Below are 72,089 nucleotides of genomic sequence, written 5' to 3'. Positions count from 1 at the left end.
GGTGCCAGCCTGGGGAGAGTGGGAGGGGGGGATGCAGCATGGGGGCCAGCCTGGGAAAATGGGGGGGGGGATAAGATGATGGTGCATGAGGGCCAGCAGTCTGGGGAGATGATAATGGTGAAGGGGGGGGAGATAAGATGATGATGGGGCATGGGGGCCAGCCTGGGGAGAGGATAATGATGGTTGGGGGGGGGATAAGATGATGATGGAGCACGGGGGCCAGCCTGGGGAGATGAGATGATAATGATGGGGTGTTGGGGATAAGATGATGATGATGGGGGGTGAAATAAGATGATAATGATATGGGGGGCAGCCTGGGGAGATGAGATGATGATGGGGGGCCAGGATGAGATGATGATGGGGTATTTTTTAAATGTATTGGAGAGGTGGGGGTATATTTTATATGTATTGGGGAGGTAGTGGTATAATTTATATGTATTGGGGAGGTGGGGGGTTATTTTTTAAATGTATTAGGGTGGTGGGGGGTTATTTTTTTAATGTATTTTTGAGATGGGTATTTTTTAAATGTATTCGGGGGCATGGGGGTATTTTTTATATGTATTCAGGGGCATGGGGGTATTTTTTATATGTATTCGGGGGCGTGGGGGTATTTTTTATATGTATTCGGGGGGCATGGGGGTATTTTTTATATGTATTCGGGGGTGTGGGGGTTTTTTTTATATGTATTCGGGGGTGGGGATATTTTTGTTATATGTATTCGGAGGCGTGGGGGTATTTTGTATGTGTTCGGGGGGGTGGGGGTATTTTTTATATGTGTTCGGTGGGCGTGGGTGTCCAGTATTTTTGGACAAGCCACCTGGCAACCCTACCCCAGAAGCCTGTCTTGTAATTCCCCCATAACACCATGCGGGAGACTCAGGGCCCCCTGTTACCAGCAGGTATGCACCACACTCAAAGACGTAACCAGAGCAAGTTTCCCCAAGATAGACCCTATGTGAGATTGAGGGTTACATTTGGAGGCGCTGCTGAGATCTTTCAGGACAGGCTTTCAGCGAAGCAGAACTGGAAGTTTAGGATGTATGCTTCCAGAGCAAGTGTTGAGGAAGGAGGGAGTCTAGGTGTAGTCAGGAGGCACATAAACCTTGCAAAGTACGACCTAAGGAGGGGCATAGAGCTGGCAACAGGGCTATAGCTGTTCTAGTCCCCTGAGGCGGGTAGTCGTATGATGCCTAAAGGGGGTAGTTCAGAGTGTGTGAAATGGTGCTCAAAATCAGTATTGGACTCTATGTCAAACTTGATTGTAGTGATGATAGTTTAATGTCCAGCTATTGGTAGGATGATGATGAAAAATCTGTCATGAGTAGAACTGCATACTAACCACAAATATTGACACTATCACCAATATCCCCACCTAGGGTAATCATATTATGTAACCAATAAGATACTGACAGGACTTATAGCAGGGCATTATAGCCCATTACCTGTCAGCTTTCCCGCGGGGAAAAGCCCCAAAAGCACTACTAGCCAGTGGCCAGACTATCACCGTTGAGCACTTGTACTGGACTGTCATCGTGTGCAGTATACATGAGAATGAGTTTTGCCTAGCCTGGGGTATGCTGAATTATCACTGAGCATAGGCTGACATGGATCGCAGTGTTCACAGGAGAGCGGATCCCCTTCTAAACAGTGAGGGTTTCGTTTTGGTGAAAACTGTGGGTTCACCTAAAATGGCGGCTGCCCAGCAAGGGAGCGCAATGGGTGAAGAATTATGTGAAGTTAAGATGGCGGCTGCTATGCTTGACGGTGAACCACGCGGTGCGAAGAACCTAAAATGGCGGCTTCCGCCGAGTGGGGATGGCGCACGTGCTGCGTGCAAACTGGCAGCAAGAAAGCTGAGTGCAATGATTTGGCTAAGTATGGCGCGAAAGCCAACGCCCTGCCTGAAGGAGGGAAGTGGCGCGAATGCAGGAGCCGTGCCACCCTGGTTTGTGACTGGCTCAGAGAAGAGTCCACGTCATGAGGTGATGCCAAGTGACCCTCCTCTATTCTCCACCAGAGGGAGGGGTCACAGTGAGAGCCAATCATGAAGCTCTACCCAGACTAAAGGAGGAGCCGGATGTGAGCTGCCGCACCTTCAGTCTTGCAGAGCTGGCGATCAAGACAGAGCACATTGTCGAGCTCCAATGCTTTCTACTATTCCTACAGCTAGCAGCATGGCAACGTGCCATGTTACCACCTACCAACTTCCAGGAAGCTTCCTGGTGGTGGAGGTGGGAGGCCGAGAGTACCTCAGGTGTCTGTGCCTGCAATGCAGACTGCCTGGGGCTGAACCAAGTACCACTGCCTGGTGTCCGCAGTGTGGGATCTACTACTTATGGCCGGTAGATCCATTCCCTACCGTCGTTGCCCAACCGGACGGCTCACAAGCAACGTTGACGGAGGTGGACAACCTTGAGGTGGATACCAGTCCGGGCGCGAGTTCCCTACCGGTTGTCACAGAGTCGGTTTCATCGGCGGAGACTGTGCTGCCAGAACTCGCTAAAGAGAAGGTGACTGCCCAAGGGAAAGGGGGATCACTGTTGATGGTGGTGCCGGAACGGGACAGTTTCGTGCCCAGTGTCACCAGTAGAAGTGCGGAGCCCCACTGTCGTTCCCCTGTGGAAATGTCCCTGCCTGCCTCGTCGGACGACGAGTGTGCCAGTATATCATCGGTGGTGATGCGCCAACCGGCGGACCACTACAGCGGTGCTGTTATGAGTGAATCACTTACCGGTAAAGCGGAACAGATGAGTCCGGAAATTCCCCGACAGCAGGCGCTGGTGCGGCCTGAACCGCATAGAAGTACCACGGCCATGGCGACTCCCAGTGTGGCAGAGACGGGACCTGAGACTGCTCCGGAAGAACCAAGGATCATTGCAAGTCAGCGGAGCAGTGAGACACCACCACCTTGCTCCCGGCAGCCTACAATGAAGGAGTCCGCAGATGAGGCCCAGCCCGGTGCCTATTTCCGGACGGAGAAGCACGACGAACTTCCGGTGCAGCGGCCAGTGGACAACGAACTTCCGGTGCGGGACCAGGACCTGTAACGGGACTGCGCGACATCGGTGGATGATGACATCACATCCGGTTCCACCAGCGGAGTGAACCGGAAGTATGCGGCTCCTGTTCTTATTAGAACCAGCCTATCCGAAGAAGATAGGGACCGGTACATGAAGGCTGTAACGGGCCGAGGAAAGAGAAGGTCGGTAGATGCTGAGTCCCCAAAGACCCCCACAGGTCACAGCATAGCCCGTCTCCGAGACTTTGCACAGGACTATGCCATTTCCCCGCCACCTGTCCCAGGTGCCACTGCCCATGCCCCTTTCCCTTCTCACTGGGGGTCCCGATCGAGTCACCAGGGATCCGAGGGTCAGTGGCTTCATCTGGTCCAGAAGACCACAGTAAGAAGTGGTGGGCTCCTTTATTTGAGGGGTATTCTGAGTTCATGGACCGGACTCGGTTCATCTTAATGAAAGAGGATGTAGTTGGTCATTGGTGGGGCAGAAACCCTGAAGAAGTCCATACCTTGGATGAAACGCGTAGGGTTTTCTATATGCGCTTGGACCTTGTGTTAGCAGTCAGTGCCTCTGACGGACTCTTTGCTGTGATACCAGCTACTTTACCTCAGCGCTCTCCTGCTTGGATATCTTCCGCTGTGCTGATCTTCACGGAGCCAGAAGGTCCTCCCCTTGCTGTTGGAGACTGAGGGAGCCGGTTTGTGACGTCAGACGCCGATCGAATGTGGAAGTGGAGAGCGAGGAACAGCTGATTGGAGTCTTATACACAGCGTCTGAACCCAGAGTGGTTGAATTGCTTTTATTTACCTTGGAGTATGTGAGTGTGTTGGAGCTTCCCTGCTCGCTTATATGTTATAATTAAATTGTGTTGCACTATTTTTCTTTCTTTTTTCTTTACATATGCTGCCCATTTGCGATTCCCTGTGTTATTTCTACCTTGGAGAGGAAGTTTTTTGCGCTTTGTGTCCTCCCCCCAGAAGTTACTTTGAGAGATTGCGAAATCTCTCACAACAGCTGCATCTCCTCTTGGTGATATTTATTTGTTTCTATTTATATATTATGTATATTTAAGGTTTGCGCTTACTTTCCTTGCACCGTGAATGGGTGATAACCTGTAGATATCATGGCAATGAAAATGTATAACCTATGTCATGTTTATGCATTTTGTACAGGTGGTTCTCCTGCAGGATCGCCCAACAAATTAGGTCCAAGTGGGGACCATTGGATTCCACCTGAGGGAGAGTGTAGCCCTGATTGGTTTTGGGCTATACTGCTGCGGCCGAGTTTATTCGAGCATTTGCCCGTTCACGGCCGCAGCAGTAACCTGGCGCGCGCCAGAGGGTGCCGGGCGCGCGCCGAAGACACGGAGGAGCGCCCTCCGATCGGGGCTTTATCCCTCCCGCTGCCGGGTCCCCCGGAACCCCCTGCTGCCGTCCCCCACATCGCGGGACACCAGGACTCCCTCGGGGAGCCCTGGACGCGCGTGCAGGGGGCGCAGGCACCCGATGACGCGTGACCGCGCGCACGCCGAGGGAGTGCGGCTAGCATCCCCAGGCCTGCGGAGCTAGCCGCACTCAAATAAAATGTGCTGCCTCTGTAGGTCTGCCCTCCTCCTGGCAGTAATGCCTAGTAAGGGTAGGTTGCCAGGAGTAATTATGGATTTTCCCCACTCATTGCACTGCATTGAGTCAGGTAAGGTAGTGTAATCAGGCCTTGTGCCCAATCAGAGGCACAGGGGTGGTGACTACTGGATCTGTATTTAAGGCACTGCACTTCCTATATTTAGCAGTTGCCTCTACCGTGAGAGAGGCTGGTCTACCCGAGTGCAGTGTGCAGGGCTCTGTATACTGTGTGCCCTCCCTTAGGGGAGCAGTGGGAGACTGTTCCCCTTACTCTACCAGAGAGTAAGGGAAGAGCTGGGACTGCTCCTGGAGCTCTTTGACTGGGAGTGAATACCAGGGACATCCTGAGGGTGGAAGCCCTACAAGCTGATACCTTGCTGCTGAATACAGAGAGACTGAATAAAGAGCACTGTGTTTTACCATACTTCTATCCTGAGAGTGAAGCCTATTGGGAAGAAGGGAGAGAGATTCTCCTGCAGAGACTTCTCCCCATACACCTGGGGGCTGCAAGAGATGGAGGCGCTGCACCTGTGAGTACTATTCGGGCAAGACCCCAGAATAGGGTTGCCAGATGTCCGCTTTTCAGCCGGACAGGCCGGTAATTCTAATGCCGGTAGAAAATCGGAGGTAATACCAATGTTGCGGGCGGATGCGCAGCATCTGCAAGTGCGTGGGCGGTGTGTGGCGACTGGCGAGCGTGTGGGCGGTGAAGAGCGCGGCGATGCAGCAAGCGCGGGCGCTGCAGGAAGAGGTGGTCTGCTGAGGCTGGACGGTGGCCAGGCGCAGCCATCCTGCACTCGTGCGTGTCGAGTGAAGGAGAGGACAGCGGGGGCGGAGCCAGGTTCAGAGACGTCTGCTGCTCTCTGCCTGGAAGGCTGCCTGGAAATAAGGTAAGGGGAACATTTTTTGGGGGGGGGAGGGGATGGATGCAGCATGGGGGCCAGTCTGGGGGGAGTGGGGGGTGCAGCATGGGGGCCAGCTTGGGGAGAGGGGGGAATGCAGCATGGGGGCAAGCCTGGGGAGAGGGGGGGGATGCAGCATGGGTGCCAGCCTGGGGAGAGGGGGGAATGCTGCATGGGGGCAAGCCTGGGGAGAGGGGGGGGATGCAGCATGGGGGGCCAGCCAGGGGAGAGGGGGGGGGGTTGCAGTATGGGGGCCAGCCTGTGGAGAGCGGGGATGCAGCATGGGGGCCAGCCTGAGGAGAGTGGGAGGGGGGGCATGCAGCATGGGGGCCAGCCTGGGGAGATGGGGGGGGGGGGATGCAGCATGGGGGCCAGCCTGGGGAGAGGGGGGAGGAGGAGGGGGGATGCAGCATGGGGGGCAGCCTGGGGAGAGGGGGGAGGAGGAGGGGGGATGCAGCATGGGGGCCATCCTGGGGAGGGGGGGATACAGCATGGGGGGCAGCCTGGGGAGAGGGGGGAGATGCAGCATGGGGAGCAGCCTGGGGGAGGGGGGAGGAGGAGGGGGGATGCAGCATGGGGGGCAGCCTGGGGAGAGGGGGGAGGAGGAGGGGGGGATGCAACATGGGGGGCAGCCTGGGGAGAGGGGCGGGATGCAGCATGGGGACCAGCCAGGGGAGAGGGGGGGGGGGTTCAGCATGGGTGCCAGCCTGGGGAGATGGGGGGATGCAGCATGGGGGCCAGCCTGGGGAGAGGGGGGATGCAGCCTGGGGAGAGTGGGGGGGGGGATGCAGCATGGGGGCCAGCCTGGGGAGATACGGGGGGATAAGATGATGGTGCATGGGGGCCAGCAGTCTGGGGAGATGATAATGGTGGGGGGGAGGGGTGTAGAGGGAGAAAGGGGGTGGCCCGGTATTAAAGGGATTGTACCCCATTTGGCCATCCCCTGACCTCACCAGGGAGACAAGGGGTTAACTGGGCTGCGGTCCAGAAATGTGATTTAACCATTGTTATAGCCTGAAAATGTTTTTGCCCCTAGTCCCTAGACCTCCCCCCACTCGACCACCACCGGGTCCCCGTATCCTGGACCCCCGAGAAGGGTCGTGCCGAGAGAGCGGGTCGCGCCATAGGATCCAATGGCGGCGGCAGAAACAGCTCAGGAATTCGACTAAGTGTGAAAAGCTAAAAACCATGAATCCATATCTCCGGTTCCGGAGGGTCCAGAGGGCCAGGGTTTGGGATACCTGTAGGCACTGCTCCGGCATAGCTGCAGAACCATCCTTGACCCTCTTGGACCAACCCGACGGAGTATGGACCCCCTTGAAAGTTCGGGACTTTTCCCATAGACTCCAATGGCGGCCAGTTTCCATTGACCGTCTATGGCGGAGAAGCCCCATAGACTTCAACGGCGGCGCTGCCCCATTGAAAGTCTATGGCGGCGGATTCCCATAGCCGCCAACGGCGGCAGTTTGCCATTGAAAGTCTATGGTGGCGGAGACCGTTGTTTTCAATGGGGATTTAGTGAAAAACCGTGATTTAATTAACAGTGGAGATTTTTGTATTAAAATAGGAAACGGTTTAAGTTGTATTTGTGAAACTCCGGTTCCGAAGGTCGTAGCGGGGCTGAAACTCGGACCATGTGGTGTCCCAGTTCCGGCATTAAGATCTGGGTAGTTTGGACCCGCTAGACCCAACGGAACCAGATATTTTAATATGTTTGTATTTTACCTATAACACTGTATCCCAAGGCAGGGATAAAACCCAGAGGAAATTCCTTTGCATACAAGGAAGCATATGGTCAGAGAGGCGACCCAATGTCTAGGACTTAAGTGTTGTTCAAAGGATTTTGTCACCCTCACTGTTTACCTGAGGGCGGAGACGACTCAAACCAGAGCAGTCTGTAAGTGTCACATTTTACACCTTACAACAAAGAGTATCCTGCCAGAAATTCCATTTGGTAGACTGGCTGGCATTCCTGATGTAAATGTGGGGCTACAGAAATGAGACCCCCAGGGTCCTAGTGCGCTTGACCTAACTAGCAGGGGGCATGGATTAAAACGTATTCCCACGTTAAAGATTGGATACAGTTAATTGTTGTCTAATCACCTGTACTTAATGTTAAGGATAGGGTTACAAAAGATATATAAACTGTGGTAACCCCTGTATCCATTGTCTTCAAATACCATCTTGATTGTACCTGATTGCTGGAGAATTGCTATTCGACTTCTCATTCCCCACCCCCAAGTAAGTGTTACTTCTTGCCTGTTACTGTACTATATTGTGTGTTCACCTATTTAAGGAATAAATATACTTTACCATATCTAAGCCTCGTTCAGTTCAACCCAGTTATTTGGTGTATTATTATAGCCTGTCACAAAGCTCCCGTCACAGGGGGCAGATAAGATGATGATGGGGCATGGGGGTCAGCCTGGGGAGAGGATAATGATGGTTGGGGGGGGGATAAGATGATGATGGAGCATGGGGTCCAGTCTGGGGAGATGAGATGATAATGATGGGGTGTTGGGGGATAAGATGATGATGATGGGGGGTGAAATAAGATGATAATGATATGGGGGGGCAGCCTGGGGAGATGAGATGATGATGGGGGGCCAGGATGAGATGATGATGGGGAATTTTTTTAATGTATTGGGGAGGTGGGGGTATATTTTATATGTATTGGGGAGGTGGTGGTATAATTTATATGTATTGGGGAGGTGGGGGGTTATTTTTTAAATGTATTGGGGTGGTGGGGGGTTATTTTTTTAATGTATTTTTGAGATGGGGGGTATTTTTAAAATGTATTTTGGGGCATGGGGGTATTTTTTATATGTATTCGGGGGCGTGGGGGTATTTTTTATATGTATTCGGGGGGCATGGGGTTATTTTTTATATGTATTCGGGGGTTGTGGGGGTATTTTTTATATGTATTCGGGGGTGGGGGTATTTTTGTTATATGTATTCGGGGGCGTGGGGGTATTTTGTATGTGTTCGGTGGGCGTAGGTGTCCAGTATTGTGTCCAGTATTTTTGGACAAGCCACCTGGCAACCCTACCCCAGAAGCCTGTCCTGTAATTCCCCCATAACACTATGCGGGAGACTCAGGGCCCCCTGTTACCAGCAGGTAACCAGAAGTAACCAGAGCAAGTTTCCCCAAGTTAGACCCTATGTGAGATTGAGGGTTACATTTGGAGGCGCTGCTGAGATCTTTCAGGACAGGCTTTCAGCGAAGCAGAACTGGAAGTTTAGGATGTATGCTTCCAGAGCAAGTGTTGAGGAAGGAGGGAGTCTAGGTGTAGTCAGGAGGCACATAAACCTTGCAAAGTACAACCTAAGACTGGCCTAAAGAGGGGCATAGAGCTGGCAACAGGGCTATAGCTGTTCTAGTCCCCTGAGGCGGGTAGTCGTATGATGCCTAAAGGGGGAAGTTCAGAGTGTGTGAAATGGTGCTCAAAATCAGTATTGGACTCTATGTCAAACTTGATTGTAGTGATGATAGTTTAATGTCCAGCTATTGGTAGGATGATGATGAAAAATCTGTCATGAGTAGAACTGCATACTAACCACAAATATTGACACTATCACCAATATCCCCACCTAGGGTAATCATATTATGTAACCAATAAGATACTGACAGGACTTATAGCAGGGCATTATAGCCCATTACCTGTCAGCTTTCCCGCGGGGAAAAGCCCCAAAAGCACTACTAGCCAGTGGCCAGACTATCACCGTTGAGCACTTGTACTGGACTGTCATCGTGTGCAGTATACATGAGAATGAGTTTTGCCTAGCCTGGGGTATGCTGAATTATCACTGAGCATAGGCTGACATGGATCGCAGTGTTCACAGGAGAGCGGATCCCCTTCTAAACAGTGAGGGTTTCGTTTTGGTGAAAACTGTGGGTTCACCTAAAATGGCGGCTGCCCAGCAAGGGAGCGCAATGGGTGAAGAATTATGTGAAGTTAAGATGGCGGCTGCTATGCTTGACGGTGAACCACGCGGTGCGAAGAACCTAAAATGGCGGCTTCCGCCGAGTGGGGATGGCGCACGTGCTGCGTGCAAACTGGCAGCAAGAAAGCTGAGTGCAATGATTTGGCTAAGTATGGCGCGAAAGCCAACGCCCTGCCTGAAGGAGGGAAGTGGCGCGAATGCAGGAGCCGTGCCACCCTGGTTTGTGACTGGCTCAGAGAAGAGTCCACGTCATGAGGTGATGCCAAGTGACCCTCCTCTATTCTCCACCAGAGGGAGGGGTCACAGTGAGAGCCAATCATGAAGCTCTACCCAGACTAAAGGAGGAGCCGGATGTGAGCTGCCGCACCTTCAGTCTTGCAGAGCTGGCGATCAAGACAGAGCACATTGTCGAGCTCCAATGCTTTCTACTATTCCTACAGCTAGCAGCATGGCAACGTGCCATGTTACCACCTACCAACTTCCAGGAAGCTTCCTGGTGGTGGAGGTGGGAGGCCGAGAGTACCTCAGGTGTCTGTGCCTGCAATGCAGACTGCCTGGGGCTGAACCGAGTACCACTGCCTGGTGTCCACAGTGTGGGATCTACTACTTATGGCCGGTAGATCCATTCCCTACCGTCGTTGCCCAGCCGGACGGCTCACAAGCAACGTTGACGGAGGTGGACAACCTTGAGCTGGATACCAGTCCGGGCGCGAGTGCCCTACCGGCTGTCACAGAGTCGGTTTCATCGGCGGAGACTGTGCTGCCAGAATTCGCTAAAGAGAAGGTGACTGCCCAAGGGAAAGGGGGATCGCTGTTGATGGTGGTGCCGGAACGGGACAGTTTCGTGCCCAGTGTCTCCAGTAGAAGTGCGGAGCCCCGCTGTCGTTCCCCTGCGGAAATGTCCCTGCCTGCCTCGTCGGACAATGAGTGTGCCAGTATATTGTCGGTGGTGATGCGCCAACCGGCGGACCACTACAGCGGTGCTGTTATGAGTGAATCACTTACCGGTAAAGCGGAACAGATGAGTCCGGAAATTCCCCGACAGCAGGCGCTGGTGCGGCCTGAACCGCATAGAAGTACCACGGCCATGGCGACTCCCAGTGTGGCAGAGACGGGACCTGAGACTGCTCCGGAAGAACCAAGGATCATTGCAAGTCAGCGGAGCAGTGAGACACCACCACCTTGCTCCCGGCAGCCTACAATGAAGGAGTCCGCAGATGAGGCCCAGCCCGGTGCCTACTTTCGGACGGAGAAGCACGACGAACTTCCGGTGCAGCGGCCAGTGGACGACAAACTTCCGGTGCGGGACCAGGACCTGTACCGGGACTCCGCGACATCGGCGGATGATGACATCACATGCGGTTCCACCAGCGGAGTGAACCGGAAGTATGTGGCTCCTGTTCTTATTAGTACCAGCCTGTCCAAAGAAGATAGGGACCGGTACATGAAGGCTGTAACGGGCCGAGGAAAGAAAAGGTTGGTAGATGCCGAGTCCCCAAAGACCCCCACAGGTCGCAGCATAGCCCGATTCCGAGACTTTGCACAGGACTATGCCATTCCCCGATATCTGTCCCCAGTGCCACTGCCCGTGCCCCTGTCCCTTCTCACTGGGGGTCCCGATCGAGTCACCAGGGATCCGAGGGTCAGTGTCTTCATCTGGTCCAGAAGACCACAGTAAGAAGTGGTGGGCTCCTTTATTTGAGGGGTATTCTGAGTTCATGCACCGGACTCGGTTCATCTTAATGAAAGAGGATGTAATTGATCATTGGTGGGGCAAGGGCACCTATTCTGAAAAGGAGGCTTTCGATGAGCTCGCTAGAAGGTTAAGAGGAATAAAGAGAGGAATTGTAATCCCTAAGGGACCGTCCATCTTATACGATGAAATAGCCCCTGAGGAACCCTTGCACTGGGTACTGCCAGGCACGACTAATAGTAGAAAGCTCACAAGATTGGGTAGAGCAGATAGCGCCATAGTGGCAAGATACCGTCAGTCTCACGGGTTTCAATACCCCTATGTACCAGAACCCATAATGTTAGAAATAGAAGAGCAATGTGAGACCTAGCTCAGAGAAGCGGTACAGGACTACTGAAGTTCCAAAAGTAGTCACTCAGCCTTTCATACAGAGGAAATGATTTGTTATCTAATGAGAGTTTGGAGTGTGGGAAGAGGGATCTTTATGCACAAAGTAGTGTATAGTCCGGAGAATGGACATCTTCAGTCCCATTCCATTAAAGTAATAGACCATAATGGGAGGTAGGTGCGCAAACCAGATCCCAGGCACTATTATTAAGTAGTGGGTTCTCCATGTTGGGAGTATCTCCAAATTCATTTGTTAAGTACCATCCTAGGTGAATGGGTGATAACCTGTAGATATCATGGCAATGAAAATGTATAACCTATGTCATGTTTATGCATTTTGTACAGGTGGTTCTCCTGCAGGATTGCCCAACAAATTAGGTCCAAGTGGGGACCATTGGATTCCACCAGAGGGAGAGTGTAGCCCTGATTGGTTTTGGGCTATAGGTCTGCCCTCCTCCTGGCAGTAATGCCTAGTAAAGGTAGGTTGCCAGGAGTAATTAGGGATTTTCCCCACTCATTGCACTGCATTGAGTCAAGGAAGGTAGTGTAATCAGGCCTTGTGCCCAATCATAGGCACAGGGGTGGTGACTACTGGATCTGTATTTAAGGCACTGAACTTCCTGTATTTAGCAGTTGCCTCTACCGTGAGAGAGGCTGGTCTACCCGAGTGCAGTGTGCAGGGCTCTGTATACTGTGTTGCCTCCCTTAGGGGAGCGGTGGGAGACTGTTCCCCTTACTCTACCAGAGAGTAAGGGAAGAGCTGGGACTGCTCCTGGAGCTCTTTGACTGGGAGTGAATACCAGGGACATCCTGAGGGTGGAAGCCCTACAAGCTGATACCTTGCTGCTGAATACAGGGAGACTGAATAAAGAACACTGTGTTTTACCATACTTCTGTCCTGAGAGTGAAGTCTATTGGGAAGAAGGGAGAGATTCTCCTGCAGAGACTTCTCCCCATACATCTGGGGGCTGCAAGAGATGGAGGCGCTGCCCCTGTGAGTACTATTCGGGCAAGACCCCAGAAGCCTGTCCTGTCATTCCCCGTTAACACCATGCGGGAGACTCAGGGCCCCCTGTTACCAGCAGATTTGCACAACACTCAAAGAAGTAACCAGCGCAAGTTTCCCCGGGATATACCCTATGTGAGATTAGGGGGGGAGTGGAACAGGGTTACATACAATAAATCCCCTCTCCTTTAAAAAGTGAGCAGGGTTTGTAACTAACAAGCAGCGATCCTGCGGGTGTGTAACTAACAAGCAGCGTTACTGCGGGTGTGTAACTAACAAGCAGCGATACTGCGGACGTGTAACTAACAAGCAGCGATACTGCGGGTGTGTAACTAACAAGCAGCGTTACTGCGGGTGTGTAACTAACAAGCAGCGACACTGCGGGTGTGTAACTAACAAGCAGCAACACTGCGGGTGTGTAACGAACAAGCAGCGATACTGCGGGTGTGTAACTAACAAGCAGCGACACTGCGGGAGTGTAACTAACAAGCAGCGACACTGCGGGTGTGTAACTAACAAGCAGCGATACTGCGGGTGTGTAACTAACAAGCAGTGATACTGCGGGTGTGTAATTAACAAGCAGCGATACTGCGGGTGTGTAACTAACAAGCAGCGACACTGCGGGTGTGTAACTAACAAGCAGCGATACTGCGGGCGTGTAACTAACACAGCAGCGTTACTGCGGGTGTGTAACTAACAAGCAGCGTTACTGCGTGTGTGTAACTAACAAGCAGCGTTACTGTGGGTGTGTAACTAACAAGCAGCGACACTGCGGGTGCGTAACTAACAAGCAGCGACACTGCGGGTGTGTAACTAACAAGCAGCGTTACTGCGGGTGTGTAACTAACAAGCAGCGACACTGCGGGTGTGTAACTAACACAGCAGCGTTACTGCGGGTGTGTAACTAACAAGCAGCGTTACTGCGGGTGCGTAACTAACAAGCAGCGTTACTGCGGGTGCGTAACTAACAAGCAGCGTTACTGCGGGTGCGTAACTAACAAGCAGCGTTTCTGCGGGTGCGTAACTAACAAGCAGCGATACTGCGGGTGTGTAACTAACAAGCAGCGTTTCTGCTGGTGCGTAACTAACAAGCAGCATTTCTGCTGGTGCGTAACTAACAAGCAGCGTTACTGTGGATGTGTAACTAACAAGCAGCGACACTGCGGGTGTGTAACTAACAAGCAGCGACACTGCGGGTGTGTAACTAACAAGCAGCGACACTGCGGGTGTGTAACTAACAAGCAGCGTTACTGTGGGTGTGTAACTAACAAGCAGCGACACTGCGGGTGTGTAACTAACAAGCAGCGACACTGCGGGTGCGTAACTAACAAGCAGCGACACTGCGGGTGTGTAACTAACAAGCAGCGATACTGCGGGTGTGTAACTGACAAGCAGCGACACTGCGGGTGCGTAACTGACAAGCAGCGTTACTGCGGGCGTGTAACTAACAAGCAGCGTTACTGCGGGTGTGTAACTAACAAGCAGCGATACTGCGGGTGTGTAACTAACAAGCAGCGTTTCTGCGTGTGTGTAACTAACAAGCAGCGATACTGCGGGTGTGTAACTAACAAGCAGCGTTTCTGCGGGCGTGTAACTAACAAGCAGCGACACTGCGGGTGTGTAACTAACAAGCAGCGATACTGCGGGTGTGTAACTAACAAGCAGCGATACTGCGGGTGTGTAACTAACAAGCAGCGTTTCTGCGGGTGCGTAACTAACAAGCAGCGACACTGCGGGTGTGTAACTAACAAGCAGCGTTACTGCGGGTGCGTAACTAACAAGCAGCGACACTGCGGGCGTGTAACTAACAAGCAGCGTTACTGCGGGTGTGTAACTAACAAGCAGCGATACTGCGGGTGTGTAACTAACAAGCAGCGACACTGCGGGTGTGTAACTAACAAGCAGCGACACTGCGGGTGTGTAACTAACAAGCAGCGACACTGCGGGTGTGTAACTAACAAGCAGCGTTACTGCGGGTGTGTAACTAACAAGCAGCGTTACTGCGGGTGTGTAACTAACAAGCAGCGTTACTGCGGGTGTGTAACTAACAAGCAGCGTTACTGCGGGTGTGTAACTAACAAGCAGCGTTACTGCGGGTGTGTAACTAACAAGCAGCGATACTGCGGGTGTGTAACTAACAAGCAGAGACACTGCGGGTGTGTAACTAACAAGCAGCGTTACTGCGGGTGTGTAACTAACAAGCAGCGACACTGCGGGAGTGTACTGTAACTAACAAGCAGCGACACTGCGGGTGTGTAACTAACAAGCAGCGATACTGCGGGTGTGTAACTAACAAGCAGCGTTTCTGCGGGCGTGTAACTAACAAGCAGCGACACTGCGGGTGTGTAACTAACAAGCAGCGATACTGCGGGTGTGTAACTAACAAGCAGCGATACTGCGGGTGTGTAACTAACAAGCAGCGTTTCTGCGGGTGCGTAACTAACAAGCAGCGACACTGCGGGTGTGTAACTAACAAGCAGCGTTACTGCGGGTGCGTAACTAACAAGCAGCGACACTGCGGGCGTGTAACTAACAAGCAGCGTTACTGCGGGTGTGTAACTAACAAGCAGCGATACTGCGGGTGTGTAACTAACAAGCAGCGACACTGCGGGTGTGTAACTAACAAGCAGCGACACTGCGGGTGTGTAACTAACAAGCAGCGACACTGCGGGTGTGTAACTAACAAGCAGCGTTACTGCGGGTGTGTAACTAACAAGCAGCGTTACTGCGGGTGTGTAACTAACAAGCAGCGTTACTGCGGGTGTGTAACTAACAAGCAGCGTTACTGCGGGTGTGTAACTAACAAGCAGCGTTACTGCGGGTGTGTAACTAACAAGCAGCGATACTGCGGGTGTGTAACTAACAAGCAGCGACATTGCGGGTGTGTAACTAACAAGCAGCGTTACTGCGGGTGTGTAACTAACAAGCAGCGTTACTGCGGCTGTGTAACTAACAAGCAGCGTTACTGCGGGTCTGTAACTAACAAGCAGCGTTACTGCGGGTGTGTAACTAACAAGCAGCGTTACTGCGGGTGTGTAACTAACAAGCAGCGATACTGCGGGTGTGTAACTAACAAGCAGCGACACTGCGGGTGTGTAACTAACAAGCAGCGACACTGCGGGTGTGTAACTAACAAGCAGCGTTACTGCGGGTGTGTAACTAACAAGCAGCGTTACTGCGGGTGTGTAACTAACAAGCAGCGATACTGCGGGTGTGTAACTAACAAGCAGCGACACTGCGGGTGTGTAACTAACAAGCAGCGTTACTGCGGGTGTGTAACTAACAAGCAGCGACACTGCGGGAGTGTAACTAACAAGCAGCGACACTGCGGGTGTGTAACTAAAAAGCAGCGATACTGCGGGTGTGTAACTAACAAGCAGCGTTTCTGCGGGCGTGTAACTAACAAGCAGCGACACTGCGGGTGTGTAACTAACAAGCAGCGATACTGCGGGTGTGTAACTAACAAGCAGCGATACTGCGGGTGTGTAACTAACAAGCAGCGTTTCTGCGGGTGCGTAACTAACAAGCAGCGACACTGCGGGTGTGTAACTAACAAGCAGCGTTACTGCGGGTGCGTAACTAACAAGCAGCGACACTGCGGGCGTGTAACTAACAAGCAGCGTTACTGCGGGTGTGTAACTAACAAGCAGCGATACTGCGGGTGTGTAACTAACAAGCAGCGACACTGCGGGTGTGTAACTAACAAGCAGCGACACTGCGGGTGTGTAACTAACAAGCAGCGTTACTGCGGGTGTGTAACTAACAAGCAGCGTTACTGCGGGTGTGTAACTAACAAGCAGCGTTACTGCGGGTGTGTAACTAACAAGCAGCGTTACTGCGGGTGTGTAACTAACAAGCAGCGTTACTGCGGGTGTGTAACTAACAAGCAGCGTTACTGCGGGTGTGTAACTAACAAGCAGCGTTACTGCGGGTGTGTAACTAACAAGCAGCGTTGCTGCGGGTGTGTAACTAACAAGCAGCGTTACTGCGGGTGTGTAACTAACAAGCAGCGATACTGCGGGTGTGTAACTAACAAGCAGCGACACTGCGGGTGTGTAACTAACAAGCAGCGTTACTGCGGGTGTGTAACTAACAAGCAGCGTTACTGCGGGTGTGTAACTAACAAGCAGCGTTACTGCGGGTCTGTAACTAACAAGCAGCGTTACTGCGGGTGTGTAACTAACAAGCAGCGTTACTGCGGGTCTGTAACTAACAAGCAGCGTTACTGCGGGTGTGTAACTAACAAGCAGCGTTACTGCGGGTGTGTAACTAACAAGCAGCGATACTGCGGGTATGTAACTAACAAGCAGCGACACTGCGGGTGTGTAACTAACAAGCAGCGACACTGCGGGTGTGTAACTAACAAGCAGCGACACTGCGGGTGTGTAACTAACAAGCAGCGTTACTGCGGGTGTGTAACTAACAAGCAGCGTTACTGCGGGTGTGTAACTAACAAGCAGCGATACTGCGGGTGTGTAACTAACAAGCAGCGACACTGCGGGTGTGTAACTAACAAGCAGCGACACTGCGGGTGTGTAACTAACAAGCAGCGTTACTGCGGGTGTGTAACTAACAAGCAGCGTTACTGCGGGTGTGTAACTAACAAGCATAAAGGCTTTATGCACCGCCCCTCCTTTGTGACGCTAAACCAAATAATGGAGACCACACAATGTTGGAAGAAAAGGTCACAGCTTTATTTTAACATCCGCTGTTAAAATCCTACCAGCCTGCCCGCCAGCCAAGTATGCTCCATGCAAAATGGGGGGGAGATCCTTGCCCAGACAGCCAGCAATTGGCCCGCTCCCTCCCCCCGCCCAAAAGCACTGTAAAATGGGAGGGGGAGATCCTCATTCAGCCGATGTTGGGCTGCTTCCCTCCCCCTCCCGCCCCTAGGGTCAGCTTAGGCCCAGCCCTAAAGCTGGCGCCCAGCCTTTTACCAGCGTTGATTGGGCATAGGCCGGCCCGGCCCTACAGCCGGCGCCTCCAGCCTGCCGCGCTGTTCTAGGGGCTCCAGCTGACAGGCGGACCCTAAAGTCCTCACTCTTTCTCAGTCTCGTGAGCTTGGCTGGCGCGGCAGCTCCGCCACCCGGAGGCCCCTCTGCCGGGCACAGGCTACCCTGGGGCCGACACGCCCACCCAAAGCTGCGACCTCTGATCTTAATTCTTCCCGCAAAAAACCCTTGATGTTACTTAAGAACACCTCCAACCCCTTTGGTGATAGATGCACACAGTCCCTTCTGTGCCAGCTGCACTCCTTGGTGTCAGTCTCTCTGCGCTTTAAGAGTTTTACCGCCGCTAGAGGATGAATTTTGCCCATGGCCTTATTTACCTTCCTCCTAGCTTTCTCTTTCCGTGGCCCTTTTAAAATTTGCTTTGGACTAATTACAGACCAAATGATTAAAACCTCACTCCACAGCGCCTTCAAGCGGGCGCATTCCTGCTGTAACCTATAAATCAACTCTAGTGTTTTGGTGTTGGCTGGGTCATTCCCCACGAGGTGTAGCAAACTAACATCCGGTTTCACCTGAAATTCTGCTCACTCCTTGTGCAGAGCCTGTTACAGATCAACCAAGCACCTTCCTCTCTTCCCAAGCCAACGCCAATTCACCCCCTCCCCCGTACACCACAGCTGCTGGCCGCACCGCTGATCCTTCGCCCATACGTGCGCCCACTGAACGAAGGAATGACCCATGATCCACACTTCCAGGGTCCTTGTGCAGCTGTCTACTGAGAGGGAAAAACATGTTAATCTTCTTGGCTCCGCACGTTGCTGTGCCCTTAGGCCCTGATGTAACCCCCTATAGGCACTGGGTTTCCACCTCCCCGGTTTCCACATTTGGTCCGGCACACAGCCGTTCTCAGCTACCGCTGTAGCGGCACCAATTCTAAAGCAATGGGTACCAAATACACTGGGATCCATCCCCCTTAGCAGCAAGGCACCACCTAAAAACGCTTTGAAATTGGTACCTTGTGAGTGGTGTTGCGTCCTGATGGATGATGAAATTGCCTCCAACCTTGGGCCTGTGCCTTACGTACCCCTTACTCAACGCCACTGGGCAAACTTCCGTTATCCTCTATAGTGAGGTGGACCCACGCTCCCCTTCCCGCTTGTCGGTTTTAGACCTGTGAATCTTGCATACCACCGACGTAGCATTGAGAATCATGCTCGCGAAAAACAAGCCCGAACCCTGGATTGTTTAAGATGCCGCCACTAGCTCGCCAACCCTGGAGGCACCAAGAAAGCCGCGGCAAATACTACTCTGAACAGTTCCCTTTTCCGCTGTACTGAAACATAGCTCTTTTGCTGCCATCATTAATACCTTGAAAAAGAACGCTGTGACGTTTGAAACGCGTTGTATGGGTCTTTTGTCACATTAAAGTGCCCTTTTATTTGTTTATTTTTGAATCTGGGTCCTTCCTGCTCCGTTTTTGCTAGTGCGCTTTTGTTCTCCATTTTCCTGTACTGCATATTTGTAGCTGCACAGCCTGCCTACCACTCCTAGGATGTGAGTATTGCTTATGTTCAGGGGAACCTGCCAATGAGACTGAGGGTGAGTGGGCTTGTACCATCTACCATCTGTCTTCAGGAGGATAGTACCCATACTATTGCATATTAAGTACTATATCATATCATTTTATATACCTTGGCTTAGTGGTTTGGCTCACTTTATTTCATTATACCTGCATAGAGCGCTTTAGCCTATTTTTCTATCATCAATACCTGAAGCCTGTCTGGCGTTATCGGCTCCTTACTGTCAGTTCACTTGGCTTCACCCCTATCCCAGCCTATTCTTAGGGTTCTCCTAACTATGAAATCCTTAGTTATGTCCTTGCAGATGTGCCATTTCAGAAAAACAGTCCTGCCATCATGGCCCAAACCCTGGTCTGCGTCGCCCCAGCTGCCTTCTGGGCCTGTAGGAAGCTAATGATCCGCGCGCTGCTACCACGCTTACCCTCGACTCTGTCCTTTTGCTTGAATACTAGCCATGTGTGCCAAGCCTGGAGGTAGGTTCTCCAAGTGCGTGGGGCTAGCGACTTCTGGATCAGGTCCATAAGTCCGCTATACCCATCTGCCCAAGGTGACGTGGGCATGTATTAGTGTAACCTTCCTAGCACTCTAGCATCCCTGAATAAGGCTCCTCAGTGTATGGGCAGTGAGTGAAACGGTCCAGCCATGCGTCCCAGGCATCCTCCTTGGTCATTTTCTCCCGTATGACGTGCGGGTATATAGAGGCGAATTTAAGATTGCGACTTGCGAGTGTGGTTACCAAATTCTAAACATATTCTTACCACGATGTTCCCCCATATGTTTTATATGTGTCGCATCTAAGGTCTATGCATTTAAGGACGTTCAGACCCTCTTCTGGGTGCTTCTCCAGCAGGCAGCTGGCTAACACAGGTAACCTCTTAGCCAGTTGTCCATGGTTTTATACTTACTAGCTCTCTCCTCACCTGTAGCCTTTGCTTTTTCCCTGGCCTAAAACCCATCAGCAAAAGGTCGTGTACGTCCATGAACTTTCCCTTTTATTATCTCACTTTGGGTGTAGATAGAAGAATCCGTCTAGCTACTTCCAGAGCAAGCAGGTAAATAGTGGCTGAACCAGCCTGGGTGGTGAAGGATTGATACTGGTCCCCCCGCGCCCCCTGCTTGGCGTCGCACCCAGAGCGGGTGTCTGGCTTCCCTCCTCGGCGTCCGTCCGATCATAGTGGTACGGGATAGAATTGATCAGCAGTACTGCCGCTCCTATCTAGATCAAAACTCACCAGTGAAGGAATGAACAAATAATTTATTAAACTACCTGTTAGGACCAGTATGTCAGGCCAGAATCTACACTCATGTTAAGCTTCCATTTTGTCTGGTCATAACTAGTTAAGATTCTGTAGTCAGCCTTTTGCTGAAATATAATTCATAAATGCACTCAGTTTCTCTGCTAAATTGCATTTCCTTTCTTCCTGGTCAGGATATTACTACGATACTTTTGTGATGTCAATTTCCTGGTGTTTTAGTAGAATATAATAGAATGGTTCTCTGCAAGAAGCAAAATAGTATGATATAGTTGCTAAGACTCAAGGTCTCTTTAGATAACAGACAATGAATAAGCTATGTATTTAGACAATTGCTTGTATTGGGAAAAGACACGTCCCTAAAGTCACGCCACTAATATGTCCTGCCCCTAAATCACGCCTCTAATCAATGCTACGCCCAAGACACACCTAGTATACGCCTATGTTACGCCTCTAACCAATATCTTTTTTTTTCTGTATAAAAGTCATTACCCTATGAGTAATAAATTGAGACAAAGGATTTGAAACCTGGCATGCGTTACGTTTCATTTCGTTCGTCTTCCAGGCCTGATAAGGTTCATCAAAATCGAAGATAACAGTTGCAGGGCGTGAAAGCTTCCCGGAAAGTCTGCTGCAAAATGGTGGAGATTGAGTATCCAGTCACAAGGCTTCAGTGTACCTGGCAGAGGAAAGGTTCTTCTCGGTTCTGAAGCATAGGTGAGGTCTTCCTTCACTACCTAAAACGGATACACCAACAAACAGAAAAGAGAACCTCCTCCCATGCGTTTCAATTGAAATGGTCTTTCTCAAGGCGCGTAAACCGACTGGAGAGACGTCCTAGCGCCGGCGTAAGTGTCCTTCCCTTTACATTAAAGTGTAAGCTCTTCGGGGCAGGGACTCTTCCTTAATGTTACTTTAATGCCTAAAGCACTTATTCCCATGATCTGTTATTTATATGATCTGTTATTTATTTGATTACCACGTGTATTTAGGGTGACCATTCGTACCGGTTTTACCGGTACAGTCCCGTTTTTTTGAGGCCTGTACCGGTTTAAGTGGAAACGGTGGGTTGGTCAGCGCACGGGTTTTTTGCTCACAAGATGAAAAGAGAGGATAAAGAACACGTGATTAGTGTTTAATTAGCCAAACAGTACATTAAGCAGTAATAGAGGGTTGTCTACTACAGTTTTTAATAATAAAATGCTTGAATAAAAACCTTGAATGAAAACTTTTCATATGTTTAAAAATGGTGTTTTGTGATTAATTAAAATAATCTAAGGTGGGGGTAGTGGGATAAAAAAGAGGGGGTAAGAGCGGGTGATTGAAGGGCTTTAATATAGCCTGCTGTCTGATAGGGGTAGTAGTGCTGATTAGCAGAATATGGGGGGCAGTCTTATTTTATCAAAATGCTGCCAGAAGCAATGATTCGCTTCCTCCCCCTCCCAATGGAGGCAGTATGCAAGTGACTTATCTCCCGGGTGCCCAATTCAGAAGAAAAAAGGGCCGAACACGGTGAATAAGTAAAATAGAGTTTATTAAGTGCAAAAAAACGGCAAACAAGAATAACACTCACGATACAGCTTGGGCAACAGCCCAGCTTCAGCCCGATCGTCCGTTCACGCTCCTCCGACCGCTGTGCTTCCCGTGATCGCGTCCGATGGCGGGACCGGAAGGGGAGGGCTTACCGGATGTCAGCAGGCTGGCTAGGTCCTTCAGGCAATGGGCTCCGGCAGGGAACTACGCGTTTCGCAGTGATGCTTCGTCAGGTTCCTGCCGGATGCCCTGTGTCTTCCCTTCTTATAGGCTAGAAACCTAGTTAATTGGTTGATTGCAATTAATTAGTGTTTCATAAAATTACATGTTTAAAACGACCTTTTCTTCAATAGTGGGTAAAATACTTGTTGTACATTGACTGTAAAGAGCACCTCCGCTACCACCTCCTATTACCCCCCCCTTGCTGGGACCCGGGACAGAAGGGGGACACTCACGCGCACAGAGGAAGCCGGGAAGACACGTGTGCTCTGCACAAAGCGGAAGTCCCGCCCCCGGCTTCCTCTGACCTGCCTGCAACCAATCCCCTGCGGGCCGGCCGGCATTCTAAGTCCCGCCCCTGGCATCATCATTCATCCAATCCCCTGCGGGCCGGCCGGCATTCTAAGTCCCGCCCCCGGCATCATCATTCATCCAATCCCCTGCGGGCCGGCCGGCATTCTAAGTCCCGCCCCTGGCATCATCATTCATCCAATCCCCTGCGGGCCGGCCGGCATTCTAAGTCCCGCCCCCGGCATCATCATTCATCCAATCCCCTGCGGGCCGGCCGGCATTCTAAGTCCCGCCCCTGGCATCATCATTCATCCAATCCCCTGCGGGCCGGCCGGCATTCTAAGTCCCGCCCCTGGCATCATCATTCATCCAATCCCCTGCGGGCCGGCCGGCATTCTAAGTCCCGCCCCCGGCATTCTCCATCATTCAGTCCCCCGGCAGCATTCACACATAGACAATACTTACCGGCCGCCGCATTCTCCTCACCGCCGCTGCACCGCAATACCGGGACCAGGGACAAAAACCGGGACAAAAACCGGGACAGACTTAAACCGGTACAGAAAGAATAGAGGCTGGGGCGCTCCCTTGCTTTTTAGGCTTGTGATGCAGCCTGTTTTGTGATGTGTAACCAACGAAAGGGTAGTGTATACTAGCCCTTTGTTGTTTTCTGCAGCTGGACCTGTAGAGAAGATAAAGCCCGAAATCTTCCTAGAATTGCTCTTTGTAGCCACGGCTCTCCCAGCATTGCCCCCCCCGGCGCTCCCACCATTACCCCCCCGGCGCTCCCAGCATTGTCCCCCTCGGCTCTCCCAGCATTGCCCCCCCCGGCGCTCCCACCATTGCCCCCCCCGGCGCTCCCACCATTGCCCCCCCCCCCCGGCGCTCCCACCATTGCCCCCCCCGGCGCTCCCACCATTGCCCCCCCCGCCGCTCCCACCATTGCCCCCCCCGCCGCTCCCACCATTGCCCCCCCGGCGCTCACAGCTTTGCCCCCCCGGCGCTCACAGCTTTGCCCCCCCGGCGCTCACTTCCCCCCATCCCCTTGGTGTGGGAGATGGGCTCGGGGGCGGGCAGTGGTTGCTGCGCGGTCGCGGGCGGTGTAGTGGGAGTCGGGGTGTATCTGTGTGTGTGTATCAGTGTGTGTGTGTGTGTGTATGTGTATCAGTGTGTGTGTATCAGTGGGTGTGTGTGTGTATCAGTGGGTGTGTGTGTGTATCAGTGGGTGTGTGTGTGTATCGGTGTGTGGGTGTGGGTGTGTGTGTGTGTGTGTGTGTGTGTATCAGTGGGGGTGTGTGTGTGTGTGTATCAGTGTGGGTGGGGGTGTATCAGTGGGGGAGTGTGTGTGTATCAGTGGGGGAGTGTGTGTGTATCAGTGGGGGAGTGTGTGTATCAGTGTGGGGGGGGTGTGTATCAGTGTGGGGGTGGATCAGTGGGGGGGTGTGTGTGTATCAGTGGGGGTGGGGGGGTGTATCAGTGGGGGGGGGTGTATCAGTATCAGTGTGTGTGTGTGTGTGTGTATCAGTATCAGTGTGTGTGTATCAGTGGGTGTGTGTCTCTCTCCCTCCCTCTCTCTCCCCCACCCTGTCTCCCTCCTTCCCTCCCACCCTGTCTCCCTCCTTTGTACCACCTTGTACCTTTGCCCCCCCACGGCGCTCCCAGCATTGCCCCCCCCCCGGCGCTCCCACCATTGCCCCCCCGGCGCTCCCACCATTGCCCCCCCGGCGCTCCCACCATTGCCCATCGGCGCTCACAGCTTTGCCCCCCCGGCGCTCACAGCTTTGCCCCCCGGCGCTCACTTCCCCCCGTCCCCTTGGTGTGGGAGATGGGCTCGGGGGCGGGCAGTGGTTGCTGCGCGGTCGCGGGCGGTGCAAGGGGAGGCGGGGTGTATCTGTGTGTGTGTGTATCAGTGTGTATCAGTGTGTGTGTATCTGTGTATCAGTGGGTGTGTGTGTGTATCAGTGTGGGTGTGTGTATCAGTGGGGGTGTGTGTATCAGTGGGGGTGTGTGTATCAGTGTGTGTGTGTGTGTATCAGTGTGTGTGTGTGTGTGTGTATCAGTGTGTGTGTGTGTGTGTGTCAGTATCAGTGTGTGTGTGTGTATCAGTGGGTGTGTGTGGGTGTATCAGTGGGTGTGTGTGTGTGTATCAGTGGGTGTGTGTGTGTATCAGTGGGGGGGGGGGTGTGTGTATCAGTGGGGGGGGTGTGTGTATCAGTGGGGGGTGTGTGTGTATCAGTGGGGGGGGGTGTGTGTGTATCAGTGGAGGAGTGTGTGTGTATCAGTGGGGGAGTGTGTGTATATCAGTGGGGGGGTGTGTATCAGTGTGGGGGGGGTGTATCAGTGTGGGGGGGGTGTATCAGTGTGGGGGGGGGGGTGTATCAGTGGGGGTGTGTGTGTGTGTATCAGTGGGGGTGTGTGTGTGTATCAGTGGGGGTGTGTGTGTGTGTGTATCAGTGTGTGTGTGTCAGTATCAGTGTGTGTGTGTATCAGTGGGGGTGTGTGCATCAGAGTGTGTGTGTGTGTGTCAGTGGGTGTGTGTCTCTCTCCCCCACCCGGTCTCCCACCCGGTCTCCCTCCTTGTCTCCCACCCGGTCTCCCTCCTTGTCTCCCTCCTTGTCTCCCTCCTTGTCTCCCACCCTGTCTCCCACCCTGTCTCCCACCCTGTCTCCCTCCCTCCCTGTCTCGCCCTCCCTGTCTCGCCCTCCCTGTCTCGCCCTCCCTGTCTCGCCCTCCCTGTCTCGCCCTCCCTGTCTCCCTCACCCTCTCTCCCTCACCCTCCCTCCCTGTCTCCCTCACCCTCTGTCTTATCTTAACTGCCGTATACCTACACCGAAGTAACCTACTCTGCTTTCTTCCAGATCTGACTCAAATTTCATGCGGGAGACATCGGAAGACAGGTAGGGAACACCTCCCCTCCAGTATAGTACCTTGAGGGACTGCGGATCAGGTAAGATCCCAGGCGGGATTGCTGCTTTTAGAAATTGTGAAGAGGGGGCGTCCTGACACTGGTTAATGGGTACAGAATCATTCACATCTGGGTTTTTTTTTGTTCGATTGAGGTGTACACACACACACACACACACACACACACACACTCTCTCTCTAATGGTAGTAAAGTATAAGTGTACTACAATAAATAAACTGATCTATATATATATATATATATATATTAAAAAAAAATATGTGTCCCGGTTTTTCATTTTCAAAATCTGGTCACCCTACGTGTATTACTACTGTGAAGCGCTATGTACCTTAATGGCGCTATATAAATAAAGACATACAATACAATACAATTGCTGGCGCTTACGCCGTCGTCCTTAATTTTTGGGGCCTTGCTCTCCCGCGCTGCCTCCTGCTTTGTACCGCTTGGCCTAGCCTTAAGTGACCGGTTAATCACATACCGGTTTTGTGAAATTGCGCTGCGCTCTCAGACGCTGAAATGTCGCTGTCACTATCTGAGTCGCTATTACCCGTACTAGACTAGGATTTATTTCCTTACCTGGAATCTCGTTGCTCGGGTTAGTACCCTGCGCTGACCTGGCCTGAAGCGCGGCGACTGGCCTCGGCGTCTGTCCCCCTCCTCGCCATGCGTCGGTGAAGGTGAGTAGGGGTCCTGGTCCCCATTCCATGCGTGCAATGACCAGTCATTGGCCGTCGCTTCCTGCGAAAACTGACAGGACCCCATGCAGGATCCCGGGGCTGGGTCGCCTTAAATCCTCTCCCCCCACCCCCGCCGGTGACAGAGCAGAACGCCCATCTGTTAATCTGCCCGACACAGCGTGGCCCATGGGTGGGAGGGGCAGGGGCCCCACGGTGGCTGGGGTAGTTATACACCAGACCGCCCGCGCCCCTGCCAGCTGGAGGTAAGTAGGTGGGGTGGTTGGGTATGGCCTGTGGCGGTATGTAGTATGTTGGTGTTTCACGGTAGTTACCCCGCTCACAGTCTGCCCTGTACTGTGAGGGGTAAGGGAGTAACCCCGCTCACAGTCTGTCCTGTACTGTGAGGGGTAAGGGTGTAACCCCGCTCACAGTCTGTCCTGTACTGTGAGGGGTAAGGGTGTAACCCCGCTCACAGTCTGTCCTGTACTGTGAGGGGTAAGGGTGTAACCCCGCTCACAGTCTGTCCTGTACTGTGAGGGGTAAGGGTGTAACCCCGCTCACAGTCTGTCCTGTACTGTGAGGGGTAAGGCTGTAACCCCGCTCACAGTCTGTCCTGTACTGTGAGGGGTAAGGGAGTAACCCCGCTCACAGTCTGTCCTGTGAGGGGTAAGGGTGTAACCCCGCTCACAGTCTGTCCTGTACTGTGAGGGGTAAGGGAGTAACCCCGCTCACAGTCTGTCCTGTACTGTGAGGGGTAAGGGTGTAACCCCGCTCACAGTCTGTCCTGTACTGTGAGGGGTAAGGGTGTAACCCCGCTCACAGTCTGTCCTGTACTGTGAGGGGTAAGGGTGTAACCCCGCTCACAGTCTGTCCTGTACTGCGAGGGGTAAGGGAGTAACCCCGCTCACAGTCTGTCCTGTACTGCGAGGGGTAAGGGAGTAACCCCGCTCACAGTCTGTCCTGTACTGCGAGGGGTAAGGGAGTAACCCCGCTCACAGTCTGTCCTGTACTGCGAGGGGTAAGGGTGTAACCCCGCTCACAGTCTGTCCTGTACTGCGAGGGGTAAGGGAGTAACCCCGCTCACAGTCTGTACTGTACTGCGAGGGGTAAGGGTGTAACCCCGCTCACAGTCTGTCCTGTACTGCGAGGGGTAAGGGAGTAACCCCGCTCACAGTCTGTCCTGAACTGCGAGGGGTAAGGGTGTAACCCCGCGAGGGGTAAGGGAGTAACCCCGCTCACAGTCTGTCCTGTACTGTGAGGGGTAAGGGTGTAACCCCGCTCACAGTCTGTCCTGTACTGTGAGGGGTAAGGGTGTAACCCCGCTCACAGTCTGTCCTGTACTGTGAGGGGTAAGGGTGTAACCCCGCTCACAGTCTGTCCTGTAGTGCGAGGGGTAAGAGTGTAACCCCGCTCACAGTCTGCCCTGTACTGCGAGGGGTAAGGGCGTAACCCCGCTCACAGTCTGCCCTGTACTGCGAGGGGTAAGGGTGTAACCCCGCTCACAGTCTGTCCTGTACTGCGAGGGGTAAGGGAGTAACCCCGCTCACAGTCTGTCCTGTACTGCGAGGGGTAAGGGTGTAACCCCGCTCACAGTCTGTCCTGTAGTGTGAGGGGTAAGGGTGTAACCCCGCTCACAGTCTGTCCTGTACTGCGAGGGGTAAGGGTGTAACCCCGCTCACAGTCTGTCCTGTACTGCGAGGGGTAAGGGAGTAACCCCGCTCACAGTCTGTCCTGTACTGCGAGGGGTAAGGGAGTAACCCCGCTCACAGTCTGTCCTGTAGTGCGAGGGGTAAGAGTGTAACCCCGCTCACAGTCTGCCCTGTACTGCGAGGGGTAAGGGTGTAACCCCGCTCACGGTCTGTCCTGTAGTGCGAGGGGTAAGAGTGTAACCCCGCTCACAGTCTGTCCTGTACTGCGAGGGGTAAGGGTGTAACCCCGCTCACGGTCTGTCCTGTAGTGCGAGGGGTAAGAGTGTAACCCCGCTCACAGTCTGTCCTGTACTGTGAGGGGTAAGGCTGTAACCCCGCTCACAGTCTGTCCTGTACTGTGAGGGGTAAGGGAGTAACCCCGCTCACAGTCTGTCCTGTGAGGGGTAAGGGAGTAACCCCGCTCACAGTCTGTCCTGTACTTGAGAACTTGAGGTCGCCCTGCAGTACCGCTAGGGGCCTCATGGTGGCGCTGCTGCAGAGGAGGGCCAAGGTAACAGCCTGCCTCTGCAGACCTGCCTGTGACCTCCTGTCTCTTTAATAAACATGGGGAGGGAGCCTGGGAGCCCGCGCGGGGGAAGAGCGCCCCTCCCTCCCCTGCTGCAGCACACCGGAGGGAGGCGAGCCATGGCGCCGAGGAGCCAGCAGCACCGCACGCAGGTCGGAGGGGTGAGGAGGCTGTGTGGTGGGAGCCGGCGCGTGGCCACCCCCAGCAGAGGGGTAAGCGGCCTGTTGCAGTGGGAGCCGACAGTTGCGCTCCCCGGCCGGCGCACGCGGTGCCCGATAGCCCCCGCGGTCGGGAGAGATGGTAGGGGGGGACCTGGGCATCGGGCGCCCTGCTCGGCGCGCGGCCGTCACCTGCAGAGTGGTGAGCGGGCTGGCGGCGCTGGGGCTGGCGGCGGCAGCACAGGAGCGACCCCCGCCCCCTCCCCGCCGGGACCGCGCTTGGGCAGAGGGAGTAGGGCGCGTGTGGCGGGGCCTCGCCGAAGCGCGAACCGGGAGGGGGGACAGGGCCTGGGAGCAGGGGAAGGAGGGGTGCGGGAATAGAGGCCGGGAGGCCCCGTGGCCCGGCGGGGGAATCAGTAGTGAGGCGGAGGGACCTTGCAGGGGAAAAAGCAGAGGGGTGGGGGGCATAAGGCTGGAGGGGGCCCCAGGGTGGGCGCGGGAGCGTGGTGTGCCTGCACTTGCCGGGGGAGCTGGGAGGGCTGTGGGATGGGGAATGGGGATCCCTACCTGCACCTCAGCGCTGGGATCTGCGCGGGGCAGGGACACTTACCGGCTCCTCCGGTGCCGCAGCATCAGCAGGCTCCTCCGGCTCATGGGTGAGGCTGGCAGGACTCGGGGTCTTCATACAGCGGGGGGCTGCTGTAGTCACTGCGGCCTTCCCTCGCGGTCTTGAAATGGCAGCTCAGCAGCAGCCAGCGTTCCTGCAAGGTAAGGGAGAAAATTCCGTTAGCTCTGTCTCTCTCCCCTGGGGCCCCACTCTTTATACCCTCTCCCCCCTCCCCCTGCATGGGAGGGGACAAGCAGCCTTCCCACTCCGTGTGGGAAGGGGGAGGGGGGTTAGCCGACACCCCCCCCCTACCAGCTCTCGCCAATCAGGACGTCGCAGCCCTTAAGGAGCCTACGACCCCATGCTGGGGCCTCTGCCTCTTCAGCGACACTGCGGGTGTGTAACTAACAAGCAGCGATACTGCGGGTGCGTAACTAACAAGCAGCGTTACTGCGGGTGCGTAACTAACAAGCAGCGATACTGCGGGTGCGTAACTAACAAGCAGCGTTACTGCGGGTGTGTAACTAACAAGCAGCGTTACTGCGGGTGTAATCAAAGATACCTCCCCCCCAGAGACCACTCACGCTTGCCCGTGTGAGTGCACGCAGTATATCTCTGCACTTTTTGATTTATATACAACCGTGTACTTCATAAGTATATTCTGCTTTATCCCTGACGTGTTTATTTTTATCTCATTTCACTCCGAGGACGACATTACAAGCTATCCCTACAGAGAAGACCAGAAAAGTTCCACTTCAGACCAGCGGAGAAGTAAAGTACAAGCGGAAGAAACACAGAAGATACAACAGCAAAAGTAAAGATACCTTGATGTGAAAGCATTTACACAAGGCCGTGTAAGTGTGTATGTTATTTTTACACTGTATTTCACATCACTGTTATTAACCACTTTAGTATCGATATATTTGTTTAGTTCCTCAACCTGTGCTCCCCCATTTTTGTTTGTTTTTGTGTAACTAACAAGCTGCGACACTGCGGGCGTGTAACTAACAAGCAGCGACACTGCGGTGTGTAACTAACAAGCTGCGACACTGCGGGCGTGTAACTAACAAGCAGCGTTACTGCGGGTGTGTGACTGACAAGCAGCGTTACTGCGGGTGTGTGACTAACAAGCAGCGTTACTGCGGGTGTGTGACTAACAAGCAGCGTTACTGCGGGTGTGTGACTAACAAGCAGCGTTACTGCGGGTGTGTGACTAACAAGCAGCGTTACTGCGGGTGTGTGACTAACAAGCAGCGTTACTGCGGGTGTGTGACTAACAAGCAGCGTTACTGCGGGTGAGTGACTAACAAGCAGCGTTACTGCGGGTGAGTAACTAACAAGCAGCGTTACTGCGGGTGCGTGACTAATAAGCAGCGTTACTGCGGGTGCGTAACTAACAAGCAGCGATACTGCGGGTGTGTAACTAACAAGCAGTGATACTGCGGGTGTGTAATTAACAAGCAGCGATACTGCGGGTGTGTAACTAACAAGCAGCGACACTGCGGGTGTGTAACTGACAAGCAGCGATACTGCGGGTGTGTAACTGACAAGCAGCGTTACTGCGGGTGTGTAACTGACAAGCAGCGATACTGCGGGTGTGTAACTGACAAGCAGCGATACTGCGGGTGTGTAACTGACAAGCAGCGTTCCTGCGGGTGTGTAACTGACAAGCAGCGACACTGCGGGTGTGTAACTGACAAGCAGCGTTACTGCGGGTGTGTGACTGACAAGCAGCGTTACTGCGGGTGTGTGACTAACAAGCAGCGTTACTGCGGGTGTGTGACTAACAAGCAGCGTTACTGCGGGTGTGTGACTAACAAGCAGCGTTACTGCGGATGTGTGACTAACAAGCAGCGACACTGCGGTGTGTAACTAACAAGCTGCGACACTGCGGGCGTGTAACTAACAAGCAGCGTTACTGCGGGTGTGTAACTGACAAGCAGCGACACTGCGGTGTGTAACTAACAAGCAGCGTTACTGCGGGTGTGTGACTAACAAGCAGCGTTACTGCGGGTGTGTGACTAACAAGCAGCGTTACTGCGGGTGTGTGACTAACAAGCAGCGTTACTGCGGGTGTGTGACTAACAAGCAGCGTTACTGCGGGTGAGTGACTAACAAGCAGCGTTACTGCGGGTGAGTAACTAACAAGCAGCGTTACTGCGGGTGAGTGACTAACAAGCAGCGTTACTGCGGGTGCGTGACTAATAAGCAGCGTTACTGCGGGTGCGTAACTAACAAGCAGCGATACTGCGGGTGTGTAACTAACAAGCAGTGATACTGCGGGTGTGTAATTAACAAGCAGCGATACTGCGGGTGTGTAACTAACAAGCAGCGACACTGCGGGTGTGTAACTAACAAGCAGCGATACTGCGGGTGTGTAACTGACAAGCAGCGTTACTGCGGGTGTGTAACTGACAAGCAGCGATACTGCGGGTGTGTAACTGACAAGCAGCGATACTGCGGGTGTGTAACTGACAAGCAGCGTTCCTGCGGGTGTGTAACTGACAAGCAGCGACACTGCGGGTGTGTAACTAACAAGCAGCGATACTGCGGGTGCGTAACTAACAAGCAGCGACACTGCGGGTGCGTAACTGACAAGCAGCGACACTGCGGGTGTGTAACTGACAAGCAGCGACACTGCGGGTGTGTAACTGACAAGCAGCGATACTGCGGGTGTGTAACTGACAAGCAGCGTTACTGCGGGTGTGTAACTGACAAGCAGCGTTACTGCGGGTGTGTAACTGACAAGCAGCGATACTGCGGGTGTGTAACTGACAAGCAGCGATACTGCGGGTGTGTAACTGACAAGCAGCGTTACTGCGGGTGTGTAACTGACAAGCAGCGATATTGCGGGTGTGTAACTGACAAGCAGCGATACTGCGGGTGTGTAACTGACAAGCAGCGATACTGCGGGTGTGTAACTGACAAGCAGCGACACTGCGGGTGTGTAACTAACAAGCAGCGATACTGCGGGCGCGTAACTAACAAGCAGCGTTACTGCGGGCGCGTAACTAACAAGCAGCGTTATTGCGGGTGCGTAACTAACAAGCAGCGTTATTGCGGGTGCGTAACTAACAAGCAGCGTTCTGCGGGTGCGTAACTAACAAGCAGCGTTACTGCGGGTGCGTAACTAACAAGCAGCGTTACTGCGGGTGCGTAACTAACAAGCAGCGTTACTGCGGGTGTGTAACCAACAAGCAGCGTTACTGCGAGTGCGTAACTAACAAGCAGCGTTACTGCGGGTGTAATCAAAGATACCTCCCCCCCAGAGACCACTCACGCTTGCCCGTGTGAGTGCACGCAGTATATCTCTGCACTTTTTGATTTAAATACAACCGTCTACTTCATAAGTATATTCTGCTTTATCCCTGACGTGTTTGTTTTTATCTCATTTCACTCCGAGGACGACATTACAAGCTATCCCTACAGAGAAGACCAGAAAAGTTCCACTTCAGACCAGCGGAGAAGTAAAGTACAAGCGGAAGAAACACAGAAGATACAACAGCAAAAGTAAAGATACCTTGATGTGAAAGCATTTACACAAGGCCGTGTAAGTGTTTATGTTATTTTTACACTGTATTTCACATCACAGTTATTAACCACTTTAGTATCGATATATTTGTTTAGTTCCTCAACCTGTGCTCCCCCATTTTTGTTTGTTTTTGTGTAACTAACAAGCTGCGATACTGCGGGTGTGTAACTAACAAGCAGCGACACTGCGGGTGTGTAACTAACAAGCAGCGACACTGCGGGTGTGTAACTAACAAGCTGCGACACTGCGGGTGTGTAACTAACAAGCAGCGACACTGCGGGCGCGTAACTAACAAGCAGCGACACTGCGGGCGTGTAACTAACAAGCAGCGATACTGCGGGTGTGTAACTAACAAGCAGCGATACTGCGGGTGTGTAACTAACAAGCAGCGATACTGCGGGTGTGTAACTAACAAGCAGCGTTACTGCGGGTGCGTAACTAACAAGCATCGATACTGCGGGTGCGTAACTAACAAGCAGCGACACTGCGGGTGCGTAACTAACAAGCAGTGTTACTGCGGGTGTGTGACTAACAAGCAGCGTTACTGCGGGTGAGTGACTAACAAGCAGCGTTACTGCGGGTGAGTAACTAACAAGCAGCGTTACTGCGGGTGTGTGACTAACAAGCAGCGTTACTGCGGGTGCGTAACTAACAAGCAGCGATTCTGCGGGTGTGTAACTAACAAGCAGCGATACTGCGGGTGTGTAACTGACAAGCAGCGATACTGCGGGTGTGTAACTGACAAGCAGCGTTACTGCGGGTGTGTAACTGACAAGCAGCGTTACTGCGGGTGTGTAACTGACAAGCAGCGTTACTGCGGGTGTGTAACTGACAAGCAGCGATACTGCGGGTGTGTAACTGACAAGCAGCGTTACTGCGGGTGTGTGACTAACAAGCAGCGTTACTGCGGGTGTGTGACTAACAAGCAGCGTTACTGCGGGTGTGTGACTAACAAGCAGCGTTACTGCGGGTGTGTGACTAACAAGCAGCGTTACTGCGGGTGAGTGACTAACAAGCAGCGTTACTGCGGGTGCGTAACTAACAAGCAGCGTTACTGCGGGTGTGTAACTAACAAGCAGCGACACTGCGGGCGTGTAACTAACAAGCAGCGACACTGCGGGTGTGTAACTAACAAGCAGCGTTACTGCGGGTGTAATCAAAGATACCTCCCCCCCAGAGACCACTCACGCTTGCCCGTGTGAGTGCACGCAGTATATCTCTGCACTTTTTGATTTATATACAACCGTGTACTTCATAAGTATATTCTGCTTTATCCCTGACGTGTTTATTTTTATCTCATTTCACTCCGAGGACGACATTACAAGCTATCCCTACAGAGAAGACCAGAAAAGTTCCACTTCAGACCAGCGGAGAAGTAAAGTACAAGCGGAAGAAACACAGAAGATACAACAGCAAAAGTAAAGATACCTTGATGTGAAAGCATTTACACAAGGCCGTGTAAGTGTTTATGTTATTTTTACACTGTATTTCACATCACAGTTATTAACCACTTTAGTATCGATATATTTGTTTAGTTCCTCAACCTGTGCTCCCCCATTTTTGTTTGTTTTTGTGTAACTAACAAGCTGCGATACTGCGGGTGTGTAACTAACAAGCAGCGACACTGCGGGTGTGTAACTAACAAGCAGCGACACTGCGGGTGTGTAACTAACAAGCTGCGACACTGCGGGTGTGTAACTAACAAGCAGCGACACTGCGGGCGCGTAACTAACAAGCAGCGACACTGCGGGCGTGTAACTAACAAGCAGCGATACTGCGGGTGTGTAACTAACAAGCAGCGATACTGCGGGTGTGTAACTAACAAGCAGCGATACTGCGGGTGTGTAACTAACAAGCAGCGTTACTGCGGGTGCGTAACTAACAAGCATCGATACTGCGGGTGTGTAACTAACAAGCAGCGACACTGCGGGTGCGTAACTAACAAGCAGTGTTACTGCGGGTGTGTGACTAACAAGCAGCGTTACTGCGGGTGAGTGACTAACAAGCAGCGTTACTGCGGGTGAGTAACTAACAAGCAGCGTTACTGCGGGTGTGTGACTAACAAGCAGCGTTACTGCGGGTGCGTAACTAACAAGCAGCGATTCTGCGGGTGTGTAACTAACAAGCAGCGATACTGCGGGTGTGTAACTGACAAGCTGCGACACTGCGGGCGTGTAACTAACAAGCAGCGACACTGCGGGTGTGTAACTAACAAGCAGCGACACTGCGGGTGCGTAACTGCGGGTGCGTAACTAACAAGCAGCGACACTGCGTGTGTGTAACTAACAAGCAGCGTTACTGCGGGTGCGTAACTAACAAGCAGCGACACTGCGGGTGCGTAACTAACAAGCAGCGACACTGCGGGTGTGTAACTAACAAGCAGCGTTACTGCTGGTGTGTAACTAACAAGCAGCGTTACTGCGTGTGTGTAACTAACAAGCAGCGTTACTGCGGGCGTGTGACTAACAAGCAGCGACACTGCGGGTGCGTAACTAACAAGCAGCGTTACTGCGGGTGCGTAACTAACAAGCAGCGACACTGCGGGTGCGTAACTAACAAGCAGCGATACGGCGGGTGTGTAACTAACAAGCAGCGACACTGCGGGTGTGTAACTAACAAGCAGCGTTCCTGCGGGTGTGTAACTAACAAGCAGCGTTCCTGCGGGTGCGTAACTAACAAGCAGCGTTAGTGCGGGTGTGTAACTAACAAGCAGCGTTAGTGCGGGTGCGTAACTAACAAGCAGCGTTAGTGCGGGTGCGTAACTAACAAGCAGCGATACTGCGGGTGTGTAACTAAAAAGCAGCGACACTGCGGGTGTGTAACTAACAAGCAGCGTTCCTGCGGGTGTGTAACTAACAAGCAGCGACACTGCGGGTGTGTAACTAACAAGCAGCGATACTGCGGGTGTGTAACTAACAAGCAGCGATACTGCGGGTGTGTAACTAACAAGCAGCGATACTGCGGGTGCGTAACTAACAAGCAGCGATATTGCGGGTGCGTAACTAACATGCAGCGATATTGCGGGTGTGTAACTAACAAGCAGCGATACTGCGGGTGCGTAACTAACAAGCAGCGTTACTGCGGGTGCGTAACTAACAAGCAGCGACACTGCGGGTGCGTAACTAACAAGCAGCGACACTGCGGGTGTGTAACTAACAAGCTGCGACACTGCGGGCGTGTAACTAACAAGCAGCGTTATTGCAGGTGCGTAACTAACAAGCAGCGTTATTGCGGGTGCGTAACTAACAAGCAGCGTTCTGCGGGTGCGTAACTAACAAGCAGCGTTACTGCGGGTGCGTAACTAACAAGCAGCGTTACTGCGGGTGCGTAACTAACAAGCAGCGTTACTGCGGGTGTGTAACCAACAAGCAGCGTTACTGCGGGTGTGTAACTAACAAGTAGCGATACTGCGGGTGTAATCAAAGATACCTCCCCCCCAGAGACCACTCACGCTTGCCCGTGTGAGTGCACGCAGTATATCTCTGCACTTTTTGATTTAAATACAACCGTCTACTTCATAAGTATATTCTGCTTTATCCCTGACGTGTTTGTTTTTATCTCATTTCACTCCGAGGACGACATTACAAGCTATCCCTACAGAGAAGACCAGAAAAGTTCCACTTCAGACCAGCGGAGAAGTAAAGTACAAGCGGAAGAAACACAGAAGATACAACAGCAAAAGTAAAGATACCTTGATGTGAAAGCATTTACACAAGGCCGTGTAAGTGTTTATGTTATTTTTACACTGTATTTCACATCACAGTTATTAACCACTTTAGTATCGATATATTTGTTTAGTTCCTCAACCTGTGCTCCCCCATTTTTGTTTGTTTTTGTGTAACTAACAAGCTGCGATACTGCGGGTGTGTAAATAACAAGCAGCGACACTGCGGGTGTGTAACTAACAAGCTGCGACACTGCGGGCGTGTAACTAACAAGCAGCGACACTGCGGGCGCGTAACTAACAAGCAGCGACACTGCGGGCGTGTAACTAACAAGCAGCGATACTGCGGGTGTGTAACTAACAAGCAGCGATACTGCGGGTGTGTAACTAACAAGCAGCGATACTGCGGGTGTGTAACTAACAAGCAGCGTTACTGCGGGTGCGTAACTAACAAGCATCGATACTGCGGGTGTGTAACTAACAAGCAGCGACACTGCGGGTGCCTAACTAACAAGCAGCGTTACTGCGGGTGTGTAACTAACAAGCAGCGTTACTGCGGGTGTGTGACTAACAAGCAGCGTTACTGCGGGTGTGTGACTAACAAGCAGCGTTACTGCGGGTGTGTGACTAACAAGCAGCGTTACTGCGGGTGTGTGACTAACAAGCAGCGTTACTGCGGGTGTGTGACTAACAAGCAGCGTTACTGCGGGTGTGTGACTAACAAGCAGCGTTACTGCGGGTGTGTGACTAACAAGCAGCGTTACTGCGGGTGTGTGACTAACAAGCAGCGTTACTGCGGGTGTGTGACTAACAAGCAGCGTTACTGCGGGTGAGTGACTAACAAGCAGCGTTACTGCGGGTGAGTAACTAACAAGCAGCGACACTGCGGGTGTGTGACTAACAAGCAGCGTTACTGCGGGTGTGTAACTGACAAGCAGCGATACTGCGGGTGTGTAACTGACAAGCAGCGACACTGCGGGTGCGTAACTAACAAGTAGCGTTACTGCGGGTGTGTAACTAACAAGCAGCGTTACTGCTGGTGTGTAACTAACAAGCAGCGTTACTGCGTGTGTGTAACTAACAAGCAGCGATACTGCGGGTGTGTAACTAACAAGCAGCGACACTGCGGGTGTGTAACTAACAAGCAGCGATACTGCGGGTGTGTAACTAACAAGCAGCGATACTGCGGGTGTGTAACTAACAAGCAGCGATACTGCGGGTGCGTAACTAACAAGCAGCGTTACTGCGGGTGCGTAACTAACAAGCAGCGACACTGCGGGTGCGTAACTAACAAGCAGCGATACGGCGGGTGTGTAACTAACAAGCAGCGACACTGCGGGTGTGTAACTAACAAGCAGCGATACTGCGGGTGTGTAACTAACAAGCAGCGTTACTGCGGGTGTGTAACTAACAAGCAGCGTTACTGCGGGTGCGTAACTAAGAAGCAGCGTTTCTGCGGGTGCGTAACTAACAAGCAGCGTTACTGCGGGTGCGTAACTAACAAGCAGCGACACTGCGGGTGTGTAACTGACAAGCAGCGACACTGCGGGTGTGTAACTGACAAGCAGCGACACTGCGGGTGTGTAACTGACAAGCAGCGACACTGCGGGTGCGTAACTAACAAGCAGCGTTACTGCGGGTGTGTAACTAACAAGCAGCGATACTGCGGGTGCGTAACTAACAAGCAGCGTTACTGCGGGTGCGTAACTGACAAGCAGCGTTACTGCGGGCGTGTAACTAACAAGAAGCGATACTGCGGGCGCGTAACTAACAAGCAGCGTTACTGTGGGTGCGTAACTAACAAGCAGCATTATTGCGGGTGCGTAACTAACAAGCAGCGTTACTGCGGGTGCGTAACTAACAAGCAGCGTTACTGCGGGTGTGTAACTAACAAGCAGCGATACTGCGGGTGTGTAACTAACAAGCAGCGACACTGCGGGTGGGTAACTAACAAGCAGCGTTACTGCGGGCGTGTAAGTTACAAGCAGCGACACTGGGGGTGTGTAACTAACAAGCAGCGACACTGCGGGTGCGTAACTAACAAGCAGCGACACTGCGGGTGCGTAACTAACAAGCAGCGACACTGCGGGTGCGTAACTAACAAGCAGCGTTACTGCGGGTGCGTAACTAACAAGCAGGGACACTGCGGGTGCGTAACTAACAAGCAGGGACACTGCGGGTGCGTAACTAACAAGCAGCATTACTGCGGGTGCGTAACTGACAAGCAGCGTTACTGCGGGTGTGTAACTGACAAGCAGCGTTACTGCGGGCGTGTAACTAACAAGAAGCGATACTGCGGGCGTGTAACTAACAAGCAGCGATACTGCGGGCGCGTAACTAACAAGCAGCGTTACTGTGGGTGCGTAACTAACAAGCAGCATTATTGCGGGTGCGTAACTAACAAGCAGCGTTACTGCGGGTGCGTAACTAACAAGCAGCGTTACTGCGGGTGTGTAACTAACAAGCAGCGATACTGCGGGTGTGTAAATAACAAGCAGCGACACTGCGGGTGGGTAACTAACAAGCAGCGTTACTGCGGGCGTGTAAGTTACAAGCAGCGACACTGGGGGTGTGTAACTAACAAGCAGCGACACTGCGGGTGCGTAACTAACAAGCAGCGACACTGCGGGTGCGTAACTAACAAGCAGCGACACTGCGGGTGCGTAACTAACAAGCAGCGTTACTGCGGGTGTGTAACTAACAAGCAGCGACACTGCGGGCGTGTAACTAACAAGCAGCGACACTGCGGGTGTGTAACTAACAAGCAGCGACACTGCGGGTGTAATCAAAGATACCTCCCCCCCAGAGACCACTCACGCTTGCCCGTGTGAGTGCACGCAGTATATCTCTGCACTTTTTGATTTTTATACAACCGTCTACTTCATAAGTATATTCTGCTTTATCCCTGACGTGTTTGTTTTTATCTCATTTCACTCCGAGGACGACATTACAAGCTATCCCTACAGAGAAGACCAGAAAAGTTCCACTTCAGACCAGCGGAGAAGTAAAGTACAAGCGGAAGAAACACAGAAGATACAACAGCAAAAGTAAAGATACCTTGATGTGAAAGCATTTACACAAGGCCGTGTAAGTGTTTATGTTATTTTTACACTGTATTTCACATCACAGTTATTAACCACTTTAGTATCGATATATTTGTTTAGTTCCTCAACCTGTGCTCCCCCATTTTTGTTTGTTTTTGTGTAACTAACAAGCTGCGACACTGCGGGCGTGTAACTAACAAGCAGCGACACTGCGGGTGTGTAACTAACAAGCTGCGACACTGCGGGCGTGTAACTAACAAGCAGCGACACTGCGGGTGTGTAACTAACAAGCAGCGACACTGCGGGTGCGTAACTGCGGGTGCGTAACTAACAAGCAGCGACACTGCGGGTGCGTAACTAACAAGCAGCGACACTGCGGGTGCGTAACTAACAAGCAGCGACACTGCGGGTGCGTAACTAACAAGCAGCGTTACTGCGGGTGTGTAACTAACAAGCAGCGACACTGCGGGCGTGTAACTAACAAGCAGCGACACTGCGGGTGTGTAACTAACAAGCAGCGACACTGCGGGTGCGTAACTAACAAGCAGCGACACTGCGGGTGTGTAACTAACAAGCAGCGTTACTGCTGGTGTGTAACTAACAAGCAGCGTTACTGCTGGTGTGTAACTAACAAGCAGCGTTACTGCGGGTGTGTAACTAACAAGCTGCGACACTGCGGGCGTGTAACTAACAAGCAGCGACACTGCGGGCGCGTAACTAACAAGCAGCGACACTGCGGGCGTGTAACTAACAAGCAGCGATACTGCGGGTGTGTAACTAACAAGCAGCGATACTGCGGGTGTGTAACTAACAAGCAGCGATACTGCGGGTGTGTAACTAACAAGCAGCGTTACTGCGGGTGCGTAACTAACAAGCAGCGATACTGCGGGTGTGTAACTAACAAGCAGCGACACTGCGGGTGCGTAACTAACAAGCAGTGTTACTGCGGGTGTGTAACTAACAAGCAGCGTTACTGCGGGTGTGTAACTAACAAGCAGCGTTACTGCGGGTGTGTAACTGACAAGCAGCGTTACTGCGGGTGTGTAACTGACAAGCAGCGTTACTGCGGGTGTGTAACTGACAAGCAGCGATACTGCGGGTGTGTGACTGACAAGCAGCGTTACTGCGGGTGTGTGACTAACAAGCAGCGTTACTGCGGGTGTGTGACTAACAAGCAGCGTTACTGCGGGTGTGTGACTAACAAGCAGCGTTACTGCGGGTGTGTGACTAACAAGCTGCGACACTGCGGTGTGTAACTAACAAGCTGCGACACTGCGGGCGTGTAACTAACAAGCAGCGTTACTGCGGGTGTGTAACTGACAAGCAGCGATACTGCGGGTGTGTAACTGACAAGCAGCGTTACTGCGGGTGTGTGACTAACAAGCAGCGTTACTGCGGGTGTGTGACTAACAAGCAGCGTTACTGCGGGTGTGTGACTAACAAGCAGCGTTACTGCGGGTGTGTGACTAACAAGCAGCGTTACTGCGGGTGTGTGACTAACAAGCAGCGTTACTGCGGGTGTGTGACTAACAAGCAGCGTTACTGCGGGTGTGTGACTAACAAGCAGCGTTACTGCGGGTGTGTGACTAACAAGCAGCGTTACTGCGGGTGTGTGACTAACAAGCAGCGTTACTGCGGGTGAGTGACTAACAAGCAGCGTTACTGCGGGTGAGTAACTAACAAGCAGCGTTACTGCGGGTGTGTGACTAACAAGCAGCGTTACTGCGGGTGTGTAACTGACAAGCAGCGATACTGCGGGTGTGTAACTGACAAGCAGCGACACTGCGGGTGCGTAACTGCGGGTGCGTAACTAACAAGCAGCGTTACTGCGGGTGTGTAACTAACAAGCAGCGTTACTGCTGGTGTGTAACTAACAAGCAGCGTTACTGCTGGTGTGTAACTAACAAGCAGCGTTACTGCGTGTGTGTAACTAACAAGCAGCGACACTGCGGGTGTGTAACTAACAAGCAGCGACACTGCGGGTGTGTAACTAACAAGCAGCGATACTGCGGGTGTGTAACTAACAAGCAGCGATACTGCGGGTGCGTAACTAACAAGCAGCGTTACTGCGGGTGCGTAACTAACAAGCAGCGACACTGCGGGTGCGTAACTAACAAGCAGCGATACGGCGGGTGTGTAACTAACAAGCAGCGACACTGCGGGTGTGTAACTAACAAGCAGCGATACTGCGGGTGTGTAACTAACAAGCAGCGATACTGCGGGTGTGTAACTAACAAGCAGCGTTACTGCGGGTGCGTAACTAAGAAGCAGCGATACTGCGGGTGTGTAACTAACAAGCAGCGACACTGCGGGTGGGTAACTAACAAGCAGCGTTACTGCGGGCGTGTAAGTTACAAGCAGCGACACTGGGGGTGTGTAACTAACAAGCAGCGACACTGCGGGTGCGTAACTAACAAGCAGCGACACTGCGGGTGTAATCAAAGATACCTCCCCCCCAGAGACCACTCACGCTTGCCCGTGTGAGTGCACGCAGTATATCTCTGCACTTTTTGATTTTTATACAACCGTCTACTTCATAAGTATATTCTGCTTTATCCCTGACGTGTTTGTTTTTATCTCATTTCACTCCGAGGACGACATTACAAGCTATCCCTACAGAGAAGACCAGAAAAGTTCCACTTCAGACCAGCGGAGAAGTAAAGTACAAGCGGAAGAAACACAGAAGATACAACAGCAAAAGTAAAGATACCTTGATGTGAAAGCATTTACACAAGGCCGTGTAAGTGTTTATGTTATTTTTACACTGTATTTCACATCACAGTTATTAACCACTTTAGTATCGATATATTTGTTTAGTTCCTCAACCTGTGCTCCCCCATTTTTGTTTGTTTTTGTGTAACTAACAAGCTGCGACACTGCGGGCGTGTAACTAACAAGCAGCGACACTGCGGGTGTGTAACTAACAAGCTGCGACACTGCGGGCGTGTAACTAACAAGCAGCGACACTGCGGGTGTGTAACTAACAAGCAGCGACACTGCGGGTGCGTAACTGCGGGTGCGTAACTAACAAGCAGCGACACTGCGGGTGCGTAACTAACCAGCAGCGTTACTGCGGGTGTGTAACTAACAAGCAGCGTTACTGCTGGTGTGTAACTAACAAGCAGCGTTACTGCTGGTGTGTAACTAACAAGCAGCGTTACTGCGGGTGTGTAACTAACAAGCAGCGATACTGCGGGTGTGTAACTAACAAGCAGCGACACTGCGGGTGTGTAACTAACAAGCAGCGACACTGGGGGTGTGTAACTAACAATTAGCGTTACTGCGGGTGTGTAACTAACAAGCAGCGATACTGCGGGCGTGTAACTAACAAGCAGCGATACTGCGGGCGCGTAACTAACAAGCAGCGTTACTGTGGGTGCGTAACTAACAAGCAGCGATACTGCGGGTTTGTAACTAACAAGCAGCGATACTGCGGGTGTGTAACTAACAAGCAGCGATACTGCGGGTGTGTAACTAACAAGCAGCGATACTGCGGGTGTGTAACTAACAAGCAGCGATACTGCGGGTGTGTAACTAACAAGCGGCGATACTGCGGGTGTGTAACTAACAAGCAGCGATACTGCAGCGATACTGCGGGTGTGTAACTAACAAGCAGCGACACTGCGGGTGTGTAACTAACAAGCAGCGATACTGCGGGTGTGTAACTAACAAGCAGCGATACTGCGGGTGTGTAACTAACAAGCGGCGATACTGCGGGTGTGTAACTAACAAGCAGCGATACTGCGGGTGTGTAACTAACAAGCGGCGATACTGCGGGTGTGTAACTAACAAGCAGCGATACTGCAGCGATACTGCGGGTGTGTAACTAACAAGCAGCGACACTGCGGGTGTGTAACTAACAAGCAGCGACACTGCGGGCGTGTAACTAACAAGCAGCGACACTGCGGGCATGTAACTAACAAGCAGCGACACTGCGGGCGTGTAACTAACAAGCAGCGACACTGCGGGCGTGTAACTAACAAGCAGCGATACTGCGGGCGTGTAACTAACAAGCAACGATCGTGCGGGTGTGTAACTAACAAGCAGCGTTTCTGCGGGTGCGTAACTAACAAGCAGCGATACTGCGAGTGTGTAACTAACAAGCAGCGTTACTGCGGGTCTGTAACTAACAAGCAGCGATACTGCGGGTGTGTAACTAACAAGCAGCGTTACTGCGGGTGTGTAACTAACAAGCAGCGTTACTGCGGGTGTGTAACTAACAAGCAGCGTTACTGCGGGTGTGTAACTAACAAGCAGCGTTACTGCGGGTGTGTAACTAACAAGCAGCGATACTGCGGGTGCGTAATTAACAAGCAGCGACACTGCGGGTGCGTAACTAAGATGCAGCGTTTCTGCGGGTGCGTAACTAACAAGCAGCGTTACTGCGGGTGCGTAACTAACAAGCAGCGACACTGCGGGTGTGTAACTGACAAGCAGCGACACTGCGGGTGTGTAACTGACAAGCAGCGACACTGCGGGTGTGTAACTGACAAGCAGCGATACTGCGGGTGTGTAACTAACAAGCAGCGACACTGCGGGTGTGTAACTAACAAGCAGCGACACTGCGGGTGCGTAACTAACAAGTAGCGATACTGCGGGTGTGTAACTAAAAACCAGCGATACTGCGGGTGTGTAACTAACAAGCAGCGTTACTGCGGGTGTGTAACTAACAAGCAGCGTTACTGCGGGTGTGTAACTAACAAGCAGCGTTACTGCGGGTGTGTAACTAACAAGCAGCGTTACTGCGGGTGTGTAACTAACAAGCAGCGACACTGCGGGTGCGTAACTAACAAGCAGCGACACTGCGGGTGTGTGACTAACAAGCAGCGACACTGCGGGTGTGTGACTAACAAGCAGCGTTCCTGCGGGTGTGTAACTGACAAGCAGCGATACTGCGGGTGTGTAACTGACAAGCAGCGTTACTGCGGGTGTGTGACTAACAAGCAGCGTTACTGCGGGTGTGTGACTAACAAGCAGCGTTACTGCGGGTGTGTGACTAACAAGCAGCGTTACTGCGGGTGTGTGACTAACAAGCAGCGTTACTGCGGGTGTGTGACTAACAAGCAGCGTTACTGCGGGTGTGTGACTAACAAGCAGCGTTACTGCGGGTGTGTGACTAACAAGCAGCGTTACTGCGGGTGTGTGACTAACAAGCAGCGTTACTGCGGGTGAGTGACTAACAAGCAGCGTTACTGCGGGTGAGTAACTAACAAGCAGCGTTACTGCGGGTGAGTAACTAACAAGCAGCGTTACTGCGGGTGCGTGACTAATAAGCAGCGTTACTGCGGGTGCGTAACTAACAAGCAGCGATACTGCGGGTGTGTAACTAACAAGCAGTGATACTGCGGGTGTGTAATTAACAAGCAGCGATACTGCGGGTGTGTAACTAACAAGCAGCGATACTGCGGGTGTGTAACTGACAAGCAGCGTTACTGCGGGTGTGTAACTGACAAGCAGCGATACTGCGGGTGTGTAACTGACAAGCAGCGATACTGCGGGTGTGTAACTGACAAGCAGCGTTCCTGCGGGTGTGTAACTGACAAGCAGCGTTCCTGCGGGTGTGTAACTGACAAGCAGCGATACTGCGGGTGTGTAACTGACAAGCAGCGTTCCTGCGGGTGTGTAACTGACAAGCAGCGTTACTGCGGGTGTGTAACTGACAAGCAGCGATACTGCGGGTGTGTAACTGACAAGCAGCGATACTGCGGGTGTGTAACTGACAAGCAGCGACACTGCGGGTGTGTAACTAACAAGCAGCGATACTGCGGGCGCGTAACTAACAAGCAGCGTTACTGTGGGCGCGTAACTAACAAGCAGCGTTATTGCGGGTGCGTAACTAACAAGCAGCGATACTGCGGGTGCGTAACTAACAAGTAGCGTTATTGCGGGTGCGTAACTAACAAGCAGCGTTCTGCGGGTGCGTAACTAACAAGTAGCGTTACTGCGGGTGCGTAACTAACAAGCAGCGACACTGCGGGTGTGTAACTAACAAGCAGCGATACTGCGCGTGTGTAACCAACAAGCAGCGACACTGCGGGCGTGTAACTAACAAGCAGCGTTACTGCGGGTGCGTAACTAACAAGCAGCGTTACTGCGGGTGTGTAACTAACAAGCAGCGACACTGCGGGTGTAATCAAAGATACCTCCCCCCCAGAGACCACTCACGCTTGCCCGTGTGAGTGCACGCAGTATATCTCTGCACTTTTTGATTTAAATACAACCGTCTACTTCATAAGTATATTCTGCTTTATCCCTGACGTGTTTGTTTTTATCTCATTTCACTCCGAGGACGACATTACAAGCTATCCCTACAGAGAAGACCAGAAAAGTTCCACTTCAGACCAGCGGAGAAGTAAAGTACAAGCGGAAGAAACACAGAAGATACAACAGCAAAAGTAAAGATACCTTGATGTGAAAGCATTTACACAAGGCCGTGTAAGTGTTTATGTTATTTTTACACTGTATTTCACATCACAGTTATTAACCACTTTAGTATCGATATATTTGTTTAGTTCCTCAACCTGTGCTCCCCCATTTTTGTTTGTTTTTGTGTAACTAACAAGCTGCGATACTGCGGGTGTGTAACTAACAAGCAGCGACACTGCGGGTGTGTAACTAACAAGCAGCGACACTGCGGGTGTGTAACTAACAAGCTGCGACACTGCGGGCGTGTAACTAACAAGCAGCGACACTGCGGGCGCGTAACTAACAAGCAGCGACACTGCGGGTGCGTAACTGCGGGTGCGTAACTAACAAGCAGCGACACTGCGTGTGTGTAACTAACAAGCAGCGTTACTGCGGGTGTGTAACTAACAAGCAGCGATACTGCGGGTGTGTAACTAACAAGCAGCGACACTGCGGGTGCGTAACTAACAAGCAGCGACACTGCGGGTGTGTAACTAACAAGCAGCGTTACTGCTGGTGTGTAACTAACAAGCAGCGTTACTGCGTGTGTGTAACTAACAAGCAGCGTTACTGCGGGTGTGTAACTAACAAGCAGCGATACTGCGGGTGCGTAACTAACAAGCAGCGTTACTGCGGGTGCGTAACTAACAAGCAGCGACACTGCGGGTGCGTAACTAACAAGCAGCGATACGGCGGGTGTGTAACTAACAATCAGCGACACTGCGGGTGTGTAACTAACAAGCAGCGATACTGCGGGTGTGTAACTAAAAAGCAGCGACACTGCGGGTGTGTAACTAACAAGCAGCGATACTGCGGGTGTGTAACTAACAAGCAGCGTTACTGCGGGTGTGTGACTAACAAGCAGCGTTACTGCGGGTGCGTAACTAACAAGCAGCGATTCTGCGGGTGCGTAACTAACAAGCAGCGATACTGCGGGTGTGTAACTGACAAGCAGCGATACTGCGGGTGTGTAACTGACAAGCAGCGTTACTGCGGGTGTGTAACTGACAAGCAGCGTTACTGCGGGTGTGTAACTGACAAGCAGCGTTACTGCGGGTGCGTAACTAACAAGCAGCGTTACTGCGGGTGTGTAACTAACAAGCAGCGTTACTGCGGGTGTGTAACTAACAAGCAGCGACACTGCGGGCGTGTAACTAACAAGCAGCGACACTGCGGGTGTGTAACTAACAAGCAGCGTTACTGCGGGTGTAATCAAAGATACCTCCCCCCCAGAGACCACTCACGCTTGCCCGTGTGAGTGCACGCAGTATATCTCTGCACTTTTTGATTTATATACAACCGTGTACTTCATAAGTATATTCTGCTTTATCCCTGACGTGTTTATTTTTATCTCATTTCACTCCGAGGACGACATTACAAGCTATCCCTACAGAGAAGACCAGAAAAGTTCCACTTCAGACCAGCGGAGAAGTAAAGTACAAGCGGAAGAAACACAGAAGATACAACAGCAAAAGTAAAGATACCTTGATGTGAAAGCATTTACACAAGGCCGTGTAAGTGTTTATGTTATTTTTACACTGTATTTCACATCACAGTTATTAACCACTTTAGTATCGATATATTTGTTTAGTTCCTCAACCTGTGCTCCCCCATTTTTGTTTGTTTTTGTGTAACTAACAGGCTGCGACACTGCGGGCGTGTAACTAACAAGCAGCAACACTGCGGTGTGTAACTAACAAGCTGCGACACTGCGGGCGTGTAACTAACAAGCAGCGACACTGCGGGTGTGTAACTAACAAGCAGCGACACTGCGGGTGCGTAACTGCGGGTGCGTAACTAACAAGCAGCGACACTGCGTGTGTGTAACTAACAAGCAGCGTTACTGCGGGTGTGTAACTAACAAGCAGCGATACTGCGGGTGTGTAACTAACAAGCAGCGACACTGCGGGTGCGTAACTAACAAGCAGCGACACTGCGGGTGTGTAACTAACAAGCAGCGTTACTGCTGGTGTGTAACTAACAAGCAGCGTTACTGCGTGTGTGTAACTAACAAGCAGCGTTACTGCGGGTGTGTAACTAACAAGCAGCGATACTGCGGGTGCGTAACTAACAAGCAGCGACACTGCGGGTGCGTAACTAACAAGCAGCGATACGGCGGGTGTGTAACTAACAAGCAGCGACACTGCGGGTGTGTAACTAACAAGCAGCGATACTGCGGGTGCGTAACTAACAAGCATCGATACTGCGGGTGCGTAACTAACAAGCAGGGACACTGCGGGTGCGTAACTAACAAGCAGGGACACTGCGGGTGCGTAACTAACAAGCAGCGTTAGTGCGGGTGCGTAACTAACAAGCAGCGTTAGTGCGGGTGCGTAACTAACAAGCAGCGTTAGTGCGGGTGCGTAACTAACAAGCAGCGATACTGCGGGTGTGTAACTAAAAAGCAGCGACACTGCGGGTGTGTAACTAACAAGCAGCGATACTGCGGGTGTGTAACTAACAAGCAGCGACACTGCGGGTGTGTAACTAACAAGCAGCGATACTGCGGGTGTGTAACTAACAAGCAGCGATACTGCGGGTGTGTAACTAACAAGCAGCGATACTGCGGGTGCGTAACTAAGAAGCAGCGTTTCTGCGGGTGCGTAACTGACAAGCAGCAATACTGCGGGTGTGTAACTGACAAGCAGCGACACTGCGGGTGCGTAACTAACAAGCAGCGTTACTGCGGGTGTGTAACTGACAAGCAGCGTTACTGCGGGTGTGTAACTAACAAGCAGCGATACTGCGGGTGTGTAACTAACAAGCAGCGACACTGCGGGTGGGTAACTAACAAGCAGCGTTACTGCGGGCGTGTAAGTTACAAGCAGCGACACTGGGGGTGTGTAACTAACAAGCAGCGACACTGCGGGTGCGTAACTAACAAGCAGCGACACTGCGGGTGCGTAACTAACAAGCAGCGACACTGCGGGTGCGTAACTAACAAGCAGCGTTACTGCGGGTGTGTAACTAACAAGCAGCGACACTGCGGGCGTGTAACTAACAAGCAGCGACACTGCGGGTGTGTAACTAACAAGCAGCGACACTGCGGGTGTAATCAAAGATACCTCCCCCCCAGAGACCACTCACGCTTGCCCGTGTGAGTGCACGCAGTATATCTCTGCACTTTTTGATTTTTATACAACCGTCTACTTCATAAGTATATTCTGCTTTATCCCTGACGTGTTTGTTTTTATCTCATTTCACTCCGAGGACGACATTACAAGCTATCCCTACAGAGAAGACCAGAAAAGTTCCACTTCAGACCAGCGGAGAAGTAAAGTACAAGCGGAAGAAACACAGAAGATACAACAGCAAAAGTAAAGATACCTTGATGTGAAAGCATTTACACAAGGCCGTGTAAGTGTTTATGTTATTTTTACACTGTATTTCACATCACAGTTATTAACCACTTTAGTATCGATATATTTGTTTAGTTCCTCAACCTGTGCTCCCCCATTTTTGTTTGTTTTTGTGTAACTAACAAGCTGCGACACTGCGGGCGTGTAACTAACAAGCAGCGACACTGCGGGTGTGTAACTAACAAGCTGCGACACTGCGGGCGTGTAACTAACAAGCAGCGACACTGCGGGTGTGTAACTAACAAGCAGCGACACTGCGGGTGCGTAACTGCGGGTGCGTAACTAACAAGCAGCGACACTGCGGGTGCGTAACTAACAAGCAGCGACACTGCGGGTGCGTAACTAACAAGCAGCGACACTGCGGGTGCGTAACTAACAAGCAGCGTTACTGCGGGTGTGTAACTAACAAGCAGCGACACTGCGGGCGTGTAACTAACAAGCAGCGACACTGCGGGTGTGTAACTAACAAGCAGCGACACTGCGGGTGCGTAACTAACAAGCAGCGACACTGGGGGTGTGTAACTAACAAGCAGCGTTACTGCTGGTGTGTAACTAACAAGCAGCGTTACTGCTGGTGTGTAACTAACAAGCAGCGTTACTGCGGGTGTGTAACTAACAAGCAGCGATACTGCGGGTGTGTAACTAACAAGCAGCGACACTGCGGGTGTGTAACTAACAAGCAGCGACACTGGGGGTGTGTAACTAACAATTAGCGTTACTGCGGGTGTGTAACTAACAAGCAGCGATACTGCGGGCGTGTAACTAACAAGCAGCGATACTGCGGGCGCGTAACTAACAAGCAGCGTTACTGTGGGTGCGTAACTAACAAGCAGCGATACTGCGGGTTTGTAACGAACAAGCAGCGATACTGCGGGTGTGTAACTAACAAGCAGCGATACTGCGGGTGTGTAACTAACAAGCGGCGATACTGCGGGTGTGTAACTAACAAGCAGCGATACTGCAGCGATACTGCGGGTGTGTAACTAACAAGCAGCATTACTGCGGGTGTGTAACTAACAAGCAGCGACACTGCGGGTGTGTAACTAACAAGCAGCGACACTGCGGGCGTGTAACTAACAAGCAGCGACACTGCGGGCGTGTAACTAACAAGCAGCGACACTGCGGGCGTGTAACTAACAAGCAGCGACACTGCGGGCGTGTAACTAACAAGCAGCGATACTGCGGGCGTGTAACTAACAAGCAACGATCATGCGGGTGTGTAACTAACAAGCAGCGTTTCTGCGGGTGCGTAACTAACAAGCAGCGATACTGCGAGTGTGTAACTAACAAGCAGCGTGACTGCGGGTCTGTAACTAACAAGCAGCGATACTGCGGGTGTGTAACTAACAAGCAGCGTTACTGCGGGTGTGTAACTAACAAGCAGCGTTACTGCGGGTGTGTAACTAACAAGCAGCGTTACTGCGGGTGTGTAACTAACAAGCAGCGTTACTGCGGGTGTGTAACTAACAAGCAGCGATACTGCGGGTGCGTAATTAACAAGCAGCGACACTGCGGGTGCGTAACTAAGTTGCAGCGTTTCTGCGGGTGCGTAACTAACAAGCAGCGTTAATGCGGGTGCGTAACTAACAAGCAGCGACACTGCGGGTGTGTAACTGACAAGCAGCGACACTGCGGGTGTGTAACTGACAAGCAGCGACACTGCGGGTGTGTAACTGACAAGCAGCGACACTGCGGGTGTGTAACTGACAAGCAGCGACACTGCGGGTGTGTAACTGACAAGCAGCGATACTGCGGGTGTGTAACTAACAAGCAGCGACACTGCGGGTGTGTAACTAACAAGCAGCGACACTGCGGGTGCGTAACTAACAAGTAGCGATACTGCGGGTGTGTAACTAAAAACCAGCGATACTGCGGGTGTGTAACTAACAAGCAGCGTTACTGCGGGTGTGTAACTAACAAGCAGCGTTACTGCGGGTGTGTAACTAACAAGCAGCGTTACTGCGGGTGTGTAACTAACAAGCAGCGACACTGCGGGTGCGTAACTAACAAGCAGCGACACTGCGGGTGTGTGACTAACAAGCAGCGACACTGCGGGTGTGTGACTAACAAGCAGCGTTCCTGCGGGTGTGTAACTGACAAGCAGCGATACTGCGGGTGTGTAACTGACAAGCAGCGTTACTGCGGGTGTGTGACTAACAAGCAGCGTTACTGCGGGTGTGTGACTAACAAGCAGCGTTACTGCGGGTGTGTAACTAACAAGCAGCGTTACTGCGGGTGAGTGACTAACAAGCAGCGTTACTGCGGGTGCGTAACTAACAAGCAGCGTTACTGCGGGTGTGTAACCAACAAGCAGCGTTACTGCGTGTGTGTAACTAACAAGCAGCGACACTGCGGGTGTGTAACTAACAAGCAGCGATACTGCGGGTGCGTAACTAACAAGCAGCGTTACTGCGGGTGTGTAACTAACAAGCAGCGTTACTGCTGGTGTGTAACTAACAAGCAGCGTTACTGCGGGTGTGTAACTAACAAGCAGCGTTACTGCGGGTGTAATCAAAGATACCTCCCCCCCAGAGACCACTCACGCTTGCCCGTGTGAGTGCACGCAGTATATCTCTGCACTTTTTGATTTAAATACAACCGTCTACTTCATAAGTATATTCTGCTTTATCCCTGACGTGTTTGTTTTTATCTCATTTCACTCCGAGGACGACATTACAAGCTATCCCTACAGAGAAGACCAGAAAAGTTCCACTTCAGACCAGCGGAGAAGTAAAGTACAAGCGGAAGAAACACAGAAGATACAACAGCAAAAGTAAAGATACCTTGATGTGAAAGCATTTACACAAGGCCGTGTAAGTGTTTATGTTATTTTTACACTGTATTTCACATCACAGTTATTAACCACTTTAGTATCGATATATTTGTTTAGTTCCTCAACCTGTGCTCCCCCATTTTTGTTTGTTTTTGTGTAACTAACAAGCTGCGACACTGCGGGTGTGTAACTAACAAGCAGCGACACTGCGGGTGTGTAACTAACAAGCTGCGACACTGCGGGCGTGTAACTAACAAGCAGCGACACTGCGGGCGCGTAACTAACAAGCAGCGACACTGCGGGCGTGTAACTAACAAGCAGCGATACTGCGGGTGTGTAACTAACAAGCAGCGATACTGCGGGTGTGTAACTAACAAGCAGCGATACTGCGGGTGTGTAACTAACAAGCAGCGTTACTGCGGGTGCGTAACTAACAAGCAGCGATACTGCGGGTGTGTAACTAACAAGCAGCGACACTGCGGGTGCGTAACTAACAAGCAGTGTTACTGCGGGTGTGTAACTAACAAGCAGCGTTACTGCGGGTGTGTAACTAACAAGCAGCGTTACTGCGGGTGTGTAACTGACAAGCAGCGTTACTGCGGGTGTGTAACTGACAAGCAGCGTTACTGCGGGTGTGTAACTGACAAGCAGCGATACTGCGGGTGTGTGACTGACAAGCAGCGTTACTGCGGGTGTGTGACTGACAAGCAGCGTTACTGCGGGTGTGTGACTAACAAGCAGCGTTACTGCGGGTGTGTGACTAACAAGCAGCGTTACTGCGGGTGTGTGACTAACAAGCTGCGACACTGCGGTGTGTAACTAACAAGCTGCGACACTGCGGGCGTGTAACTAACAAGCAGCGTTACTGCGGGTGTGTAACTGACAAGCAGCGATACTGCGGGTGTGTAACTGACAAGCAGCGTTACTGCGGGTGTGTGACTAACAAGCAGCGTTACTGCGGGTGTGTGACTAACAAGCAGCGTTACTGCGGGTGTGTGACTAACAAGCAGCGTTACTGCGGGTGTGTGACTAACAAGCAGCGTTACTGCGGGTGTGTGACTAACAAGCAGCGTTACTGCGGGTGTGTGACTAACAAGCAGCGTTACTGCGGGTGTGTGACTAACAAGCAGCGTTACTGCGGGTGTGTGACTAACAAGCAGCGTTACTGCGGGTGTGTGACTAACAAGCAGCGTTACTGCGGGTGAGTGACTAACAAGCAGCGTTACTGCGGGTGAGTAACTAACAAGCAGCGTTACTGCGGGTGAGTAACTAACAAGCAGCGTTACTGCGGGTGTGTGACTAACAAGCAGCGTTACTGCGGGTGTGTAACTGACAAGCAGCGATACTGCGGGTGTGTAACTGACAAGCAGCGACACTGCGGGTGCGTAACTGCGGGTGCGTAACTAACAAGCAGCGTTACTGCGGGTGTGTAACTAACAAGCAGCGTTACTGCTGGTGTGTAACTAACAAGCAGCGTTACTGCTGGTGTGTAACTAACAAGCAGCGTTACTGCGTGTGTGTAACTAACAAGCAGCGACACTGCGGGTGTGTAACTAACAAGCAGCGACACTGCGGGTGTGTAACTAACAAGCAGCGATACTGCGGGTGTGTAACTAACAAGCAGCGATACTGCGGGTGTGTAACTAACAAGCAGCGATACTGCGGGTGCGTAACTAACAAGCAGCGTTACTGCGGGTGCGTAACTAACAAGCAGCGACACTGCGGGTGCGTAACTAACAAGCAGCGATACGGCGGGTGTGTAACTAACAAGCAGCGACACTGCGGGTGTGTAACTAACAAGCAGCGATACTGCGGGTGTGTAACTAACAAGCAGCGTTACTGCGGGTGTGTAACTAACAAGCAGCGTTACTGCGGGTGCGTAACTAAGAAGCAGCGTTTCTGCGGGTGCGTAACTGACAAGCAGCGTTACTGCGGGTGTGTAACTAACAAGCAGCGATACTGCGGGTGCGTAACTAACAAGCAGCGATACTGCGGGTGTGTAACTGATAAGCAGCGACACTGCGGGTGCGTAACTAACAAGCAGCGTTACTGCGGGTGTGTAACTAACAAGCAGCGTTACTGCGGGTGTGTAACTGACAAGCAGCGTTACTGCGGGCGTGTAACTAACAAGAAGCGATACTGCGGGCGCGTAACTAACAAGCAGCGTTACTGTGGGTGCGTAACTAACAAGCAGCATTATTGCGGGTGCGTAACTAACAAGCAGCGTTACTGCGGGTGCGTAACTAACAAGCAGCGTTACTGCGGGTGTGTAACTAACAAGCAGCGATACTGCGGGTGTGTAACTAACAAGCAGCGACACTGCGGGTGGGTAACTAACAAGCAGCGTTACTGCGGGCGTGTAAGTTACAAGCAGCGACACTGGGGGTGTGTAACTAACAAGCAGCGACACTGCGGGTGCGTAACTAACAAGCAGCGTTACTGCGGGTGTGTAACTGACAAGCAGCGTTACTGCGGGCGTGTAACTAACAAGAAGCGATACTGCGGGCGTGTAACTAACAAGCAGCGATACTGCGGGCGCGTAACTAACAAGCAGCGTTACTGTGGGTGCGTAACTAACAAGCAGCATTATTGCGGGTGCGTAACTAACAAGCAGCGTTACTGCGGGTGTGTAACTAACAAGCAGCGATACTGCGGGTGTGTAACTAACAAGCAGCGACACTGCGGGTGGGTAACTAACAAGCAGCGTTACTGCGGGCGTGTAAGTTACAAGCAGCGACACTGGGGGTGTGTAACTAACAAGCAGCGACACTGCGGGTGCGTAACTAACAAGCAGCGACACTGCGGGTGCGTAACTAACAAGCAGCGACACTGCGGGTGCGTAACTAACAAGCAGCGTTACTGCGGGTGTGTAACTAACAAGCAGCGACACTGCGGGCGTGTAACTAACAAGCAGCGACACTGCGGGTGTGTAACTAACAAGCAGCGACACTGCGGGTGTAATCAAAGATACCTCCCCCCCAGAGACCACTCACGCTTGCCCGTGTGAGTGCACGCAGTATATCTCTGCACTTTTTGATTTTTATACAACCGTCTACTTCATAAGTATATTCTGCTTTATCCCTGACGTGTTTGTTTTTATCTCATTTCACTCCGAGGACGACATTACAAGCTATCCCTACAGAGAAGACCAGAAAAGTTCCACTTCAGACCAGCGGAGAAGTAAAGTACAAGCGGAAGAAACACAGAAGATACAACAGCAAAAGTAAAGATACCTTGATGTGAAAGCATTTACACAAGGCCGTGTAAGTGTTTATGTTATTTTTACACTGTATTTCACATCACAGTTATTAACCACTTTAGTATCGATATATTTGTTTAGTTCCTCAACCTGTGCTCCCCCATTTTTGTTTGTTTTTGTGTAACTAACAAGCTGCGACACTGCGGGCGTGTAACTAACAAGCAGCGACACTGCGGGTGTGTAACTAACAAGCTGCGACACTGCGGGCGTGTAACTAACAAGCAGCGACACTGCGGGTGTGTAACTAACAAGCAGCGACACTGCGGGTGCGTAACTGCGGGTGCGTAACTAACAAGCAGCGACACTGCGGGTGCGTAACTAACCAGCAGCGTTACTGCTGGTGTGTAACTAACAAGCAGCGTTACTGCGGGTGTGTAACTAACAAGCAGCGATACTGCGGGTGTGTAACTAACAAGCAGCGACACTGCGGGTGTGTAACTAACAAGCAGCGACACTGGGGGTGTGTAACTAACAATTAGCGTTACTGCGGGTGTGTAACTAACAAGCAGCGATACTGCGGGCGTGTAACTAACAAGCAGCGATACTGCGGGCGCGTAACTAACAAGCAGCGTTACTGTGGGTGCGTAACTAACAAGCAGCGATACTGCGGGTTTGTAACTAACAAGCAGCGATACTGCGGGTGTGTAACTAACAAGCAGCGATACTGCGGGTGTGTAACTAACAAGCAGCGATACTGCGGGTGTGTAACTAACAAGCAGCGACACTGCGGGTGTGTAACTAACAAGCAGCGACACTGCGGGTGTGTAACTAACAAGCAGCGATACTGCGGGTGTGTAACTAACAAGCAGCGATACTGCGGGTGTGTAACTAACAAGCAGCGATACTGCGGGTGCGTAACTAACAAGCAGCGTTACTGCGGGTGCGTAACTAACAAGCAGCGACACTGCGGGTGCGTAACTAACAAGCAGCGATACGGCGGGTGTGTAACTAACAAGCAGCGACACTGCGGGTGTGTAACTAACAAGCAGCGATACTGCGGGTGTGTAACTAACAAGCAGCGTTACTGCGGGTGTGTAACTAACAAGCAGCGTTACTGCGGGTGCGTAACTAAGAAGCAGCGTTTCTGCGGGTGCGTAACTGACAAGCAGCGTTACTGCGGGTGTGTAACTAACAAGCAGCGATACTGCGGGTGCGTAACTAACAAGCAGCGATACTGCGGGTGTGTAACTGATAAGCAGCGACACTGCGGGTGCGTAACTAACAAGCAGCGTTACTGCGGGTGTGTAACTAACAAGCAGCGTTACTGCGGGTGTGTAACTGACAAGCAGCGTTACTGCGGGCGTGTAACTAACAAGAAGCGATACTGCGGGCGCGTAACTAACAAGCAGCGTTACTGTGGGTGCGTAACTAACAAGCAGCATTATTGCGGGTGCGTAACTAACAAGCAGCGTTACTGCGGGTGCGTAACTAACAAGCAGCGTTACTGCGGGTGTGTAACTAACAAGCAGCGATACTGCGGGTGTGTAACTAACAAGCAGCGACACTGCGGGTGGGTAACTAACAAGCAGCGTTACTGCGGGCGTGTAAGTTACAAGCAGCGACACTGGGGGTGTGTAACTAACAAGCAGCGACACTGCGGGTGCGTAACTAACAAGCAGCGTTACTGCGGGTGTGTAACTGACAAGCAGCGTTACTGCGGGCGTGTAACTAACAAGAAGCGATACTGCGGGCGTGTAACTAACAAGCAGCGATACTGCGGGCGCGTAACTAACAAGCAGCGTTACTGTGGGTGCGTAACTAACAAGCAGCATTATTGCGGGTGCGTAACTAACAAGCAGCGTTACTGCGGGTGTGTAACTAACAAGCAGCGATACTGCGGGTGTGTAACTAACAAGCAGCGACACTGCGGGTGGGTAACTAACAAGCAGCGTTACTGCGGGCGTGTAAGTTACAAGCAGCGACACTGGGGGTGTGTAACTAACAAGCAGCGACACTGCGGGTGCGTAACTAACAAGCAGCGACACTGCGGGTGCGTAACTAACAAGCAGCGACACTGCGGGTGCGTAACTAACAAGCAGCGTTACTGCGGGTGTGTAACTAACAAGCAGCGACACTGCGGGCGTGTAACTAACAAGCAGCGACACTGCGGGTGTGTAACTAACAAGCAGCGACACTGCGGGTGTAATCAAAGATACCTCCCCCCCAGAGACCACTCACGCTTGCCCGTGTGAGTGCACGCAGTATATCTCTGCACTTTTTGATTTTTATACAACCGTCTACTTCATAAGTATATTCTGCTTTATCCCTGACGTGTTTGTTTTTATCTCATTTCACTCCGAGGACGACATTACAAGCTATCCCTACAGAGAAGACCAGAAAAGTTCCACTTCAGACCAGCGGAGAAGTAAAGTACAAGCGGAAGAAACACAGAAGATACAACAGCAAAAGTAAAGATACCTTGATGTGAAAGCATTTACACAAGGCCGTGTAAGTGTTTATGTTATTTTTACACTGTATTTCACATCACAGTTATTAACCACTTTAGTATCGATATATTTGTTTAGTTCCTCAACCTGTGCTCCCCCATTTTTGTTTGTTTTTGTGTAACTAACAAGCTGCGACACTGCGGGCGTGTAACTAACAAGCAGCGACACTGCGGGTGTGTAACTAACAAGCTGCGACACTGCGGGCGTGTAACTAACAAGCAGCGACACTGCGGGTGTGTAACTAACAAGCAGCGACACTGCGGGTGCGTAACTGCGGGTGCGTAACTAACAAGCAGCGACACTGCGGGTGCGTAACTAACCAGCAGCGTTACTGCGGGTGTGTAACTAACAAGCAGCGATACTGCGGGTGTGTAACTAACAAGCAGCGACACTGCGGGTGTGTAACTAACAAGCAGCGACACTGGGGGTGTGTAACTAACAATTAGCGTTACTGCGGGTGTGTAACTAACAAGCAGCGATACTGCGGGCGTGTAACTAACAAGCAGCGATACTGCGGGCGCGTAACTAACAAGCAGCGTTACTGTGGGTGCGTAACTAACAAGCAGCGATACTGCGGGTTTGTAACTAACAAGCAGCGATACTGCGGGTGTGTAACTAACAAGCAGCGATACTGCGGGTGTGTAACTAACAAGCAGCGATACTGCGGGTGTGTAACTAACAAGCAGCGATACTGCGGGTGTGTAACTAACAAGCGGCGATACTGCGGGTGTGTAACTAACAAGCAGCGATACTGCAGCGATACTGCGGGTGTGTAACTAACAAGCAGCGACACTGCGGGTGTGTAACTAACAAGCAGCGACACTGCGGGCGTGTAACTAACAAGCAGCGACACTGCGGGCGTGTAACTAACAAGCAGCGACACTGCGGGCGTGTAACTAACAAGCAGCGACACTGCGGGCGTGTAACTAACAAGCAGCGATACTGCGGGCGTGTAACTAACAAGCAGCGTTACTGTGGGTGCGTAACTAACAAGCAGCGATACTGCGGGTTTGTAACTAACAAGCAGCGATACTGCGGGTGTGTAACTAACAAGCAGCGATACTGCGGGTGTGTAACTAACAAGCAGCGTTTCTGCGGGTCTGTAACTAACAAGCAGCGATACTGCGGGTGTGTAACTAACAAGCAGCGTTACTGCGGGTGTGTAACTAACAAGCAGCGTTACTGCGGGTGTGTAACTAACAAGCAGCGTTACTGCGGGTGTGTAACTAACAAGCAGCGTTACTGCGGGTGTGTAACTAACAAGCAGCGATACTGCGGGTGCGTAATTAACAAGCAGCGACACTGCGGGTGCGTAACTAAGATGCAGCGTTTCTGCGGGTGCGTAACTAACAAGCAGCGTTACTGCGGGTGCGTAACTAACAAGCAGCGACACTGCGGGTGTGTAACTGACAAGCAGCGACACTGCGGGTGTGTAACTGACAAGCAGCGACACTGCGGGTGTGTAACTGACAAGCAGCGATACTGCGGGTGTGTAACTAACAAGCAGCGACACTGCGGGTGTGTAACTAACAAGCAGCGACACTGCGGGTGCGTAACTAACAAGTAGCGATACTGCGGGTGTGTAACTAAAAACCAGCGATACTGCGGGTGTGTAACTAACAAGCAGCGTTACTGCGGGTGTGTAACTAACAAGCAGCGTTACTGCGGGTGTGTAACTAACAAGCAGCGTTACTGCGGGTGTGTAACTAACAAGCAGCGTTACTGCGGGTGTGTAACTAACAAGCAGCGTTACTGCGGGTGTGTGACTAACAAGCAGCGTTACTGCGGGTGTGTGACTAACAAGCAGCGTTACTGCGGGTGTGTGACTAACAAGCAGCGTTACTGCGGGTGTGTGACTAACAAGCAGCGTTACTGCGGGTGTGTAACTAACAAGCAGCGATACTGCGGGTGTGTAACTAACAAGCAGCGACACTGCGGGTGGGTAACTAACAAGCAGCGTTACTGCGGGCGTGTAAGTTACAAGCAGTGACACTGGGGGTGTGTAACTAACAAGCTGCGACACTGCGGGTGTGTAACTAACAAGCAGCGACACTGCGGGTGTGTAACTAACAAGCTGCGACACTGCGGGCGTGTAACTAACAAGCAGCGACACTGCGGGCGCGTAACTAACAAGCAGCGACACTGCGGGTGCGTAACTGCGGGTGCGTAACTAACAAGCAGCGACACTGCGTGTGTGTAACTAACAAGCAGCGTTACTGCGGGTGTGTAACTAACAAGCAGCGATACTGCGGGTGTGTAACTAACAAGCAGCGACACTGCGGGTGCGTAACTAACAAGCAGCGACACTGCGGGTGTGTAACTAACAAGCAGCGTTACTGCTGGTGTGTAACTAACAAGCAGCGTTACTGCGTGTGTGTAACTAACAAGCAGCGTTACTGCGGGTGTGTAACTAACAAGCAGCGATACTGCGGGTGCGTAACTAACAAGCAGCGTTACTGCGGGTGCGTAACTAACAAGCAGCGACACTGCGGGTGCGTAACTAACAAGCAGCGATACGGCGGGTGTGTAACTAACAAGCAGCGACACTGCGGGTGTGTAACTAACAAGCAGCGATACTGCGGGTGTGTAACTAAAAAGCAGCGACACTGCGGGTGTGTAACTAACAAGCAGCGATACTGCGGGTGTGTAACTAACAAGCAGCGTTACTGCGGGTGTGTGACTAACAAGCAGCGTTACTGCGGGTGCGTAACTAACAAGCAGCGATTCTGCGGGTGCGTAACTAACAAGCAGCGATACTGCGGGTGTGTAACTGACAAGCAGCGTTACTGCGGGTGTGTAACTGACAAGCAGCGATACTGCGGGTGTGTAACTGACAAGCAGCGTTATTGCGGGTGTGTGACTAACAAGCAGCGTTACTGCGGGTGTGTGACTAACAAGCAGCGTTACTGCGGGTGCGTAACTAACAAGCAGCGTTACTGCGGGTGTGTAACTAACAAGCAGCGACACTGCGGGCGTGTAACTAACAAGCAGCGACACTGCGGGTGTGTAACTGACAAGCAGCGTTACTGCGGGTGTGTAACTGACAAGCAGCGTTACTGCGGGTGTGTAACTGACAAGCAGCGATACTGCGGGTGTGTAACTGACAAGCAGCGTTATTGCGGGTGTGTAACTAACAAGCAGCGTTACTGCGGGTGTGTAACTAACAAGCAGCGACACTGCGGGCGTGTAACTAACAAGCAGCGTTACTGCGGGTGCGTAACTAACAAGCAGCGTTACTGCGGGTGTAATCAAAGATACCTCCCCCCCAGAGACCACTCACGCTTGCCCGTGTGAGTGCACGCAGTATATCTCTGCACTTTTTGATTTATATACAACCGTGTACTTCATAAGTATATTCTGCTTTATCCCTGACGTGTTTGTTTTTATCTCATTTCACTCCGAGGACGACATTACAAGCTATCCCTACAGAGAAGACCAGAAAAGTTCCACTTCAGACCAGCGGAGAAGTAAAGTACAAGCGGAAGAAACACAGAAGATACAACAGCAAAAGTAAAGATACCTTGATGTGAAAGCATTTACACAAGGCCGTGTAAGTGTTTGTTATTTTTACACTGTATTTCACATCACAGTTATTAACCACTTTAGTATCGATATATTTGTTTAGTTCCTCAACCTGTGCTCCCCCATTTTTGTTTGTTTTTGTGTAACTAACAGGCTGCGACACTGCGGGCGTGTAACTAACAAGCAGCAACACTGCGGTGTGTAACTAACAAGCTGCGACACTGCGGGCGTGTAACTAACAAGCAGCGACACTGCGGGTGTGTAACTGCGGGTGCGTAACTAACAAGCAGCGACACTGCGTGTGTGTAACTAACAAGCAGCGTTACTGCGGGTGTGTAACTAACAAGCAGCGATACTGCGGGTGTGTAACTAACAAGCAGCGACACTGCGGGTGCGTAACTAACAAGCAGCGACACTGCGGGTGTGTAACTAACAAGCAGCGTTACTGCTGGTGTGTAACTAACAAGCAGCGTTACTGCGTGTGTGTAACTAACAAGCAGCGTTACTGCGGGTGTGTTACTAACAAGCAGCGATACTGCGGGTGCGTAACTAACAAGCAGCGTTACTGCGGGTGCGTAACTAACAAGCAGCGACACTGCGGGTGTGTAACTAACAAGCAGCGACACTGCGGGTGTGTAACTAACAAGCAGCGATACTGCGGGTGCGTAACTAACAAGCATCGATACTGCGGGTGCGTAACTAACAAGCAGGGACACTGCGGGTGCGTAACTAACAAGCAGGGACACTGCGGGTGCGTAACTAACAAGCAGCGTTAGTGCGGGTGCGTAACTAACAAGCAGCGTTAGTGCGGGTGCGTAACTAACAAGCAGCGTTAGTGCGGGTGCGTAACTAACAAGCAGCGATACTGCGGGTGTGTAACTAAAAAGCAGCGACACTGCGGGTGTGTAACTAACAAGCAGCGATACTGCGGGTGTGTAACTAACAAGCAGCGACACTGCGGGTGTGTAACTAACAAGCAGCGATACTGCGGGTGTGTAACTAACAAGCAGCGATACTGCGGGTGTGTAACTAACAAGCAGCGATACTGCGGGTGCGTAACTAAGAAGCAGCGTTTCTGCGGGTGCGTAACTGACAAGCAGCGATACTGCGGGTGTGTAACTGACAAGCAGCGACACTGCGGGTGCGTAACTAACAAGCAGCGTTACTGCGGGTGTGTAACTGACAAGCAGCGTTACTGCGGGCGTGTAACTAACAAGAAGCGATACTGCGGGCGCGTAACTAACAAGCAGCGTTACTGCGGGTGTGTAACTAACAAGCAGCGTTACTGCGGGTGTGTAACTAACAAGCAGCGATACTGCGGGTGTGTAACTAACAAGCAGCGACACTGCGGGTGGGTAACTAACAAGCAGCGTTACTGCGGGCGTGTAAGTTACAAGCAGCGACACTGGGGGTGTGTAACTAACAAGCAGCGACACTGCGGGTGCGTAACTAACAAGCAGCGACACTGCGGGTGCGTAACTAACAAGCAGCGACACTGCGGGTGCGTAACTAACAAGCAGCGTTACTGCGGGTGTGTAACTAACAAGCAGCGACACTGCGGGTGTAATCAAAGATACCTCCCCCCCAGAGACCACTCACGCTTGCCCGTGTGAGTGCACGCAGTATATCTCTGCACTTTTTGATTTTTATACAACCGTCTACTTCATAAGTATATTCTGCTTTATCCCTGACGTGTTTGTTTTTATCTCATTTCACTCCGAGGACGACATTACAAGCTATCCCTACAGAGAAGACCAGAAAAGTTCCACTTCAGACCAGCGGAGAAGTAAAGTACAAGCGGAAGAAACACAGAAGATACAACAGCAAAAGTAAAGATACCTTGATGTGAAAGCATTTACACAAGGCCGTGTAAGTGTTTATGTTATTTTTACACTGTATTTCACATCACAGTTATTAACCACTTTAGTATCGATATATTTGTTTAGTTCCTCAACCTGTGCTCCCCCATTTTTGTTTGTTTTTGTGTAACTAACAAGCTGCGACACTGCGGGTGCGTAACTAACAAGCTGCGACACTGCGGGCGTGTAACTAACAAGCAGCGACACTGCGGGTGTGTAACTAACAAGCAGCGACACTGCGGGTGCGTAACTGCGGGTGCGTAACTAACAAGCAGCGACACTGCGGGTGCGTAACTAACCAGCAGCGTTACTGCGGGCGCGTAACTAACAAGCAGCGTTACTGTGGGTGCGTAACTAACAAGCAGCGATACTGCGGGTTTGTAACTAACAAGCAGCGATACTGCGGGTGTGTAACTAACAAGCAGCGATACTGCGGGTGTGTAACTAACAAGCAGCGATACTGCAGCAATACTGCGGGTGTGTAACTAACAAGCAGCATTACTGCGGGTGTGTAACTAACAAGCAGCGACACTGCGGGTGTGTAACTAACAAGCAGCGACACTGCGGGCGTGTAACTAACAAGCAGCGACACTGCGGGCGTGTAACTAACAAGCAGCGACACTGCGGGCGTGTAACTAACAAGCAGCGACACTGCGGGCGTGTAACTAACAAGCTGCGACACTGCGGGCGTGTAACTAACAAGCAGCGACACTGCGGGTGTGTAACTAACAAGCAGCGACACTGCGGGTGCGTAACTGCGGGTGCGTAACTAACAAGCAGCGACACTGCGGGTGCGTAACTAACCAGCAGCGTTACTGCGGGCGCGTAACTAACAAGCAGCGTTACTGTGGGTGCGTAACTAACAAGCAGCGATACTGCGGGTTTGTAACTAACAAGCAGCGATACTGCGGGTGTGTAACTAACAAGCAGCGATACTGCGGGTGTGTAACTAACAAGCAGCGATACTGCAGCAATACTGCGGGTGTGTAACTAACAAGCAGCATTACTGCGGGTGTGTAACTAACAAGCAGCGACACTGCGGGTGTGTAACTAACAAGCAGCGACACTGCGGGCGTGTAACTAACAAGCAGCGACACTGCGGGCGTGTAACTAACAAGCAGCGACACTGCGGGCGTGTAACTAACAAGCAGCGATACTGCGGGCGTGTAACTAACAAGCAACGATCGTGCGGGTGTGTAACTAACAAGCAGCGTTTCTGCGGGTGCGTAACTAACAAGCAGCGATACTGCGAGTGTGTAACTAACAAGCAGCGTTACTGCGGGTCTGTAACTAACAAGCAGCGATACTGCGGGTGTGTAACTAACAAGCAGCGTTACTGCGGGTGTGTAACTAACAAGCAGCGTTACTGCGGGTGTGTAACTAACAAGCAGCGTTACTGCGGGTGTGTAACTAACAAGCAGCGTTACTGCGGGTGTGTAACTAACAAGCAGCGATACTGCGGGTGCGTAACTAAGAAGCAGCGACACTGCGGGTGCGTAACTAAGAAGCAGCGTTTCTGCGGGTGCGTAACTAACAAGCAGCGTTACTGCGGGTGCGTAACTAACAAGCAGCGACACTGCGGGTGTGTAACTGACAAGCAGCGACACTGCGGGTGTGTAACTGACAAGCAGCGACACTGCGGGTGTGTAACTGACAAGCAGCGATACTGCGGGTGTGTAACTAACAAGCAGCGACACTGCGGGTGTGTAACTAACAAGCAGCGACACTGCGGGTGCGTAACTAACAAGTAGCGATACTGCGGGTGTGTAACTAAAAACCAGCGATACTGCGGGTGTGTAACTAACAAGCAGCGTTACTGCGGGTGTGTAACTAACAAGCAGCGTTACTGCGGGTGTGTAACTAACAAGCAGCGTTACTGCGGGTGTGTAACTAACAAGCAGCGACACTGCGGGTGCGTAACTAACAAGCAGCGACACTGCGGGTGTGTGACTAACAAGCAGCGTTACTGCGGGTGAGTAACTAACAAGCAGCGACACTGCGGGTGTGTGACTAACAAGCAGCGTTCCTGCGGGTGTGTAACTGACAAGCAGCGATACTGCGGTTGTGTAACTGACAAGCAGCGTTACTGCGGGTGTGTAACTAACAAGCAGCGTTACTGCGGGTGTGTAACTAACAAGCAGCGTTACTGCGGGTGCGTAACTAAGAAGCAGCGTTTCTGCGGGTGCGTAACTGACAAGCAGCGTTACTGCGGGTGTGTAACTAACAAGCAGCGATACTGCGGGTGCGTAACTAACAAGCAGCGATACTGCGGGTGTGTAACTGATAAGCAGCGACACTGCGGGTGCGTAACTAACAAGCAGCGTTACTGCGGGTGTGTAACTAACAAGCAGCGTTACTGCGGGTGTGTAACTGACAAGCAGCGTTACTGCGGGCGTGTAACTAACAAGAAGCGATACTGCGGGCGCGTAACTAACAAGCAGCGTTACTGTGGGTGCGTAACTAACAAGCAGCATTATTGCGGGTGCGTAACTAACAAGCAGCGTTACTGCGGGTGCGTAACTAACAAGCAGCGTTACTGCGGGTGTGTAACTAACAAGCAGCGATACTGCGGGTGTGTAACTAACAAGCAGCGACACTGCGGGTGGGTAACTAACAAGCAGCGTTACTGCGGGCGTGTAAGTTACAAGCAGCGACACTGGGGGTGTGTAACTAACAAGCAGCGACACTGCGGGTGCGTAACTAACAAGCAGCGTTACTGCGGGTGTGTAACTGACAAGCAGCGTTACTGCGGGCGTGTAACTAACAAGAAGCGATACTGCGGGCGTGTAACTAACAAGCAGCGATACTGCGGGCGCGTAACTAACAAGCAGCGTTACTGTGGGTGCGTAACTAACAAGCAGCGTTATTGCGGGTGCGTAACTAACAAGCAGCGTTATTGCGGGTGCGTAACTAACAAGCAGCGTTACTGCGGGTGTGTAACTAACAAGCAGCATTCTGCGGGTGCGTAACTAACAAGCAGCGTTACTGCGGGTGCGTAACTAACAAGCAGCGTTACTGCGGGTGCGTAACTAACAAGCAGCGTTACTGCGGGTGTGTAACCAACAAGCAGCGACACTGCGGGTGTGTAACTAACAAGCAGCGTTACTGCGGGTGTAATCAAAGATACCTCCCCCCCAGAGACCACTCACGCTTGCCCGTGTGAGTGCACGCAGTATATCTCTGCACTTTTTGATTTATATACAACCGTGTACTTCATAAGTATATTCTGCTTTATCCCTGACGTGTTTGTTTTTATCTCATTTCACTCCGAGGACGACATTACAAGCTATCCCTACAGAGAAGACCAGAAAAGTTCCACTTCAGACCAGCGGAGAAGTAAAGTACAAGCGGAAGAAACACAGAAGATACAACAGCAAAAGTAAAGATACCTTGATGTGAAAGCATTTACACAAGGCCGTGTAAGTGTTTATGTTATTTTTACACTGTATTTCACATCACAGTTATTAACCACTTTAGTATCGATATATTTGTTTAGTTCCTCAACCTGTGCTCCCCCATTTTTGTTTGTTTTTGTGTAACTAACAAGCTGCGACACTGCGGGTGTGTAACTAACAAGCAGCGACACTGCGGGTGTGTAACTAACAAGCAGCGACACTGCGGGTGTGTAACTAACAAGCTGCGACACTGCGGGCGTGTAACTAACAAGCAGCGACACTGCGGGCGCGTAACTAACAAGCAGCGACACTGCGGGCGTGTAACTAACAAGCAGCGATACTGCGGGTGTGTAACTAACAAGCAGCGATACTGCGGGTGTGTAACTAACAAGCAGCGTTACTGCGGGTGCGTAACTAACAAGCAGCGATACTGCGGGTGTGTAACTAACAAGCAGCGACACTGCGGGTGCGTAACTAACAAGCAGTGTTACTGCGGGTGTGTAACTAACAAGCAGCGTTACTGCGGGTGTGTAACTAACAAGCAGCGTTACTGCGGGTGTGTAACTGACAAGCAGCGTTACTGCGGGTGTGTAACTGACAAGCAGCGTTACTGCGGGTGTGTAACTGACAAGCAGCGTTACTGCGGGTGCGTAACTAACAAGCAGCGATACTGCAGGTGTGTAACTAACAAGCAGCGACACTGCGGGTGCGTAACTAACAAGCAGTGTTACTGCGGGTGTGTAACGAACAAGCAGCGACACTGCGGGTGTGTGACTAACAAGCAGCGTTACTGCGGGTGCGTAACGAACAAGCAGCGACACTGCGGGTGTGTGACTAACAAGCAGCGTTACTGCGGGTGTGTGACTAACAAGCAGCGTTACTGCGGGTGTGTGACTAACAAGCAGCATTACTGCGGGTGTGTGACTAACAAGCAGCGTTACTGCGGGTGTGTGACTAACAAGCAGCGTTACTGCGGGTGTGTGACTAACAAGCAGCGTTACTGCGGGTGTGTGACTAACAAGCAGCGTTACTGCGGGTGTGTGACTGACAAGCAGCGTTACTGCGGGTGTGTGACTAACAAGCAGCGTTACTGCGGGTGTGTGACTAACAAGCAGCGTTACTGCGGGTGTGTGACTAACAAGCAGCGTTACTGCGGGTGTGTAACTGACAAGCAGCGTTACTGCGGGTGTGTGACTGACAAGCAGCGTTACTGCGGGTGTGTGACTAACAAGCAGCGTTACTGCGGGTGTGTGACTAACAAGCAGCGTTACTGCGGGTGTGTGACTAACAAGCAGCGTTACTGCGGGTGAGTAACTAACAAGCAGCGTTACTGCGGGTGCGTGACTAACAAGCAGCGTGACTAACAAGCAGCGTTACTGCGGGTGTGTGACTAACAAGCAGCGTTACTGCGGGTGTGTGACTAACAAGCAGCGTTACTGCGGGTGTGTAACTAACAAGCAGCGTTACTGCGGGTGCGTGACTAACAAGCAGCGTGACTAACAAGCAGCGTTACTGCGGGTGCGTGACTAACAAGCAGCGATTCTGCGGGTGCGTAACTGACAAGCAGCGATTCTGCGGGTGTGTAACTGACAAGCAGCGTTACTGCGGGTGTGTAACTGATAAGCAGCATTACTGCGGGTGTGTAACTGACAAGCAGCGTTACTGCGGGTGTGTAACTGACAAGCAGCGTTACTGCGGGTGTGTAACTGACAAGCAGCGATACTGCGGGTGTGTAACTGACAAGCAGCGATACTGCGGGTGTGTAACTGACAAGCAGCGATACTGCGGGTGTGTAACTGACAAGCAGCGTTCCTGCGGGTGTGTAACTGACAAGCAGCGTTCCTGCGGGTGTGTAACTGACAAGCAGCGACACTGCGGGTGCGTAACTAACAAGCAGCGTTACTGCGGTTGCGTAACTAACAAGCAGCGTTACTGCGGGTGTGTAACTAACAAGCAGCGTTACTGCGGGTGTGTGACTAACAAGCAGCGTTACTGCGGGTGTGTGACTAACAAGCAGCGTTCTGCGGGTGTGTAACTAACAAGCAGCGTTACTGCGGGTGTGTAACTGACAAGCAGCGATACTGCGGGTGTGTAACTAACAAGCAGCGTTACTGCGGGTGAGTAACTAACAAGCAGCGTTACTGCGGGTGTGTGACTAACAAGCAGCGTTACTGCGGATGCGTAACTAACAAGCAGCGATTCTGCGGGTGTGTAACTGACAAGCAGCGATACTGCGGGTGTGTAACTGACAAGCAGCGTTACTGCGGGTGTGTAACTGACAAGCAGCGTTACTGCGGGTGTGTAACTGACAAGCAGCGTTACTGCGGGTGTGTAACTGACAAGCAGCGATACTGCGGGTGTGTAACTGACAAGCAGCGATACTGCGGGTGTATGACTAAGAAGCAGCGTTACTGCGGGTGTGTAACTAACAAGCAGCGACACTGCGGGTGTGTAACTAACAAGCAGCGACACTGCGGGTGCGTAACTAACAAGCAGCGACACTGCGGGTGTGTAACTAACAAGCAGCGACACTGCGGGTGCGTAACTAACAAGCAGCGACACTGCGGGTGTGTAACTAACAAGCAGCGTTACTGCGGGTGCGTAACTAACAAGCAGCGATACTGCGGGTGTGTAACTAACAAGCAGCGATACTGCGGGTGTGTAACTAACAAGCAGCGACACTGCGGGTGTGTAACTAACAAGCAGCGACACTGCGGGTGTGTAACTAACAAGCAGGGACACTGCGGGTGTGTGACTAACAAGCAGCGTTCCTGCGGGTGTGTAACTAACAAGCAGCGATACTGCGGGTGTGTAACTAACAAGCAGCGACACTGCGGGTGTGTAACTAACAAGCAGGGACACTGCGGGTGTGTAACTAACAAGCAGCGATACTGCGGGTGTGTAACTAACAAGCAGCGATACTGCGGGTGTGTAACTAAAGCCGAGTCCATAGAAGGAGGGCTGACGCTCAGCGCTGAGCCCCTGCATCCTCCATGTGGTTGTCTTTAGAAGGGGCTCACGCGAGCGTCCGCAGGCGAGCCGAGGAGACAGGATTTTCAGCCGATGGAACTTCTGTTCCAGACGGCGCTGAGGATGTCACGTGGGCGGCCAGCAACCAATCACAGGTAAGTGAAGCAGAGAAATGGCAACATGTAAGTTAAATGTGTTTTATTCTTTTTCTGTGTGCTTTTTGCCTTGATTTCTGCTGTGTCTTGTGTGCTGAGACTTGTGTGCTTGTGTGCTGTGAATTGTGTGCTTGTGTGCTGTGAACTGTGTGCTTGTGTGCTGTGAATTGTGTGCTTGTGTGCTGTGAACTGTGTGCTTGTGTGCTGTGAATTGTGTGCTGACTTGTGTGCTGTGAATTGTGTGCTTGTGTGCTGTGAATTGTGTGCTGACTTGTGTGCTGTGACTTTTTTTTTGTGATGGATCCTGCACTTATTGAGGATTTAATCAATGAGGTCTCCCTCAGAGATCCATTGTGGAACCAACGTTCCAGAACTTATCACGACAGAATTGTCCACGATAAGCTCTGGAAAGAGATAGCGCAGCTACTGAACACATCATGGAAGTATTTTTCACCCCTTTTATGCGTATAAATGTGTACTTGCCTTTCCCTCCAAAAGCATACCCATACGCCTGTATACGTGTCATAAATCGCTAGTATCCATAGTATTAAAAATGCACGTTGTTACAATTTTATTTTCTAGTAAAATTAATTTTTTTATGTTATTTTTTATTCCTAGCAATAATTGCGAAAGCCAAGTGGAAGAACCTTCGGGACGGCTACCGGCGGGAGCTGAAAAAGTGCAGCCCACCGCGTTCAGGGGACCCTGGACCAAGCATCGGGGAAGGACCTTCCACGTGGCCATATTTTGAGCTGATGAACTTTCTCAAAGAACAGATGCCGCCAGCCAAAACGTCTTCGAATGTGGAAGATCCCGAAAGCCAGGAAGAGACCTTTGTGGAGTTGTCGTTCGTTGACGATGACCCGAGCTCGGAGCCTGTTGCTTCTGTTTCCACGCTGGAACCTGCAGCGTCCCAGCACAGACTTGAAGCGGAAGATGCTCCAAGTCGAAGAAAACAAATTCGGCTTAATGCAAGCGATGATGACGAGCAACGAAGAACTGGAGTTTTTTAAAAGTCTGGTTCCTTATATTCTGCCCTTGGACAAATTGACAAAGCTTCGTCTGCGTCAAAATATTCAAGAACTTGTTTTTGACGCGGTGGAGGCTTTTGAGGCGAATAAGTAGACATTTATTTCCCAAAAAAAAGTTTTACAGTTTGAAATACAGTTTAAAAAATAGTTATGTTAACTGTCTTGTTGAATAAATATTTATACTTCTTCATTTAACTTTTTTGTCGGTGTATTTTCCATGTAGAGATTTAGATTAGACACTTTTTAATAAATTAATAAAAAAAATAAACAGGTTATATTTCAAACATATTTTCTGACTGTCTCACATGCTCCCTATCACAAAACAGTGTGCGTACGCACACACTCACTGATACTGTGTGCACGCACAGACACACACAGTGTGCACGCACACACTCACACACAGTGTGTACACACACAGTGTGTACGCACACACTCACACACAGTGTGCACGCACACACTCACACACAGTGTGCACGCACAGGCTCACACACACTGTGTACGCACAGACTCACTTCCAATGTGCCAAACTCGCGCACTGCCACGCTGAACCAATGACCCAATTCATGTAGGATCTAAAAAGGTTTTATTGATAATGTTTGTTCTTTCTATTACAAAAAATTATTAACCATATCCAAAAAATAAACTTTATTACTGTTACATGTTTTATAACTCTTCTGGTGAAATTTTTACATATCATTTTGCCATGGTACAGCTCCCTCCGCATTGAAATAATCTCTAAATGTATCTCGAATGCATTTAGCAATTTTGCCTGGTGCACTGTTAGCTTTATTTCTGCGGAATGAAGTAGGAAGTACTGCTGTACTTATTTCTGCGGAATGAAGTAGGAAGTACTGCTGTACTTATTTCTGCGGAATGAAGTAGGAAGTACTGCTGTACTTATTTCTGCGGAATGAAGTAGGAAGTACTGCTGTACTTATTTCTGCGGAATGAAGTAGGAAGTACTGCTGTACTTATTTCTGCGGAATGAAGTAGGAAGTACTGCTGTACTATCATTCATTACACCCTCATTTGCTCCTTCCAAATGGATTACCACATTATGTAGTATAGCGACACATTTCACTATACTTTTTGCATTTGGCACCGAAGTTTCTATCGCTTTCAATAGTATGCGCCATTTTGCTGACATTATACCAAATGCGCACTCTACACACCGCCTGGCCCTCGACAGTCTGTAATTAAAGATTTCACCCTCTTTTGTTAATCCTTTCCTACAATAAGGCTTCATTAAGTATTTAAGCAATGGGTAGGCCTCATCTGCTAGTAGGACATGTGGTAATTTATCTCTGGAACTGGATGGCAAAGCTTTCGCGTCAGGAAGCACCAATTTATTTTGTTCTATTAACTTATATAGTGATGATGCTCTAAATACTCCACCATCACTTTGTTTGCCATACGCGCCCACATCAATGGCTAGAAAACGACATTTCGCATCAGCAACTGCTTGTAAAACAATGGAGTGAAAATGTTTGTAGTTATAAAACATTGAACCAGAATTTGTAGGGTGTTTGATTCTTATATGTTTTCCATCTACACAGCCCACACAATTTGGAAAATTCCATTTCAACTCAAATTCTTTAGAAACCTTTTCAAGCAAATCAACATTTGGAAATGGCATATGTTCTGGCTGCAATGCATGATATATTGCGGTACATGTGGCATGTACAATTGACGCAACGG

General features: G+C 51.5%; 1 protein-coding gene across 1 annotated transcript; it reads left to right on the top strand.

Annotated features, from left to right (window-relative positions):
- The first annotated feature begins 29,103 nt into the window (after positions 1–29,103).
- LOC142483909 (uncharacterized) lies at positions 29,104–70,517 on the top strand. The gene is made up of 4 exons (XM_075583830.1): positions 29,104–29,137; positions 64,818–66,259; positions 69,245–69,360; positions 69,979–70,517. The coding sequence occupies exons 1-2, from the start codon at positions 29,104–29,106 to the stop codon at positions 65,807–65,809; spliced, it is 1,026 nt and encodes a 341-aa protein (XP_075439945.1). The 3' UTR covers positions 65,810–66,259; positions 69,245–69,360; positions 69,979–70,517.
- Positions 70,518–72,089: the final 1,572 nt, after the last annotated feature.

Source organism: Ascaphus truei, unplaced genomic scaffold, assembly GCF_040206685.1.
Source record: "Ascaphus truei isolate aAscTru1 unplaced genomic scaffold, aAscTru1.hap1 HAP1_SCAFFOLD_391, whole genome shotgun sequence".
Taxonomy (NCBI): Eukaryota; Metazoa; Chordata; class Amphibia; order Anura; family Ascaphidae; genus Ascaphus; species Ascaphus truei.
The sequence above is the reverse complement of the archived record's forward strand: the minus strand, read 5'-3'. Positions and strand labels throughout refer to the sequence as shown.

Bases quoted from the DNA above. Each gene is read 5' to 3' on its own strand.
- LOC142483909 (XM_075583830.1), top strand. From the start codon at position 29,104: ATGGCAGCTCAGCAGCAGCCAGCGTTCCTGCAAG. The intron at 29,138-64,817 runs GTAAGGGAGAAA...ACTGCGGGTGAG, and splicing joins GCAGCCAGCGTTCCTGCAAG to TAACTAACAAGCAGCGACAC.